General features: G+C 53.2%; 1 protein-coding gene across 3 annotated transcripts; it reads right to left on the bottom strand.

Annotated features, from left to right (window-relative positions):
- Positions 1-273: 273 nt before the first annotated feature.
- TNFRSF8 (TNF receptor superfamily member 8) lies at positions 274-42,217 on the bottom strand. 3 transcript variants are annotated; one of them, XM_045546100.1, is made up of 13 exons: positions 42,156-42,217; positions 34,607-34,759; positions 30,563-30,653; positions 30,059-30,222; positions 27,428-27,544; positions 24,292-24,423; positions 16,969-17,062; positions 16,493-16,605; positions 14,884-14,982; positions 14,696-14,749; positions 8,142-8,167; positions 6,199-6,388; positions 274-2,384 (listed from the first exon to the last, which is right to left on the bottom strand). In XM_045546100.1, exons 2-13 carry the CDS (start codon positions 34,692-34,694, stop codon positions 2,140-2,142), a joined length of 1,413 nt encoding a protein of 470 aa, XP_045402056.1. In that variant the 5' UTR covers positions 34,695-34,759; positions 42,156-42,217; the 3' UTR covers positions 274-2,139. The 3 variants fall into 3 exon arrangements, with proteins under 3 accessions (XP_045402056.1, XP_045402054.1, XP_045402055.1); XM_045546098.1 differs by lacking the exon at positions 42,156-42,217 and having other exon boundaries at positions 30,059-30,219; positions 34,607-34,740; XM_045546099.1 differs by lacking the exons at positions 14,696-14,749; positions 42,156-42,217 and having other exon boundaries at positions 34,607-34,740.
- Positions 42,218-70,443: the final 28,226 nt, after the last annotated feature.

Raw genomic sequence — 70,443 nt, forward strand, 5'->3', positions numbered from 1 at the left:
CCCACAGGGGAGCCACAGTGCGGGGGGTGTGGGGGACCCAGGCTGGCTGCCTGTGGTAGAAGCTGGCCCCAAAGTGCCCCCGCGCTGTGCCCAGGGCGACAGGCACAGAAGGCTCACTTGCACCCTCGGTCCTCTCCCTGCCTCCCAAGGCTTGGGCCCTCACACCGATCTTGGAGACCCCCTTTTGCAGCTATGAGGGTGCTCGGCCCAGCCCAAGGGTCAGAAAGGCATGGAGAGGCCGGGAAACCTTTCCTCAAACACCCGAAGGGAGCGTTGTGACAACAGTGACTTTATTCTGAGCACCCCCAGGGTCAGGCCTTGGAGCGGGAGTGGCAGTGACATGGAGGGAGAATTCCCCTTTCCAGCAAGCGGAAGGGCTGCCCCAGCAGGTAGCGGGCTCCTGTCCCCAGAAGTGTCCAGTGCATCAGAGACTGGCGGCCGCGGTGTCTGGGCCGGTGCTGCGGAGGGAATGCCTGCCGGGACAGAGGCCCCGGCCCCCGCCCGCTCACATGTTCTCACATACTCTCAACCTCAGTGACAGTTCCCGCAGCCTTACAATTTTTCATTTTTATGGGATATTAAGGATTTTTAGAGGGTCAAAAGTTGTGTGAAGGGCCACTGGGTGAGGGAGTGCATTATTTTGTCAAAATGTGCCAATATCCAGCGTCCAGTGCACCACACGCCACAGCTCTGGGCGCACAGAGACACCCGCTCCATCCTGGCACGAGGGTTTCGGCAAGTGGCATCCATCACGCTTTAACTTCCTCTGGCCAACATCCAGGCTCTGCTGTAACCACCTCTCGTAATGCCCCAGCCTCTCCAACTTTCCCCAAAACACCTTCGCAGTTTCAGAAACTCCCCTCGTGATGCCTGACCCGGCCCCAACTTCCTCCAGAGCTCGCGGGCTGGGGAGTAAACAGCAGCCTTCCCGGCTGCCTCCAGACGGTAAGTCCAGGAGTCTCCAGGCCGCGCGGATGTGTCATCTGCCACTGCTTGTTTATGCAGCTCAAGGCCCCGGGGAGGGGCCGCAGACTGGGTATCAGCACAGCTTTCCTCCTCAGTGTGAAAGGCAAAACTGCTGACATCCAGACTGAACCCCCAACACTCTTTCATCTCCTGCAGTCCAGAATCAGGCGGGAGATCGGGGCGGGCCTAGGGCCTCCGGACAGCCACTCCCCAGCGGGCGCAGAGCAGCACGACAGGGACGCAGGGCTGGGGCCAGACCCAGGGAAGGCGCTGCTTCATTTCCAAGACAGAGCAGGTGGTGCCACGGAGCAGTCAAGGACCCCAGGCGGGGCCCACAAGTCCCCATCTCCGGGTGGGGAGGAAGTCCCTGGCCGGGGCAGGAGCACGGCAGCTGCTGAGGGGCCGCACACATCTGGGTCCTGAGAGGCCTTGTGCTCAGGGACTGGTGGGGACATGCTGAGACGAGTGAATTGGTCCCGGGCCCTGTGGGGGCCGTGGAACAGGGAACGGGGGCAGTGCCAGGAGAGTCCTGCTCAGCCCAGGCAGGGCTTGGGCCAGGCTGGGCCTCACCCTGCACAGAGTGCCACGTGGCAGCTACGGCTGAGACTGTGCCAGCCGATGATGCCCCCTCAAGTTCCCTTCCGACTCAGAAGAAACCACCAGTCGATGGTTCTGTGCCCACTGGGGGCCACATTTAAGTAACGAGGGGCTGGTGGCATGCCAGTGAGGCCTGGTGGGCATCACCTGTGGGGCTCAGGGAGAGAGCGGAGTAGGGGTACCATCGGGGGCCTGGGGCCAGCCTGGCAGCCTCTCCCTCAGTGGGATCCGGGCCTGGTGGCCAGTGTCTGATGCCCAGGGCTCCGGGGCCAGTGCTGTTCTTAGCAGCGCCCAGTCCCTGCCGTCTGCGTGTTGCCCCAACCAACATCACCACTTGGATGCAGTCCCCTGGGAGTGTCTCTTCTGCACAAGCCCTGCATGCCCTAGGTCTGGGTCAGGGGGCAGCTAAGTGGGGGAGGCAGGCAGAGACCACCAGAACCCCTGCACTGATGGCTAGTCCCCCATGAGATGCTGGAACCTCAGTTCAGGCAGGCCTCTGCCCTCAAACTCGGCGCCACCAGTGCCACCCTGGCCTTCCAAAGGGCACCTCACTGCCTCCTAGTCCCAGCCCAGGCCTCACTTCCCAGAGGCAGTTATGGGTAAGGGATCTTCCTTCCCTTCCTCCTCCACTGAGAACATGATGTCCCCGCAGCTGCCCAGAGGCGGCTCTGTCTCCTGCTCTGGGTAGTGGGGAACGTGGTCCACTTCCAGCTCTTCCTCAAGCTCAGGCTCTGCCGGCCCTGCCAGGGCCTGGCCCTCGGGCAGCTCAGCCTTCACGGTCCCCACAATCACTGTGTCGGCCTTCATGATGTAGATTTTCTCTGCAAGGCAAAAGGATCGTGAGGTGAGCAGATCACAGCCCCGGGCAGTGGGGAGCAAGAAGGCAGATGAGGGGCTGGGGCCCAGTTCCGCCACTCCTGCTGGGTGACTTCAGGCAGATGACACAGCCTCTCCGATGCACAGTAAGCCTCGCCAACCTTACCAGTGTCCTGCAGCTCAGAGGAAATATGACAGCTAGGAGCCATGCCTCGAAGGGTTAAAACCAGCACTCGGTACTTAAGGGGGCTGGCAGGACCCTCTCGGTGCTTCTTCAGGGAGGGCAGGGAGGAAGAGGACATGGTTGGGAGAGAAAGCACACCGTGAGAGGAAACAGGAAAGGGTGTCACTTACAAGAGCACCCGTGGACACTGGTGGAGCCGAGCACGTGCCAGGCGTTTCCACTCACGGGCCCCCGAATCCTCAGCACTCGTCGCCCCCATTTGACAGACGGGAACCCAAAGCTCAGAGAGGTTAAATGATCTGCCCAAGGTCAACACAGGAGAAATCCCAAGAGGAACAGGCCACCTGGCTGTCCTTCCTGCTCCCATCCAGGTGCCTAAAAGCTGAAACCTGGGGTGACCAACTTGTCCCAGTTTGCCTGGGATGTTCCCGGGTTTAGTACTGAAAGTCCCAAGTCCTGGGAGCCCCCTCGGTCCAGGCAAACCCAGCCAGCTGGTCACAGCCTACAGAAACCTCAGCTGGTGATTCAAGCAGCCTTGCCTGGGGCCGTGTATTTCAGGGTTCACTGCTCAGAGCCGACTCCCCCTGTGGCCTGCATGGCTGTGGCCGAGAGCACACAGTAGGTGCTGGGTAGATCTCACTGGGACAGATGGCTGAGCCCAGCCCATTAGAGGCACAATCCCTTGCAGTCCTCACCACAGTCTGATGTGGGGGTTTCTGGTGTGGCCTTTCGATGGAGGGGGACCCGGAGGCTCAGGGGAGTGCAGTGGTTGAGAAGCTGGGAGTGGGGAAGCCCGGGCTTGGCCCGACAGCTGCCTCCGTCCCCCAGCGGCCCAGCTGGCCTTGGACCCAGAGCAGGGCCAGCCCCCCGCTGCCCTGCCTTGGCTCTGAGGGTGAGTGGCCAATCTCAAGAGCGAACTTGAGAGCTGGGGTGGGGCAGGGACTCAGGGACCCTTGCCTCTCTGGGTAACCTGGTTACACCACTCAGATTCAGGAACCCCAAAATGATTCTTGAGGGCTCCTGCACTCTCAACCCCATTGCATAATGCCAGCTCTTCTATTTTGGTTTTGAAGACTCCCAAGAAACAGAGAAATGTTCCAAATAGTAGCAAGAACTAGAGGGAAGGCCAAAGGAGTGAACAAGTTGTGGGTTGGGTGCTCATTGGACCCCAAAACAAAGAGCAGGGCCTCAGCCCTCAGCCCACGCCTCCATCAAAGCCTGCAGGAACTCCGAGCAGAGGAGCTGGGCAAAAGATGGGGACCACAGGTGGTGAGGCAAGGGACCCCTGGAGGGGAAGAAGACCCCAAAGGGGACAGACAGGCAGACAGGAGAGATGAGAGGCGGGTGGAGCAGGGTGGGAGGGAAGTGGGGTGGGCTTGTCTAAGCAGAAGCAGCCCAAGCTGGGGGCCAGGCTATCGCCCCCTTCAGATTCCACATGTCCTAATCCCTCTGGCTCTGCCCCCAACCCATCACAGGGCTGCCCACCCCGTAGTAGTAGCTGTGGGGGCATCTTCCAGAGGCTGCTTGGACTTCCTGCCCCACCCAGAGCTCCAGAATCCAGAGAATTTGTCTTAGTGGGGGCTGGGGTGGGGGAAGGGGCTCCCCTGCCTGGTGCCCAGTAGGGGAGGGATGAAGCTCAGGCCTGAGTTTAGTCTCTCTTGGGAACTGGACGGGAGGGAGGACACTGGTCTGGGGTGGCATCAGGCAGACAAGGGGGTCACCCGTGCCTTGGGTGTCCTAGAGAACCTCCAAAGCCTGCCCGCCCCCCATCCCGCTCACCAGCCGGGCTTGCAGGCCGCCCAGGGAAGGCTGCGCCCCAGTGCAGCGGCCCTGGGAGCCTGGCACCTCCTCTGCCCTCCCCTGCATCACTCCCCAGCCCCTCCCCGGAATTCCGGGCACTGCACTCAGCGTGGACTCAAATGGTCCAATTTGGACTTCTTAGGAAATTTGAAGAAGGCTTTGGCAGTATTTCCCAATCTACATACTTTTCAGATAAAACTTACTGAAAGCTACAATTCCTAGTTTCAATTTGTCACAGAAGACTCTGCCCTCAAGAGTTCTAACCACCAGCGTCTGCCATAGAGATTAGTAGGACAATTACCGTTGCCGCTTCCGTATTACCCGAGTGCCAGTCACCCTTCCAGAGAGGACAGAGATGGGGCCCACTCAGGCCCTGCCCCCAGGGAGCTCACAGCCAGGTGGAGGTGGGGGGAAGGCTATGACCACACAGTCACACTGCTGGTGCCCAGGACACTGGGGAGGGGCAGGTCAGGGTCTCAGGGAGCACAGCAGAGGGGCATCTGGCCTAACCAGAAGATTTGAGAGGGCATGGAAGGCTTCCTGGAGGAGGAGGCGGCAAATAAACAGCATCCCCCAAGACATCAGGCATTAACTGGATTCAAAGAGGTGGAGCTGGCTGTTCTAGGTGAGGAAGCAGCTCCTGCTGAGAAGCTGAGGAGTGAGAGAGGGACTCCTCCACTCAGGAGACTGCCATGAAGAGGGAGGGGCAGACTGTGGGGCTGGGAGGCAGGTGAGTCTGGTGCAGGGAGCCAGCATGTGACCAGCCTTGAATGCCTGGATAAGAATGCTGGAATTCATCCCAAAGGTAATGGGAACTGCTGGAGGGTTTTACACAGGGGTGCGCGCAGGTATATATTTTGGGGGAAACTCTCTGATTGCACCACGGTGGAGAGAAGCAAGAGAGGAGGCAGGGAGACCCTGAGAGGCCAAAGCAGAACGTTTGTCCAAGTTGGAGGGCAGCTGCAGCTGGGAAGTGCTGGCCACCTGGGCCCACGTGGCCTCTGTGCTTCTGCAGGGGCCAGGTGGTGGTGCAGGCAAACCAAGGACTTCAGTGCCCCACAGACATGGGGGCGAGTGCCAGCTGTGCCATTTAGCCACATGATGGGGAAAGTCATTTCACCCCTCCAAGCCGCAGCTTCCCCAATTGCAAAATAGGGAGAAATACACCATCCCTGGAAGGTGGTGTGATGGCCAGGCACAGGGCCTCGTGCCTGTAATCCCAGCACTTTGGAGGCTGAGGTGGGAGGATCGTTTGAGGCCAAGAGTTCGAGACCAGCCTGGGCAACATAGCAAGACCTCATCTCTGCAAAATATTAAAAAATTAGCTACTTGGGAGGCTGAGGTGGGAGGATCCCTTGAGCCCAGGAGCTCAAGGCTGCAGTGAGCTATGATTGCACCACTGTACTCCAGCCTGACAGAGCGAGATCCTATTTCTTAAAAAAAAAAAGAAGGTGGTATGACAATGAGAGATGAAGAGATGACATCTGCACGTGTGCCTGGAATGCCCCAGTCAAGGGGCAGGTCCTACTGTCCCTGGCATGTCTTCCTCCTGCCCTCTGTGTTGGGAGTGGGGTGGTGTTCACATTTTACTTTAATAACGGCAGGCACTGCTCTTGGCACGTCACAGGCACTGTTTCCTGAACCCTCACAGCGGCCAGCAAACAGCCCGCTGCCCCTGTTTTACAGAAACGTACGTTTAGGCAGAGCAAGCTGCGCAGGAGAATCCACGCCCCGCCCTTGCTGGGCCTCCCAGCCCAGGAGTCTCTGGTTCCTGTCCAAGCCCAGGATCCCCCCTCTCCTGGCCGCACCAGGACCCCCCAAACAGGCCAACTCACCAATCCTGTTATTGGTGTGTTCCGCGGACACCCGGGGTTCAGGAAGGTCCCTGGGGGACGAGGAGCCCCCGGGCGGGCTGGCATCCAGCAGCGGCAGGTTGTCCAGGCAGGCTGTCCCCACGCCGGGGCAGGTCTCCACAGGTGGGGGGCTCGTCAAGCCCGGCTTTGCCACCAACACGTCCCTCCTTGGCTGTGGTGGAAAGGGAACGGGCGCTGATGCAAGGCACCCCAACCTCCCCCCAGTCACTAAATCGGGAGGGGCCCTCGTCTTCATCGCAACACACCCCACCGAGTCTCCCTCCTGCTTTAAAATGGCCTGGAGCTGCCTCGGGGCTTGGGGCCTTGCCAGCGTGGGACACCTGTGTGCGGATTCTGCGTGAAGTCTGCTGCTTTTCATCTGAACTACGTGACGAAGGTACCGGCCAGCGACTCACAGTGCGTGGCCCCACTCCTAACCTACAGACATGCTGGTGATCCACGCGACACCTTACGATGTGGAAATACTGCACCCTCCCATTTTACAGATGAGGAAGCCACGGCCCAGAGGGGCCGCACTCGCCCAGGGTTATAGAGTTAGTCCGTCCCTGAGCCAGGACGTGAACTCTGGTATCTCCCTCCATAATCCACGCTCCCAAGCACCTACGTCTGGAAGGATCAGCCCCAGGCCCACCGCCTCTTACAGCTCCTACCTCCACCTCCCCAGATTAAGATAAAAGATTAAGGATAAGGATAAAGGCAACAGGGGAAGGATTAAAATCATTATGTAAACACAGCACCACCTATACTGTGTTCTTGCCAAAATATTCAACCTGAATCTTATCATGAGGAAACAACCGTGTCCAAACTACGGGACGTTTTATGAGACAACGGGCCTAGATTCTTAAAAAGACCAAAATCTGGCAGAAGGAATAGGGGTAGGGAGACAGGAGGACTGTTCTAGATTAAAAGAGACTTGACAATGCAATGTGTGTTCCTTGGTTGAATCCTGGAGTTAAATTTTTTAAAAAACAAAACCCTATAGAGGTCATTATTGGGACAGTAATAGAAGTAATTTTAACACGGACTTTTTTTTTTTTTTTTTTGAGACACAGTCTCGCTTTGTTGCCCAGGCTAGAGTGAGTGCCGTGGCATCAGCCTAGCTCACAGCAACCTCAGACTCCTCGGCTCAAGCGATCCTCCTGCCTCAGCCTCCCGAGTAGCTGGGACTACAGGCATGCGCCACCATGCCCGGCTAATTTTTTCTATATAGATTTTTAGTTGGCTGGATAATTTGTTTCTATTTTTAGTAGAGACGGGGTCTCGCTCTTGCTCAGGCTGGTCTCGAACTCCTGACCTCGAGCGATCCACCCGCCTCGGCCTCCCAGAGTGCTAGGATTACAGGCATGAGCCACCGCGCCCGGCCTAACACGGACTTTTTATGGTTGTATCTGTTAAATTTCTAGGACATGATGGGTACATTGTGACTGTATAGAAACGTGTCTTGTTCTTAGGAAACCCATGTTGGAATCCTGAGGGTGCAGCGTTGTACTGTCTGTCACCCAGCTTCGAGGACGCGACTCATGGAGAAGCGAAGGAGAAATGAGGGAAATGAACCAGCCTTCCTCCAGACCAGACCTGGTGCCCCAAAGTGGCCAAAACCAAATCTGCCCTCCGCAGGCCTTCTGGAAAGCCCCGGCAGGCGGAGCCAGGAGCTGGAGGCTGCGGTGGGGGTGGGGCGCCCCATTCCTGGCCGAGAGCTGGCTGAGGCCCGGGTGAGGCTCAGAGCTCCCTGCAGCGGGGCACACACAGCCTGGACTCGCGAGGGGGGCCTGCCTCCTGGGCACCGTGGGAAGGGAATGGCCCTTCCCCTTCCCCTGGAAGCTCTCAAAGCCACAGATCTGCTGGGGAAGGAGTCAGATTTAGGGGCATGAAGCTGACGTGGAGGGAAGGGAGGGGGGACTTACTGCTGGGCTCCTCCTGGGTCTGGAATCTGCAAAAAGCAACAGAGCAGCGATTTTACCAAGGGAGAATTTGGCAACACCCCGCCCAGCCCCACCCACCTGCAGGAAGTGGCTCCCCTGGATTGCAGGTGGCACTGAGCTCCCACCCAGGGCTCAGGTCCTCAGCCTGGAGGACTGTGGACGGGTTTCAGAGTCAGCGCCCACCCCCAGGCCCGGGGCACAGGGGCTCACGTCCCGATGCTCATTTGTCCAGTGGCAGTTGGAGAAGCTGGCACCACCTGTCTCCCCTGGCCACTCTCATTTTGAGAGACTAAGCCAATGAGTACCCTGCAACCCTCCCCACCCACACCCACCCCTAGGGATTGGTTCAGGAGAAGAACATGCTCCGCCCAGAGCCCAGGAGGCTTCTGCAGGTCAGAGGTCGATCTGGGGCTACTGCCACCACCTTGCAGCCTCCAGATTGTGGAGAGCCCAGGACTCCCTGGAGCACCACGCAAAAGTCACATGGAGGACCTCAAGGCAGGTGACAGAGAGAAGACGACAGATCCTGAGGATGTTATCTGAACACTGACCTGGACATACCTGAAGCCAGTCTACCGTGGAGCCCTTTTGGCTCCAGCCTGAGTTTGGTTTTCTCTTCCATGTGCCTGAAAGTGCCCAGGCAGCAGCCTCTGAGGAAGACAACTGTTCTCGAGTCACCTCGCTTCCTTTCACCCCATCCTTTTGTGGGCTCGGGAGGTGCTGATGCAAGGATTTTTAAGGCACAAGCTTTATCTTCTCCTCTCAAACCCCTACCCTCCACTGCATTGTTCTCTCACATTACGCAGGGGCCAGGTCATGGCCAAGCGTATACTGACATCTACCCCCGGCTCGTTGGCCATCTGAGAAAGGTGCAAGGGCACCCAGCATCTAGGCTACCCCAGGGCAAGGCAACTCCCTTGCAGACCATCCTCTAGGGATGCACAGCCTTTAGCAACTCGCAACACCACCTACAGACGCCTGGAATATGTTGTCATTAGGTGCACACCTGGCTAGACAAATGTGCTGCCAAGAAGCCAGTGTGTTAGCTACGCCACCTCCTGAACACACCTCTGATTTCATCAGCTCTGGGCGCCTTGGCCCTGAGTCCTGGCTGATACACTCACGGGCAGGCGATCGACAAATAAGATAAAATGCAAGTGAGACTGGCAGTGTGCACGTGCTGTGTGGACACTAGGTTGCTTTGAGAAACACTCTCAGGGGTATCTTTTAACAGACCGGCAGCAGGTAGAAAGCGTCTGACAGGGAAAGGACCAGAATGACGTCTGAAAGAAGCTCGTGTGTACAATGACACAACTGGTTCTCAAGCTGACATATGTGCCAAGCTTACTTATCCTGTAACTGCGGTCCTCAGCACAGTGCCCCCCCCGGGGGGGGTCACAGCTTGTTCCTTCGAGGAAGCCACTGTCCACTGCCTAAGCCACCACTTTGAGAAATGGTCTTTGCCCTGCAGCACATTCTTTTAAACAATGTCAGTTAAACAGCCAACTGTTATTGGGTGCCAAGTCACTGGGGCGGCCAAGAAAAAAAGGGGTGTGACAAAGTAACAAGACAAAGTAAATAAGAATGACAAAACTCGGTTGTGGAGAGGAAGTGGGGGAACAGGACCATGGAGCTGCCTGTGCCCCATGAGTCCTTTGCATTTTTCTAAAGAGCCGTCTGGCAACGAAAACCTCACACCCTGACACAGCCCTCCCTCTCTGGGGAACACACCCTCAGGAAATAACCCGAAAGAAAACAAAACAGCTGTGCACCGCAGTGGTGTTTATAATAACCAAAACTTGAAAACAAGCCAAGTGCCAAACAATGAGGCATTAGCCGTCCTGGAGCAGGGCCTCCGGGGCAGGGGATCGGGAACATTCCTTCCCTTCTCCGAGCCTGAGTCCTCTCGTCTGGAATGTGGGAGGGATCACACCAGCGGGGGGCTGTGAAGATTAAATGAGATCTCAAAAGCGAGGTGCCCAGTGATAGATCATGTTGAGAGCAGGTGCCTTTCATCTGCCGTGATGAGTGGCACCTCACCTCTGTGGTCCCCCAAACCATACCCCCAGCCTGCTCATGAGGACGACATCAGACAGATCCCAGTAGGGGGACACCCTGCAGAATGCATGATCAATACCCCTCAGAACTGTCAGGGCCATCAAGGCCAAGGAAGCTGGTCAGAGAAACAAGGTCTGAGAAACCGCCCCAGGCCAGAGGAGCCTCAGGAGACGTGCTGAGTACATGTAACGCCGGGTTCTGGGTGGGCCCCTGCACCGTTGGGTAAACCTGAGTAAATGGGAATAACGTACGGGCTGTAGCTCACAGCAACATGTCTGGACTAGTTCATTTATCACAGCAAATGTGCCGTGCTAATGTGAGATGTTTATAATAAAGGCAACTGGGTGTGGGATATATGGGAACACCTGTACCATCATCTCAAGTTTTCTGTAAATCTAAAACTGCTCTGAAAATGAAATCTATTTAGAACTTCTAAAAATTTAAATATGAAAAAGAGAAGGTGCCCGGGATGCTTGTCTAGCACATAGCAGGTGCTGGGAGAGCCTGGGATATTAACGCGTCTCGGCACGCCCATCACACCGAAAACATCAGCATGACTCTCGGAAACAAGTGCACCGTAACATAAAGGCAAAAAGGCGGAAACCAAGAAGTTCTGATATCTGCCCACAGCCATGTCTCAACTCATGAGTACTTTGATAAAGACCCAAAAGAAATCTTGCCAAGTGCAAAGGTCGGATTTCGTAAGTGGTTTTCCCTTAAAAACGTTGCTTCAGTCTGCTGCCTTGATTTATTGGTGTCCTTCCTTTTTGGAATAACTACCATCTTCTCGTAAACCCATCTGGCACCCAGGACAGGAGTCCAGGAACACGCTGGGCAGCGGCGATCCCCCGGCACCAGCACATGGTATCCCAGGCTGCTCGGAAGGCCTCACTTGAGGAGCACGCGAGTTCTGCTGCGTGATTTAAAGCTCTCGGTCTCTTCCATCCCCCTTGTTCTCCCCTTTTAGTCCTGTCCCCTCCTCTCTGGCCCGTGATTCCCCAAAGATGTAAGAAGCAGAGCAGGCCCAAGGAAGGAGTTTGGCACAGAGGTTCAGCCAGGCTTTGGCAACAGGCATCCCTAGATTCAAACCCTGGGCTCCTTGGAGAGATGAGATTCCAGGGCTGGGGCAGAAGAGGTGAGATAAGCCGGGAACATGTCAGGACAGGGAAGTGCTCAAAACACGAAAGGATGAGGACATGTCAAAAGGACACAGGAGCCAGCTTGAAGGGGCTCTTCCTGACCTACTCTGGGTCAATCTGAGCATCAAAATAAATAACGATGGTAACAGATTATAAGCTATTGAGCAAAATATGAGTCCATGAGCCCATAAAGGTATAAATGAAGAAAATAAAAGTCTGATGAAGAATGGGTTATTGACATAGCCTCAAAGTACCTCCCTTCAAAAGGCTTAGTAATTACCACGGAGAAATGAACGACCTCACAGTGGAGAGGCCTGGCAGACGTCACCTGCAGGCAAGTGCTCAAAGTGCACAGCACCAGGAAGGGGACAAATCGAAACATGGCAGGACACCCCGGAAAGAGCCCAGCATCACTTCTGGGATCTTCCAGCCAAAGATGCACAACCTGAATCCACTCGGGAGGAAACACCAGTCAAACCCAAAGTGAGGGTCATCCACGAGATCACCGGCCTGCACTCTCCCCAAGTGCCAGGGCCGCGACAGTGAAGGAAAGCCTGGGGAACTGAGCCAGACTGAGGGAGACTCAAGGAACCCGACAACCAAATGCAACTCGCACTGCTGAACTGCATTCTTCTGCTATGAAGGACGCTACTGGGACAAGTAAAGGAACTTGACCAGGGCCTGAGGACTCATCGGTGGTAATGTATCGATGTGAATTTCCTGATTCTGACTATTTTACTACGGTCGTGTAAAAATATGCCCTTGTTTGTATGACACACACACTAAAATATTCCGGGGTGATAAGGCATCAGGTCAGTAAGTTCCCCTCAAACCAGTCAGCACAAAATGAGTTCTTTGTACTATACTTGCAACTTTTCTGTAAATTTGAAATTGTTTCAAAACAAAAAAGAATTTCTTCCCACCTAAATCTGCCTGAAATGACAGATAAAGTCATGACTCAAGTGCCCATTAAAATGAAGATTAAAAGAATTTTAGACCAGTGGTTCTCAACCAGGAGTAGTTCTCCCCCAGGGGCCATGTGGCAATGTCTGGAGACACCTTTGCTTGTCCCAGCCGGGGGCATTACTGGCATCTGTAGGCTGCTGCACATCCCGCCACGCACGGGACGCCCCCACAACAAAGCATCATCCGTGCCCAAATGTCAGAGGTGCCGAGGGTGAAAATCTCAGCAACAACAAGGTCCCAGTCCGACCGCTCACCGAGCACATGGTCTTAAACAAGTTACTTCACCTTCCTGGGCCCCAGGCTGTGAGACAGGGGCCAGAGCAGTAGGCACTCACAGGCCACAGAAGAGCAAAATGAGATGATGCACATGCTTCGCAAATGCCTCTTGCCAAGGACACACGCAGGAAAACTCTGATCATTTCCAGAGCGGGCTGGTGAGCGTCTAGTCACTCCTGCGCAGATCGCAGGTCCCTGGTGCACTCACTGCTCAACGAACCAAGCGCTCCCCCCACCCCAGATCCCGGATGCAGGGGCGCACGCTCCCATCCCGCTTTCCCCTGGCCCCTCTGAGCCGTCCACACTAGTCTGAAAGCTCGGGGCGGTTAGGCCAGTTTCTGTGCCTCGCACAGAGCCCACACCGGGCAAGTTCTCTGTAAAGATGACTTGAATAGGTGAGGGAGTGAGAGAATGAATGAACGAATGCTCCTTCACTCCTTCACGCCCACAGCTCCGGAGCGAACAGGGGCATCCACCCTGCTCAGTCCGTTCTCACCCTGTGCCCTGCGAGCCCCCTTGTCCTGGCTTCCCCTGCCTTCCTTCTGGGGCCTGGAAACCTGGCCCCCTGGCGACCCGAGCCAGAAGCCAGAGGGCCAGCGTGGCCTGAGACAGGATGTCCACCACTGAGTCTCAGGGCTCAGCTCCTTGTAGATTTGGCTTCTTAAGGAAAGGTGCTTTTTTCCTTCTTTCTTTTTTTTTTCTTTTGTAACAAAACTGCTTTCACAAAGGTTTGAACAAAAAAATAAACTGACGGCAACGGAAATTCTAATACTAGAAAAATGTCAAGAAAGCAAATGCCGGTTTCAATGAGGCACTGAGCCTGACAGCTCATGGAAACAGGCTTGAAACTATCAAAACACAAAAACCCCCCTTGCAAAGGGAACACAAGTGCTTGCTTGTGAAACTCATCAAATTCAAAACATGCCTCAGTGTTTTCGTGCCCGAGCCAACAGTCAGCCTACTGAGAGGCTCTGCAAGGGTCCTGGGGAGATCGGGGTCGGGGACAACAAGCTGGGCCTCCGGCTGAACACTGGGCTCTTGGGTGGGCACTGGGGTGGCAGACAGAGCTGGGCAGGGAGAAAGAGGGCAGGGCTGAGCCCTCTACACACAAAACCCGCAGTTGGGCAAATGCCCCCAAGCACCAGCGCGGGAGCCTGGCTATGCTGCTCACAGGCTGTGTGGCCCTGGGCCAGTCACCTGCCCTTCTGAGCCTTGTCTCCTCCCTGCAGAATGAAAATCAGCACTGGAGGGGTCTCGAGACCCTCTGAGGGAGGCTGCCTTGCAAACCAGAAAGGGAAGCTCAGACGCCAACCCTGCTGGGACCCAGTGCAGTGGGTACCCTGCCAACGCTGTGGAGTGCTGAGAGGCAAGAGAAGGCATTCAGCACAAGATGGCTGTGCGTCCCCCTCCAGGGGAGCTCCGAGACAGGCAGAGTGATCACAGGACTCTGGAGGGGTCCCTGGGAGAGCCGGCCTGGAGGCTGGGCAGGGATCACAGCAAGGACCCGGGACTCCTGGTGAGGAAAAAGGCCCCAGACACAGGGTGGCCCATCAACAAACAGCCCGACCTCGGGCAGCCACTGCACACAGTGCTCAGCCTGACCTTGATGAATCCACAGGCCAAGCCTCCGAAGTAGGTTCCACTGTCTTCATTTTACAGACGAGGAAACTGAGATACAGGGAATTAAGTGACTTTCCCAGGGTGGTGTAGATTGTCAAGAGGCAGAACCAGGACTCCAGCCCTGTGACCCTGCCCTCCTGACCATGTGCCCCTCATACCCCTGGCCTGACTTGCCAGGAGACAGAGCAGCGGAGGTGGGAGGTGCTACGGAGGAAAGCATGCAAGACAAGATGGGTTTCTTGGGTTTCTAAATCCTCATGCCAGCGCTCTAGCCAAACACTGTCAGGGCAAGTCACAGTTTTTACTGCATTGTGTCCCCACTCCAGATGAGGCAGGGGAGGAGGAGCAGCTTGCAGGCAGCCCAACAGAGGGAGCCCCAAGGCTGGGCTAGGAGAAGTTAAGTCTGCTGAGCCCGAGCCTGGGCCCAGAGCCATGTATGCCCACCTGGCTTTCCCCTTTGGACTGCTGGACACTCACCCACAGACTCCAGCTTGGGCCGGAAGGTCTGGACTGGGTAGCACAGGTGGAGCTCTGAAATGACACCAGGAGGAGGGCTGGAGATGCAGCCTCAGAGAGCCAGGGCAGGTAGGGGAGGGACCCAGGCCAGGCCAGCCCAGCAGAGAGCAACCCATCCCCCACAAGGCCCCAAGGACACATCCACTCACTCTGCCGAATCCGCTTCCTGCAGGCCCTCCAGCGGCACAGGAGGAAGATGCTAGAGCCGACCACCACTGCCAGCGCCACGGTCACCCAGAGTACTGGTCCTGAAACACACAAGGGCCCGCACTCTTTGTCCTGCTGCAAGCACACAGGACAGCCCTAGCCCCAGACTACTTCCTCCTTCCCCTGGGACACAGATTCCACTGTGACTAAGAATACCAGGTCCTTTCCCAAGCCAGGACTGTATCTGACCCAGCCCTGACCTCCCGGCTTTCCCTCACCTGGCTCCAGAAAGCCAATTAACTATTTATAGTTGAGGGAAGAGCAGTTTCTAGAAAGTGAGAAACTGAGGAGTTGAGGAGCCAGAATGAAGAAGGGATTGAGGTCCAAAAGACCAAAGTCTGTGCTGGGCATGGTGGCTCACACCTGTAATCCTAGCACTTTGGGAAGATGAGGCAGGAGGATCACTTGAGGCCAGGAGTTTGAGACCAGCCTGGGCAATATAGTGAGACCCCATCTCTACAAATAATAATAATAAAAGACCAAAGTCTGGGGACTGTGGAGGAGGGCATGGTGTGATGGGCACCTGGCAGCACTTCTGGTGTGGCCAGAGTTGGGGGGCAGGCAGGAGAGTTGAGCAGTGGGGAGCGGGGGAAGGGGGTGCTTGAATAAGGTACAACTCCCAGCCAACCCCTAGACCGTGAGCTTCATGAGAGCAGGCACAGGGTCCACTTTGCACAGGAACACACTCAGCAAGCATTCCATGAATGAATGAATCAACAACCCTATGCCCCAGGTACCCTCACTGTCTCCATTGTACAAACAAGGGAAACCGAGGCTCACAAAGGTTCAGTAACTTGTCTGAGTCACCCCCAGGGTGAATGGTAGAGTCCCAGCTCAGGCAGGCAGACTCCAGAGCCCACGCTCTTAACCGCTATCTGGATCTATTTCTGTACCTCTTAGTGCTACACTTGCTTCCTTTTTTCCTTTTGTCACTTATAGACACGGTATATCTGGTTATCACTTTTCACATCTACTTTTAGATGTTAAAAAAGTAGTATATGCCAGTTAAGTGCATCTCAAACATTAATGTGCATATGAACCCGCTCGAGATCTTGTTAAAATGCAGCTTCTGATTCTGTCAGCCTGGGGAGGGCCCCATAATGGGCTTTTCTAACAGGTTCTCGGGCCGTGCCCAGGCAGCCAGCCGAGTCCCCTTTGAGATCTACTGATCTGGGAGCTTCCGCCACCTAGTGCCAGTGGCTAGAACTGCAAGTCCTAAAATGAAATCTCCCCATACCGTCTCCTAAGAGCTACGAACCTGCATGGTCTATGCCCTTACAGTTCTACAGATGGGGAAAACTGAGGCTCAAAGGCATTAAGCAACTAGCCAAGATCAGGAAATCATTCCACAAATACCTGTTTTCTGAGTAGTAATTATGGGCCACGAGGATGAAGCTGTGAAAAAATTCTTGCTCACAAGAATGAAAGAACAGTCCAGAAGCCAGACACCTGGGGTCTACCTTGATCCCCCTCCCAGGCCACACCCACGAAGGAGAAGCTGCCCTCCTGGCCCCTGGGAGGGAGCCCGGCTGGGGTACGAGCAGCTGTTACCTGGGTCCAGAATGGGCTTCCCCGTGGAGGAGAGGGAGCCGGGGGCGCTCGTGGGGATGGGCAGCGTCTTGCTGGTCTGGGAGTCCACCAGGGAGCTCAGCGTGGCGGGGGAGCTGCGGGGAGAGAAGCCCAAGGCAGCAGTGACGATCGAGATGGAAAAAGGGAAGCGTGTGCTCGGGAGTAATTCTCTTCTCTACAGACTGCGGCGCAATAAGGCCTGGGTCCCCGGATCCTCTGCCCAATGCCTCTGCCAGGCAAGGAGGGCACGGACTGGGGTTCTAGGCCTTCTGGCTTTCCAGTGTTGCCAGCACAGGGACAGACATGCATTCCCCAAAATGACTTGCAGGCTTGGTGCAGAGGATCCAGCCCACGCCCCACACCACCCCCAGCCTAGCTGCCCCCTAGGCGTCCCCTGGGCATGTCAGGGACAGCCCTGTCCTGCAGCAGCCAAAAGGAGGGAAGGGGCCGGGAGTCACCTGGCAGGCGCCTCACTGTTCTCTGGGGTGGTGCTGCAGTCAGGGTGGGTCCCTGGTGGAGGCGGCTCCAACGTGGTGTCCCTCACAGCCATACCTGCGGCGGGGTGGGGGGGGGGTGTAACGTCTGACAATCAGTGCCATTGAGCCTGGTGTCTCCAGGAAGACTTAACCAGCAGACCGGTGACCTCTGGGAGGCAGCAGTGCAGACTGCGATGCAGGATTCCTGCTGCTGCAGTCATTAACACAGTCAGATCTGTGCTTTCAAAAGATCAAAGTAGAGAAGCTGCTACTGGTCACCTACCATTGTGATCACCCAGGAAGGTGAACCAGTGACTCTAGACCTTCTGATTTTAGTTAAGAGAAACCTGAGATCTCCTGATGTTTAAATGTATCCTCAATTTTTAAAGTATTTTTTCTTTTAAAATCAACTTTATTGAGGCATAATTTATATACAACAAAGTATCCCCTAAATGTACAGTTTGATGAGTTCTGACAAATGTGATGAGTATATAAGTCCGATCAAAATAGGCTGGGCACGGTGGCTGACTCCTGTAATCCTAGCACTTTGGGAGGCTGAGGCGGGAGGATTGCTTGAGGCCAGGAGTTCAAGACCAGCCTGGGAGACATAGGGAGACCCTGCCTCTACAAAAAATAGAAAAATTAGTCAGGCGTGGTGGTGCACACCTGTAGTCCCAGCTACTTGGGAGGCTGAGACAGGAGGATCGTTTGAGCCCAGGAGTTCCAGGGTGCAGTGAGCTATGATGATGCCACTGCACTCTAGCCCAGGAGACAGAGCAAGACCCTGTCTCAAGAAAAAAAAATTGAGAGAGAGAGAACATTCTCATCACCCCACAAAGTTCCCTAGTGCCCCTCTTCAATTAGTCCTCCCCCCACGTCCAGACCCAGGCAACAGCTCATCCACTTTCCATCACTATAGAATCATTTGTCTGTTCCACAATTTCATACAAACAGCGTCATTCAGGATGTACTCTTTGGTGTCTGGCTTCCCTCACTTGGTACAACATTTCTGAGAGTCACCCATGTTGCAATTACCAAAAGTCCATTCCTTTTATTGCTTAACAGCACCCCATTGTGTAGACGTACCACGGCTTACGTGTTCATTCACCAGTTGATGGACATTTGGGTTGTTTCCGGTTGGAAGCTACCATGAATAAGGCAGGAGTTGTACACGCCTGTGTGGACGTGTGATTTCACTTCTCTCAAGTACCTACGAGGGGTGGCTGGGTTGCCGTGCTGGCCACCTTGCTTTACAGATGGGGAGAACCACAGGGCTGGAGCTAGAGCCGGAACGGAGGACGGTGAGTCCCAGCCCAGAGCACTCCCCACTGGGCCACAGCACCTCCTGCCTGCGGCCTGGGCACTTTCTTCCCAGCTTATGATCAACTGCTTTTCTGGGGCAGAACAATTTGGCCCACATTTGAAGCAGATCATGCCCAACCGCTACACCTCTCCGCCCCCACAGCCCTGGCAGCAGCACCCCTTCTTTGATGTGGTACAAAGCAACCCCCCAACACACACCTCCTTTCTAAAAAGTTCTCATGATGCCTCTTAGATTTTTCCTGAAACACTTAGAAGAGAAAGTGAGGCTACAGCTAGTTTCCTTCTTTAGATTGGCAGGTCCTGAGGAACCCTCCTTTTGGGGGGGTCTCCAAACAGACGCTGTATCTTTCCATGCACTCAGCAGACTGTTACCTGAATTCGTTGAAGTCTGGAGGCTGTAAGCTAAGGGGAAGAGGAGGCAATTTGCTATGATATATTTGTAAATCAGTGTCCGAATCTGCATTTGAAATGTCACTGGGTTTCAGTGAAAGTTTGGAGGATTTGGAGGAGCTGTTTGCTCGAACCTGATACGAGTGAACGGGCCTGCGGCCCAGCATGCACAGATGCCAGTACTGTGGCACCAGCTTTTGAGGAAAGAATGGTTTTGTTGCAGGGCCAGCCAGCAAGGAGACAGGAGGTGGGCTTTCATCTTTCTCCCCCATTTGGGGTCTGGGGCAAGTTTGTGGGCTTGGAGGGTGAGGGAAAGGACTTAGGAGTGTTGGCCTCACAGGGTCTGATAAGGGCTTTAAATATGGCCATTTCTAGTAAGGTATGTTGAGGCCGATTGTAGCCCTGGATCTCCTGGGCCCAACGGGCCCCTTGCCGCTTCTGAGAGTTCCAGCATTTAGGTTCCAGTCACGTTCTGGTCTTCTTGGTTCTGAAGGGGGGAACTATTGGTTCCAGGAGTTGTCAGAGGTCAAAGCTCTTTCTACTGCACATGCCTGGATACATGACTTGCAGATTTTGGCTCTGTTATGTCTACAAGGGAACGCGACATTTTGTTATCAACAGAGTAGGCCCAGTTTGGGCTGGTCCCATGGTTACAAGCCAACTAACTATAGTTAGACCCAGTTAGCCCCATGAGGAGAGAGCCCTCTGACCTCTCTCCAAGGCAGCCTGGTGTACGTAACTAGACAGGCCCACGGTCTGAGCTGCCGCTGGAACACCTGCTGGAATCTGGCAACAAACCTGCTGTCTCTCCTCCACGCACAGCAGGTGGGCCCGGCACTGCCTGCCGGTGTGCCTCTGGCCCTGCTCTGCGTGTGCCATGTGTCACCTGGAACCTTCCCCCTTCTCCCTGAGTTAGAGATCCACTCTTTCCTTCTCCTTTTGATCTGAAAGTGAGCAAAAGGCACCGTCTAGCCCTGGTTGGTGGCCTATGTTCTCTGGTAAGGGCCTGCTGGAAGAGAAGAAAGGAATCTGCCTCTTAGTCTCAATTTAGGAATTAAAATTAGATTTTATTTAACAGACTAATACACTTCTCTTCAAATCCAAACACCTGATCCTTAGGCCATTTAAACAATGATCTTAGCATGAGGTCAAATGGATTTTCTTTTTGTACATCCAGCAATTGCCTAAAATCGGGTGAAATTTTCATCTTCATAATTGAACTATAAATTTCTTGCCAGCCTTTTCTTTTCCCTGGAGTTTTCAATTGCCTGTATTGTCCTTGTTGATAAAAAGGTAGTATGCGTCGACTATATCCTCAGGTTTTCAACTCTACTAATCATGCAATTTATTGCAATTTTCCCTTTTATTCCTGAGCTGCTTCCTTGAAGGCCTCCACTTTCCTGCTCTGATCTGGATCAACCAGTCTGCAGCCCGGCTGTCCTTCTGGGACTGCTCTTCCCGACTCTCCCAGGACAGAGTCACTAGTTTCTAGATTCCGTGGTTTCTTCCTTTCTGTTTTTTGTCCCTCATTTAGCTGGATTACACCTTCAAATAACTTTCTAAGAGACGATACAAGAAGAAAAGCTTTCTGGACCGTTTATGCCTGAAACTGTTTTTATACCGCCTTCAAACTTGATTGCAATTTCGCTGGGTAAATTCTAGGTCTGGAACTAGGAAGGAGGTGGTGTGGTCCAGTGGAGAGAGTTCTGGGCTGACCCCTGGGATCGCGCATTCCGGCTCCAGCGTCAGCCCTGTGGTTCTCCCCACAGAAGGAGGCGGCCGCATCAGATCACAGGTGACCAGCTTGGACTGGGCCCCAGAGACATTCTGACTGTGTGGCCACAGCACAATGACCAGCCACCCGTCCTAGGTACTTACCCGTGAGAAACGAAATATATATCTACCCAAAGACTCGGACAAGAATATCCACGCCTGCTTTCATTCACGATAGCCCTAAACCTGACACGACCCAAATGCCATCACTTGATAAACAAGTAAACAAATGGTGGTGCCTCACTAGAGGTGTAGACATGGGCAATTCTCATTCATCCTTGCCTTGTTCCTGGTAGGGGCTATTGATCCAAAGCCTAATTTGCAGGTCAGGCTCGCAGAGAAAGCTAGGCTTCCCCCGTGGGTGTGAGGCCTTGTGCACACAGAGGCTGCGTCAGGAGGGCCTCGAGAAACGGGGTGCTGAGACATAGGGGGTGCACGGAGGGAGTCGGGAGCGTGCCGGTGTCTGCACTAGGAGGGCCACGTCAAGTGGTCAGCAGCCCATGCTGGGGTTGTGAGGTCGCTGAGGGACTGCCGGCTCCGGGAGCACCACCAAGACGTCCCTGCCACACGCCCTGCTGACAGATTGCAGATGAGACAAGAAAAAGCAAATGCAGCCAAGAGACAGCCCCGTCCTCCCGCCACGGCCCTCTGGCGCCCTCTGCTGGGGAATTGGGAGCCCAGGCAATGGACTGGGCTCCACACGTTTTATTATTAATTATTCCTTGTCCTCTGATCTCTTGTTCTTTTTTAGTAGCCTTCTGTGCTCACTTCACAGATGTCACAACTTGATGACTTTTTCTGTGGACATGAATTTTTTTTTTTTTGAGACAGAGTCTCACTTTGTTGCCCGGGCTAGAGTGAGTGCCGTGGCATCAGCATAGCTCACAGCAACCTCAGACTCCTGGGCTTAAGCGATCCTACTGCCTCAGCCTCCCGAGTAGCTGGGACTACAGGCATGAGCCACCATGCCCGGCTAATTTTTTGTATATATATTTTTTTAGTTGGCCAGATAATTTCTTTCTATTTTTAGTAGAGACGGGGTCTCACTCTTGCTCAGGCTGGTCTCGAACTCCTGACCTCGAGCGATCCACCCGCCTCGGCCTCCCAGAGCTAGGATTACAGGCGTGAGCCACCGCGCCCGGCCTGTGGACATGAATTTAATGTAGCTAAGTTCTCTTCTATGCCTGGGTTTATCATCGCTTCGTGGGCAGTAAGATTTTCCGTTTGCATGTTTTTATTTCTTGTTTTTCTCCTTCAAGAGGCTGGTGTTCCTTATAAGTCTGAAGATCTTTGCTGCTCATTCATATTTATTACAAAAAGACTGTGCTGAACATTCCTGTAGTGGAGCGGGGGCGGTTCTCCTGCTGTGGTGTCGGAATGTCCCGCTCCCAGTGGGTCTCTTCCCTGAGCAGGTCTGCGGGGGGACCCGGGGCCCACGGCGGGGGTGTGAGCTGGCGGTATTCATATCGGGGTGACTGGGCGAGGCTGAGCAATTGACAAGCGCACTTCCAAATGCCAGATAAAGAGGGCTTTACAAGCAGAGTGGCAGCGCCCCCTGGTGGCCTGATCTTTGCCTGGATATTCCGTCAGTGTTGTCAGTCCAAAAGTTGATTGATTTTACCAGGGAATAAAAACTCAGGCATGGACACATGCAAAGATATAACACCAAGGACAGTGGGGCCCAGCCATGGGCTCCAAGCAGCAGCCGGGGAAGTTCGAAGCAATGCACTGCAGCAGCTCGAAGAGCACAGTCATCGTGGCTCCAGTGGCCCCAGGTCCCCATGCTTGTCAGATGCTCGCCAGAGCCCAGCTGGGCCAGGCTCCCCTGCAAAGAACAGCGCCAGGGGTGCAAGCTGAACGTGGGCAGGTCAGGAAGACCTGTGGCCGGGGCATCGCAACCATCAGGTGTTTTTCTGGATCTGAAAATGCCTTCCCTGCAGCTGGAAAGAAATCGCTGACTGCAGGGTCCCCGAAGCCCCAAGCAAGGCTTTGACATCTACATGGATGAACCCGAGCAGGGGACAGAGACAGATGCTCAGGCAGAGAGGACGGCGTTTGAGGATGTATGTGGAGCAGACACCAGCACACTCGAGTCAGACCTGCCTCCCTGCTGGGTCTCAGCTGTTTCCCCCGTGCCGGTAGACTCACCTCCCCATCCCTAGTCTGAACACGCATCAGGCTCGGCACAGATGCGATAAACGTGACTGAATGTGCTGAAGAAGCTCATCCGTACCTTACAGAAGCTGGAATAAGGCACAGGCCCAAAGCCCATCACCCGAGAACACAGCCAGACGTTGCAGAAGGCACGGGTAGGTTCTGGTGGAGGGTGGTGGAGAATATAAGCTTTGACCAGAGACTCTGCACCTGGCCGTCAACTTCCCGGACAGAGTCCTCTCGTGCATGTCTGTTCTGAGAGGGGAACTGCAGCTGGCAGAAACAGCAGCTATTCTTTTGACTTCGAAATATGAAGAGATATATCCACCCTGAGTAGATGAGTTTGTCTACATAACTGATGATACATACACTAAGCGACAACTATTAAGAATGGAACATCTGCTCCTGAAAGCCCTAGCTTTTGATCTGACGGTGCCAACCACCAACCAGTGTCTGCTTCAGTACCTGAGGCAGCAAGCAGTGTGTGTCAGAACTGAGAACCTGGCAAGTAGGGAGCAGGACTGAGTCTACTTGCGGCTGGCCCGTGCTTGAAATGTCTCCCCTCACTGACAGCTGCAGCGGCTCATTGCCTGGCAGACTAGACTCGAACAGGCACTTCTGGCCAGAACTCCTGCTGCATCTACAGGCTGTTCATCAAGTGAGGCTGTGCCTTGCCGGAGAGAGCTACACAAGGCACCCCTTGATATGCCCACCGACCTCAGTGGGCAATGAGGGGGAAGTGTAAGACTTCAAAGCACCTGCATGTGTCCCTCATGGAACCACCTGCAGTTCCTCCTCTACAATAAGCTGCAGAACTGAAGCACTTGCAGCACTTAACCTCCAGATCAACAGAACCGCTCTTCATATTCACAGGTTCCCGCAGGTTGGGTCATCTGATGTTGCTAAAATATAGATGACTTTTTAAAATGTAAATGTATTTAGGTTCCCTTAGACTTTAGTAGCTTGTAATGTAGTCTAACATTTTTTAAAGAATCAACAGGCCAGGCTCGGTAGCTCAATGCCTGTAATCCCAGCACTATGGGAGGCCGAGGTGGGAGGATCATTTGAGTTCAGGAGTTCAAGACCAACCTGAGCAAGAGCGAGACCTCGTCTCTACTAAAAAAACATAGAAAGAAATTAGCTAGACGACTAAAAATATATATAGAAAAAAATTAGCCAGGCATGGTGGCGCATGCCTGTAGTCCCAGCTACTTGGGAGGCTGAGGCAGAAGGATCACTTGAGCCCAGGAGTTGGAGGTTGCTGTGAGCTAGGCTGACGCCATGGCATTCTAGCCTGGGCAACAGAGTGAGACTCTGTCTCGAAGAAAAAAAAAAAAACTTTACATTCCCCTCGCTGAGCCAATGAAACAGCCGTGCAAACGAGTCACGATTTTACCAGCCCAATAATTTCAGGAAGAAGACTTTTTAAAAAAATATCACCGGAACTTCTCACCAACATGCCAGATCTGGATCTTGTTATCCCATTCACTGGGTCTAACTCCTCAGACGATAACCAAAGCCCAAAGCTGACCTAGTTAACAGCCAGGGTTGAGGGTCGTTTGCTGGGTTGGGGGTGGGGAGAGGTACAGCAGGAAGGGCACAGGTGATTCTCCCATCTCGGCCCCCTGGTTGGGGACTGCTTACCCCGGGGCTTGACGACCATACCTGGTGGGCAGGCAGGGCGGGCGACACAGCGGGCACAGGAGTTGGTGGCTGAGGTGGCACAGAACATGCCGGGTCGACATTCGCAGACTCGAGAGGAGTTCCACGAGCACGGTGTCTTCTCCACAAGGTCATCTAAGGAACACAGAGAGGGGTCATGGGGAAGGACCAGGATGGCGAAGGCAGGGGGTCCAAGAGCCCCCAGGAGGACAGAGAAGCTGTTGCCCAGGGGTCGTCCAACAAGAAATAAATGCTCATTTGACTATTCCATTGAGCAGATCTCCTAGCATGCTCGAAACAATTATGCTGAGTAAAAGAAGTCAGTAAAGGAGGACAGGCCAGGTGTGGAGGCTCACGCCTGTAATCCTAGCATTTCGGGAGGCTGAGGTGGGAGAATTGCTTGAGGCCAGGAGTTTGAGACCAGCCTGGGCAATATAGTGAGTCCCTGTCTCTACAAAAAATAATCAAGAAAAACAATTAGCCAAGTATAGTGGCATACACCTGTAGTCCCAGCTATTTGGGAGGCTGAGGCAGGAGGATGGTTTGAGCCCAGGAGTTGGAGGATGCAGTGAGCCATGATGACACCATCGCACTCCAGCCCAGGCAACAGAGCGAGACTCTGTCTCAGGGAAAAAAAAAAAAGGAGGATATTCTGTATGTTCCATTTATATATTAATAAAATTCTAGCAAATGCAAACTGAGCAGAATAATTACCTGGGAATGGGGGTGGGGCGGGCATGGTGGGAGGGAGACAGGAGCTCCAGGGAGCTTTGAGGGGGGTGGCTGGATACACAGCCACGTGCATAGGTCAAAACTTATCAAATTGCACACACGTGCATTTTTACTGCATATCAGCTACATCTCCATAAGCTGTCGAAAGGAAATCATCAGGGGGCGGGGTGAGTGGGTGCGGGTACAGACCAGCCAAGACCGGCCAGGACGTGATAATTGTTTCTAGCTGGGTGACGGTATACAGCCATTTCTTCTTTTTTTTTCTTTTTTTTTGGCACACACGAAAATGAGGTTTATTGGGGAGAGAAAGATAGGATTATAGTGTAAGAGCAAGACGTAGGTTTACAGAGCGTGGTACCTACGCCACACATGACAACCGGACCCATCGTCACAGCAAAGGCAGAGCCAAAGGAAGGGTGCAAAGAAGGGTACACAACCTTTCTGACTCTCTGTATCTGAATATGTTTGAAATTTCCATAATAAGTTATTTTTCCAAAAATAAAATGTTAGAGGTATTATAAAAGAAAAAGTGTAATAATGCATTCGTATATGTTTGGGAATATTTCCCATTTGTGGGTGAAGATAGAATTATCGCGTCAGTAGAGGAGGCAAAGGTGGCTTGCTCCACAGGAACATCTCCGAGTCAGCAGATGCTTAGAGACCCGGCATGATAACAATAAGGTCCACACAGTCTCTTCTTACAACCTCCAGAGAGAGGCAACTGAGCAGGATTTGGAGGATTTGTACAAAGGGCATGAGTGGGCAGTGAATGAGATGATTTGAGACAATGACAGCTATTATCATTATTACAGCTTTTAAGATAATCGAATGTGTGGGAGAAGTATTTTTGGTACTCTGCCCAGATTAACCTACAGTAACCTATTTAATTCCCATAACTCTCTAAGATAGATACTACTATTATGCCCATTTTGCAGGTGAGAAAACTGAGGCACAGAGAGGTTAAGACACTTGCCTGAGTTTCTAAGTGATCCAGTGGGAGTGCCAAGATCTGCCCCCGGGCCCTCGGGCTCTAGAGCCTGTGCCCTTAGCCACCATAGTCCCCTCCACTGCCTCGGAGGGCTTCAGTTAGGAGAGCTGAAGGAATTCTTGGGCCCATTTCTTATTTCTCCATCTGACAGGGTGGCTGTGGCAGATCATATTTTCCCCAAAATGGCCACAGTGGTATTCCTGGCCCTGTCTGCTCTTCCAGCGCCTGCCACTCGCCCAGCAAGAAGTGCGTTGTTTTCCTTCCCTGGATCTCCAGTGGGATTTAGGGCCACCTCCACGAATAGGAAGTGGGGAAGTTATGTCGCGTTACTTCTGAGACTAGGTAAAAGGAGATATGGCTGCTGCCTTTCTCCTTCTGTCTCTGTCTCTCTTCCTCTCTCTCTCTCTCTCTCTCAAGACATTTGCCTTTAGAGCCCAGTCGCCAGACCATGAGGAAGCTCAAAGTAAGCCACACGGGGGAACTGAGGCCCCAGCCAGGAGTCAACATCGGCCCCACGACGGGGATGAATGAGCCCTGCAGCCTTTGGGCGTTCCGGCCAAGACCGCAGACACTGTGGAGCAGAGACGAGCTGCCCTCATGGTGCCCTGTCTGAATTCTGACCCACAGAATCCATGAATACAAAGAATGATTTGTTTTTCACCACTAGGTTTTGAGAAAATATGCTATGTAGTCTTAGCAACTGGGACAGAGGCCTGCGATCCCAACAAACTGAGTATTCATCCCTCTATTTGGCCTCCCGACTCTGGTCTGCATTGCTGAGTGAAGAAACCCTGGACACGACACAGAATCACACATTCCCAGTGGCCTCCCTGAGGGGCTGGGGCCTCTCCAGCCATCGTAGCCCAGGACCTGGGCAGCTGCCCCTGCCCTTTGTGGCCCTCATGGACATCACAGGGCGCTGGCTGCAGGGAAAGCCCCGTGTCCCCTTCCTGCCATCACTCAGCAAGTGCTGGTCAGAAGTGGGCTCGGAGAGGCAGCTCAGTGGGGTGACAAGAGCCCAGAACCTGGTGACAGACTCGCCTGGCTTCAAACTCTAGCCCATGGCCTTTGTTAGTTTCCTGACTTCCCAAGGCCTCAGTTTCCTCTTCTGTAAGATGGGGACAACCGCAATCCCTGCATCGTAGGGTAGTTACAAAAGTTATGAGACGAGTTTGGAACAGGTTTGGAACAGGTAGGTGACTTATGAATGTTTCCGTGAAGGAAAGAATAAGCAAACGGAAGCTCTCTGAAAAGACAGGGCCGCCAGTAAAACCCCACGAATGCGAGGGGAGTCACTGGAAGCTGACAGAGAGGTAAAGGGAGGCTCCCGAGGGCTGAGCAGACAAGACCAGAGGCGGGTTTCCGCCCCCGCAGAGTCCCGGCCTCTCCTCCAAGACCCGGAGCTGCACCAGGCCTCACCTCGCACGCAGCTCACGCAGGCCGTGCAGCGGCCGGCCCCGTCCAGGTAGTAGTCGGGCTCGCACAGCTTCCTGCAGTCGGCAGACCCCCCTGGGCACAGCTGCGTCTGGGTCGGCCCTGGGAAAAGAAGCAGAGAAGATCCGGGCCAGGCTGCCTCGGCAAAGGCCTCACCCGCCCCAATCCCTGAGGCCCCCTGGCCCCCGCAATGGCCAGCTCCCAACCCCCCACAGGGCAGATCAGTCCTCCTGCCTCTCGGGGTATGGGGGGTGGTTCTGAGGCTCAGAGAGGGAAGGAACGTCAGCCACGCTCCACGCAGGAGCAGGGCACTAACTGCCTCCCGACAGCCCTGCCTCCTGCTCCTCCCTCTCCATGTGCTGTGGCCACCATGCCAGAGCCCTCTCCCTGGGAGCTCCCATGGGAGCTGTCACTTCTCTCCTCAAAACTTTGTTGGTGTAGGCCGGGCGTGGTGGCTCATGCCTGTAATCCTAGCACTCTGGGAGGCCAAGGCAGGCGGATCGCTCGAGGTCAGGAGTTCCAGAACAGCCTGAGCAAGAGTGAGACCCCGTCTCTACTAAAAAATAGAAAGAAATGATTTGGACAGCTAAAAATATATATAGAAAAAATTAGCCAGGCATGGTGGCGCATGGCTGTAGTCCTAGTACTTGGGAGGCTGAGGCAGGAGGATTGCTTGAGCCAGGAGTTTGAGGTTGCTGTGAGCTAGGCTGATGCCATGGCACTCTAGCCCAGGCAACAGAGCGAGACTCTGTCTCAAAAAAAAAAACTTTGGTGGTGTCTTTCCCCGTGTCTCAGCAGCAAGGCAAGGACATCCACTATCGTCATTTCTATTCAGTATGGTATAGGGGATGCTAGCCGAGGCAGTAAGGCAAGAAAAAGAAATAAAAGTGACAAGGTTTACAAAGATATCAAGCTGCTGTTAACTGAGGGCAGAGACAACCCCGAATAATCTGCAGGTGTGTTGTTGGAATGAGTGAGTTTAGCAAGGCAGCTGGACATAATGTCATTACATCAACGTCAATTGGACTTCTCCACATTAGGTTGGACCCTATGAAATTTTTGTTTTTCACATGGTTCAAAATAATACCAACAATAAAGATAACATGGAATGTTGAAAAAGATGGTATACGTCATCATCAGAAACATTCCTTCCAAACTGATCTACAGATTCAGTGCAATCCCCATCAAAATCTCAATAGGACGTTTTGTGGAATTTAAAAGCTGATTCTAAAATTTATATGGAAATGCAAATTATCAAGAATACTGAGTACACTGTTGAGGCACAGAGTTGGAGGAGTTGCTCAACCATCTATCAAGATTTGTTATAAAAGACAGTAACTAAGACAGTGAGGTATTCACACAGAGTAGATAAAAAGACCAATGGGGTAGAATACAGAGTCCAGAGTCATAGCCCCAAATACGTGGACGCCTGGTTTACAGCAGAGATGGCACATGCAACAGCGGGGCCGGGCGTGAGCAACGAGTGGTTCAACTGCATATCCACCTGGACCACTGCCGCACACCACACAGAAAAGTCAAGGTGCACGGCAGACCTAAATGTGAAAGGAAAAGCAGTAACGATCCTAAAAATAAATGTAGGATATCTTTGAGGCTTCCGAGGAGAAAAAGACTTCCAAGGCAGAACACAGACAGCACTAGCCATAAAGGAAAAGATTGATCAATTTGACTATATTAAACGTAAGAACATCTCTTCATCAAAACATACCAGAAAGACCAGCCTGAGCAACATAGCCAGACCCTGTCTCTATGAAAACCAGAAAAATCAGCCGGGAGCTGTGGTGCATGCCTGCAGTCCCAGCTACTTCTGGAGGCTGAGGCAGGAGGATTGCTTGAGCCCAGGAGTTTGAGGTTGCTGTGAGCTATGATGATGTCACTGCAATCTACCCAGGGCAACAAAGCGAGTCTCTGTCTCAAAAAAAAAAAAAAAAAAAAAAAAGATACCATAAAGAGAACAATAAGTCAAGCCACAGGGCAGGAGAAGATATTCTGAACACAACTACAGGACAGAGGGCTTGAACCCAGAATTATAAGAAGTTCTACAAATCAATTATTTTTTAAAAACCAACTCAAGAGAAATGAAAACATACATTCACACAAAGACTTGTTTTTCGTTACTCATTATAGCCAGAAAGTGGAAACAACCCAAATATCCAAAAAACTATTTGGATAAACAGAGTGTGGTATAGCTACGCAATGGAAAACTATTCAACCATAAAAAGCAACCAACGGAGAGCCTGACCCATTGCCACGGGAACCAGGAGGGCACGCAGTGCACACGTGCAGAGGTGGCCTGCTGCAGCACAGGTGCCATGACAGCAGGGCAGGACAGTGTGCCCCAGCACCCACCGCAAGGCCTGGCGCACGGGGGGTCCTAGTGCTTCTGGTAAACGAAAGAGCCCTTGCAGTGTCGACCTTTGGCCCTCAGTGCCTTCAGCCCCAGGAGATCAGACCTTGAGACCCTCTTCTCTCCCCACTGGGAAAAGAGCACAGCTCAGTGTGTGCTCAGTGGGTGCCCGACCACCACCACATATGGGGTGTCCACCAATCGGGCACCGCCGCCCCGGGAGACGACCCACAGCTTCCCCGGGAAATTACCTGGATCTGAGCTAGGCTTTCCCGCAGAGGAGAGAGAGCTGGGAGCCCTTGTCAGTGGAGAAGCATCTTCGGGGGCAAGGGAGGTGCCCCCTCTAAGAAGTGTGGTCCTGGCATTGGAGGTTGCTGGGGACATCGGGGTGGGCTCGGCCTGCAGGATGGTGCTGCTGGGGAAGAAGCCACAGGTGGGACTGACAACGCTCCCAGTGGGGCAAGGGAGGCCCGTGCTCAGGGGCCGACGGTTTCTATAGCGACAGGGTCCCGTACCCTCTGCCTACAGCCTCCGGCAGGCCCACCATAAACTCCCAGGAGCAAGGGCTGGGCACACCGTAGGGCCTTAAATGACTTAGGGCATGGCACAGAGGACCCTGGAGTTCTGACACCGTGGGCTGAACCCCACCTGCACCTGCAGCCCATGGGTGCCCTGGGCATCCTGCGGGGTGGGGCAGCCCCACCTGAAGGTCAGCTGGGGGGCTGGGGAAAGAGGGTACAGGGCCGGGGAGTCACCTGGCGGGCTCCTTGCAGTCCTCTGGGCTGGAGCAGGCAGGGCTGGTCCCGGGGGAAGGCGGCTCACAGACAGTGTCCTCCTCCGCTGTGCCTGTGGGGATGTGACAATGCCTTCAGACCGAAATCCCCAGGATACAACGTTCACTACCAGGAGCCAGAGTCAGGGCGGGGCACTTGGAAACGCAGTGGTCACCTGGAATCTGTGCCTGCCTGGCACCCAAGCCCCTTTGGAGTAAAGCAGCCCAATTTGCCCTGAGGAATTACTCTCCCCCCACCCCTGGCTCTATTGTTGGGGGCCAGGACTGGCTGAACACCCTTCCAGGAACAGCCGTGTGACCAGACTGGGTCAATCAGTCCATTCGTCCCTCTGGCCATGATGACCGCACATGCCCCAAGCCACACCCAGACGCAATTGCAAGGTTTTGGTTTTGGATATTGAAAATGTAGGAAGGAGACGCTTTGTGTCCACTGGGGCTGGGCAGGAAGCAAGTCTAGAGCTGCTGGCAAGTGTCTTACAGACAGACCAGTGCAGAAGGAAGCAGATACGAGAGCTCGGGAAAGACAAGAGCTCCTGGATCCAGCCGTGCCTGAAACTACACAGAGCTATCCTCAGACCTTTTAGTGACATGTGCTAAAAAAGTTGGGACTGTGTTGCTTGTAATCCAAAGAGTCCTGAAGAACACTGAATGGAAGCAGAGTGGAGAGGAAGCACACGCAGTTTCCATCAAGTGCCCCTGAGTTTGCCTGCCACGTCCTACCTGTGCCAGGGAGTCAAATGATAATCACACGCTCTCCACAAGGGAGTGTGAGTGGGGTGCCCACCACACTGTGTGACACACAGTAAATGCTGTGCCCTTTTCCCCATCTGGACTCCTGTCCCGTCCTTAGAAGGGATTCCTCTCCGGAGGTCTCCGCCGAGGCGGGCACGAGCAGTGCTGCCCTCCTGTGTCTCCGCAGCGTGGCGGAGTGACGAGCCCCGGGCTTAGATGTTCCCTGCTCTGTGTGCTCGGGCCATTTCCCTCCTCTGGACCTTGATTTCCTCACTTGGAAAATGGGGCTAATACAGTTTACCTTGCAGAGATTAGGGAATTTCAAGAGAGAAAGCCCGTGGAAGCTCTTAGCTCGGAGCTGAATGGAACGCAGAAACTACTTTCCCCTTGACAACTGGAAAACTGAAGCCCTGAGAGTTGCCCCGCGGTAGAGTCCACAGGGGACTCCAGAAGTGAACTAGGGTTTGGCAGCCAAAGTTGGAGCACCTCTCAAGCAGTGCTGTCCGGCAGAAATGTGATGTGAATCACATATGTCGGTTTAAATTTTTTAGGAGCCACATTAAAAAAGGTAAAAAGAGGCTGGGCGTGGCAGCTCCCACCCGTAATCCCAGCACTTTGGGAGGCCAAGGCGGGAGGATCGCTTGAGACCAGGAGTTAGAAACCAGCCTGAGCACGAGCAAAAAAAGAGAAAAATTAGCTGGGTGTGGTGGCACACGCCTGTAGTCCCAGCTGCTCAGGAGGCTGAGGCAGGAGGATCCCTGGAGCACAGGAGTTTGAGGTTGCTGTGAGCTGTGATGATGCCACTGCACTCTAGCCCGGGCAACAGAAGAAGACACTGTCTCAAAAAAAAAAAAAAAGGTAAAAAGAAACAGGTGAGATTAATTTTAATAATATATTTATTTAACCCAATATATCTAAAACATCATGTCACCAGGTAATCAATATAAAAAATAATAAATGAGATAAATGAGATGTTTTACATCCTTTTTTCACCCTATGTCTTTGAAACCCAGTGTGCATTATATACTTAATGCACTTCTCAGTACAGACTTAGCCGCATTTTAAGGCTCAATGACTTCATGTGGCCACACTGGGCCGCAGGGGTCCAGGGCCATCAAAGGGAGGCCTCTGGTGCCACCACGTGGCAGTCGCAGGAACACCTCCCAGACAGCCCCCGGCCAGCAGGAAGCCCATCCAAGTGCCCTGGCTGCAACAGCTGAACTCAGGCTATTTTTCACAGAGATGCAAGCGTTTCTGAGATGGAGAGGGCCCCGGACCTTCAAGCTACACCTCCTCATTTTACAGGTGAGGATACTGAGGTCCAGAGAGGGGCAGTAACATGCCCCACAGAGGCAAAGCTTTGCAAAATCCCAGGTATGTAATGCCCAGTCCAGAGCGCCCTCCACTCGACCACTCTGGCCCTGCTTGCAGGTAGAGGGCGTCTGCATGCCCTTAGCAGAGTGCTCTTCTGTGACCATGGGGAATTTGGCCAGATTTGATCTCCACCCACCCCCAGCTTGGATCTCCCTGTCAGGGCCCCCCCATCACTCAACAAGTATCTATGGAGAGCAGATTCCGTGCCTGGCACTTGATTAGCCAGTGGGGACACACTGGTGAGCACAGTGGCCATGGCCTTTGCCCTCACAAAGCTTCTAGCCTAGGGAGGGAGACAGGCATTGACTAAACCAAGACAGAGACAGATGTGTGTATACACATTTGCACCCAGTGCTACAAGCTTCTCCAGTGAGGGGGCAGGGAAGGACCCTTGGACGGAGAGCTCAATGCTGAGTGGGGCTTGACCAAGGGAATGGGGAGGGAAGGGTGTCCCTGACAGAAGGAACAGCATGTGCAAAGGCCTGGCGGGCGGGAGAAGCGTGTGCATCCAGGGACCTGAAAGGAGCAGACAGGTGGACCCAGACGGCCAGCACCAGCGCTGCCAGCTGAGGCCGGGAGGGGGGGCGCTGTGCCAGGATCAGGTGCTGAGACTCTGATTCCGGGAAGATGGAGGAGACACACTTTTCCGTATTCCTCACCAAGAACAGCCAAAAGCCCTGGACGTTGTGTACAAAACAAATGGAATAAGACTCTGGAAGGTAAAGAGAAGAAGGCAGATCAGCCAGGGACTTTGGGACCAGAGGAATGACACAGTGGGGGTCCCGGGAGTTTTCTCTTTGCTTCATAAATCCCAGGCTTGGGGCTGAAGAAGGTAGCAACCCAGAAATGCCAATGGGCACAGTTTTTAAAATTGGGCACCAATGAGTAGATTTTTTTAAAAGTTCCCCAAGGAGCCTGCAATCTTTTGCCAGAGGATTGCGTCCTTATCATTCGAGTAACAGGAAGACACCAAAGCATTTTATGCGTGCACGTGGGGGCGGGGCTCAGACTTGGTTTTGCAAGGACCATTCTGGCTTCTGCCATGGGGGAGGGATGAGAGGAGGAACTGGGGGTGAGGGGATGGGAGAGATAATTGGGGTCAAGCCTACAGGACTGGGGATGGGCCAGCTGTGGGGGGAAGGGAAGGGATGGGGGAGAAGGATGGAGGAGACTGACAGTCCCCGGTTTGTGCAGCAGGGCACAGGACTCTAGAGAAGGATCAGGTTGGGGGACGGGGTCACAGGTTCAATTTTGGCACTTTTCTCCCCAGTGGGCATGTGGCTGCCCCTCTCCGTGCTCTCTGCAGCTGGGACACCCATTCTGGGGTGCGGTTCAAAGGCCACCCACTCCTCATGCCTCCCTTCTGAAAGAGCTTCTTAAGGCCACTCAGACAGGACCTGTGGCCTTTACCTTTTCTCTGGCCATGAGCCCCTCCCTTCCACTGTCAGAAAATCAGAAGCCCAGAGACGTAAGGAGCTTGCCCGAGGTCTAACAGAGCAAGTTGGAAAAGAAACCCATGTTTCCCAGCCTGGAGCCCATCTCTTGGCACCTCTAACTCCCAAAGCCCCAAATCTGAAAGGAGGAAACCGGCCGCAGTCTTTCAGGAAACTCCCAGCACAGAGACCTGAGGTTTCTTTCTTGTTTATGGGACATCAGAGAACTTCTGCCTTGAGCCTCAAACCAACCCAAGGCCTCCCCCGGCCAGCCTGTGCCTGAGGACAGCAGGGTGTCACTCTGCCTGGAGCACAAGGTGTGGCACATCCCCGGCCATCTGGAAAGGAGACACCCTGTGTCCATCGGGCCCCAGGAAGCAGGAGGCTGGAAGCCATCAGTGCGTTAGTGTAGGTGATGCAGTAGCAGCAGCACAGATCTTGGTGCTGCTGAGGGTGGGGATACTTACCCGCGAACTTGACCATCATCCCTCTTGGGCAGACCGAGTGGGGGAAGCAGCGGGCACAGGAGTTGGTGGCTGACGTGCCACAGAACATGCCAGGTTGACATTCACAGACACGGGAGGAGTTCCATGAGCACGGCCTCTTCTCCACGAGTTCAGCTAAGGGACATAGAGAGGAGTCACAGAGGAGAACAGAGGGACGGTAAGGGCAGGGGTCCAGGGAATGCCCAGAGACAGTCCAGCACGCTGCTGTGGCTTCTGTTGTGCCAGGCAGCTGTTGGCTCAGCCCTTCTCTTCAGTGGGTTCCTGAGATGGGGACAAGAGGGCAGGCAGGGTCCACGACGTAGCCTCCACCTCCCAGCCCACCTCCCTAGTGATCACCATAATTGGACTAAAAATAAATTAAAGCCCCAATTTAAAAACAGGCACAGAAGATATGGAGAGACCTTAGATGCATATTGCTAAGTGAAAGAAGCCAGTCTGAAAAGGCTACATACTGTGATTCCAGCTACATGACATTCTGGAAAAGATCACAGTATAGACAGCAAAAAGATCCATGGTTGCCAGAGGTTCGAGGGAGAGAAGAATGAACCAATGGAGCTCAGGGGTATTTGCGGCAGTGAAAATATTCTGTATGAGACTGGGATGGAGGACACTCGTCCTTAGACACTTGTCAAAAGCCACAGGATGTGCAACACCAACGCTAATGTAAACTAGGATTTCAGTAACAATAACGTATCAGCATAGGTTCATCAGTTATAACAAATGTACCACACTAATGCAAGAGTGAAACTGGGGTGGGGTGCGGAGGTAGGGGGGCACCTGGGAACTTTGAACCTTCTGTTCAATTTTTCTATAAACCTAAAACTGCTTTGAAAAGTAAAATCCATTAATTTTTTTTAATGGACAAAGGATTTAAAGAGACATTTCTCCAAGGAAGATACATAAATGTCTATTAAAGTGCATGAAAAAATGCTCAACATCATTAGCCATTAGGGAAACGCAAATCAAAGCCACAGTGAGGTACCACTTCGAAGCCATTAGGATGGCTAGAATCAAAAAGACAGATAATCAGTTTTGGTGAGAACGAAGAGAAATTGGGATCCTCATACGTTGCTAGTGGGAATGTAAACTAGTACAGCGTTGTGCAAACCAGTTTGGGCAGTTCCTCAAAACCTAAACATGGAGCTACCAGGTGATGAGCACCTCCACTCCTAGGTACATACCCAAGACAGCTGGGAGCCTATGTCCACACAAAGGCTCGTACATGGCCGGGCGTGGTGGCTCGTGCCTATAATTCCAGCACTTTGGGAGGCTGAGGTGGGAGGATCGCTTGAGGCCAGGAGTTCAAGACCAGCTTGGGCAACATAGCGAGACCTCATCTCTTAAAAAAATCAGCCAGGCATGGTGGCATGGGCTTGTAGTCCCAGCTACTCAGGAGGCTGAGGCAAGAGGATAAACTGAGCCCAGGAGTTTGAGGTTGCCGTGAGCTATGATGACGCCACTGCACTCCAGTCTAGGCAACAGAGCAAGACCCTGTCTCAAAAAAAAAAAAGAGAGAGAGAGACTTGTACCTGACTGTCCATAGCAGCACTATTCATAACAGCCGAAAGATAAGTGGAAACAGCCCACATGTCCATTAGCTGATGAGTGGATAAACAAACATACCATATCCACACAATGCAGTATATTCAGCAGTTAAAGGGACTGAAGCGCTGACATGCGCTACAGTGTGGATGAGCCTTGACACGATACGCTCTGCGAAAGGAGCCCGTCACTGCAGGCCACAGCGGCATGATTTCATTTATGCGAAATGTCAGAATTGGGCAAATCCATAGAGACACAGAATAGACTCCTGGCTACCAGGGGCTGGGAGGGGGAGAGAATTAGAAAGTAAGAGGTTTCCTTCAGTGGAGGTGAACATGTTCCGGAATTAGACAGTGGTGGTGGTTGCGCATGTGAATATACTAAAAACTGCTGAATTGTACACTTTAAAATGGTTAAAATGGTGAAATTATTTTATGTTATATGAATTTTTGCTCAATAAAAACATATCACTGGGAAAAATAATGAATGAACATGTAACATGCCTGGAGAACACGAAGGGGCAACCTTGGAGACCAGAAAGGAGAATGCCTCCCAGAAATGTGGAAGGCAGATGAGATCAGGTGGAAAAGGGAGACCCCGGCCCAAAGCATAGCCAAGAGGGTCACGCTGGAGAAGGTGGGGGAGCCCGTGGGGTGCTCCAGTCTGCGGCGGGTGCCTGGGGAATCGGACGGCAGCGCAGCAGCACCTGTGGGTTGGCGTGCCACACTCCCCATACACTCACGCCACACACAGAGCCAGGGGCCGGGCGTCTCCCCCCAGACTCCTGCAGCCCCACTGCTGACCCCACAGCCCTCAGAGGTGGGTTTCAGAAGCCCCATTCCCAGACCCCTGCATCAGATACCATGTGCGCGGAACTAGAAGTCACAAGCATTGGAGGAAAGCCAGCACCAAGGAAGAGGAGCCCTAAACGCAGAAAGAACCAACATTCAAGGAAGCAGAAAAAAGAGAAAACAGAACAAGCCTTTAGAATCAGTATATGGTCATGCGACACATAACGTTTCGGTCAACAATGCACCACATGTCTGACAGTGGTCCCAGAAGATTGTAATGGATTGAAAAGCTCCTAGTGATGTTGTAGCCATAGTAACATCGCAGCGCAGTGCATTACTCACCTGCTTGTGGTGACGCTGGTGTAAACAAACCAGCTGCACTGCCAGTCATGTCACAGTCTAGCACATACACTTATGTATGGTACAGGATACTTGATAATGATAATAAACAACTATGTTACTGGTTTACGTATTTACTATATACATATACATATATATATATATTTTTTTTTTTTTGAGACAGAGTCTCACTCTATCACCCAGGCTAGAGTGCCGTGGCATCAGCCTAGCTCACAGCAACCTCAAACTCCCGGGCTCAAGCAATCCTCCTGCCTCAGTCTCCCGAGTAGCTGGGACTACAAGAATGTGCCACTATGCCTGGCTAACTTTTTCTATTTTAGTTGCCCAGCTAATTTCTTTCTATTTTTAGTAGAGACGGGGTCTTGCTCTTGCTGAGGATGCTCTCGAACTCCTGACCTCAAGGGATCCTTCCACCTTGGGCCTCCCTGAGTACTAGGATTACAGGCGTGAGCCACCAAGCCCGGCCAAAAATATTTTTTATAAAATTCAGTGTAGCCTGAGTGCACGGTGTTTATAAAGTCTACAGTAGTGCACGGTGATGTCCTAGGCTTTCACTCGCCGCTCTCTCACTAAATCACCCAGAGCAACTTCCCGTCCTGCGAGCTCCCTTCGCAGTAAGTAATCTCCTATATGTATGTGTCACTTTATGCCTTTTATACTATATTTTTACTGTACCTTTTCTATGTCTAGATATGTTTATACACGAATGCTTACATTGTGTTCCAGCTGCCTGCGGTATTCAGCGCAGTAACAGTGCTGTGTAGGTTTGCGGCCAGAGAGCATCAGCCTGCACCACACAGCCAGGAGTGCAATGACGCTACCATCCAGGCTTCTGCTCCCGTGACGTTCGCACAATGATAAAATCACATAGTAATGCGCTTCTCAGAACATATCCCCATCATTAAGCAACAAATGACAGTAATTAATATCCTCAGAGACGTAAAAGGAAACTGCAGCTATAAAAAGGACTCTCATGGAACTCAATGCAACATGCTCACCAATTCCTGTTTCCTGTGGGCTCAGAGAAGACTACGTTTCCCTCCTGTGGCTGGTTGGGGTCATGTGACTGAGTTGGGATGTGCCCAACAGGACATGGGCAGAAATGATAAAAGCCTCTCCCAGGCCTGGCTCATAAAACCATGTCAGGAGACTTGTCTCTCTTTTCTTTGCTGTAATGACCTTGGTGTAGCCCCTAACACTCCCCTACACTCCCAGAAGCTATACTGAGGAGAGGATAAAATCCTGAGAATTCTTAAAATCTGGAGAGAAGCTGACCAAGGGCAGCGAGTAGCCCTCCCTGGAAAATTCAAGGAGAAGACCTCAGAGTCAGCAGCCGTGCATAATATCACAAGTCAGAGGTGGGACAGACTACCTGCCTTGCCAACTTCCTGGCAAGTCTGGGAAAGAAAAAAGCCACAGAAGTGGAGCACCACCCTGTCTAGACAGCAGGAACTCTGACCAAGACTATCTGACAGAGGGGAAGGCAGATCCCCATGCCCCCCAAGCACCATACGCATCTCTGCCTAAACTTTGCCTCCCACCCCAGGCCCTCTGGCTCCTACAGTAAGTGTCAAAAGTAACGCTCATTCCCCAACTGAAGCTCTGCGCTGAGAAGACAAACTAGAGCCCAGTGAGGTGGGGGAGGTCTCGAGGGGAAGTCACTAACACTGTAGTTAGAAGTCAGGGACAGGCTGCTGCCCTCGCTACACTTGAGCAAGCGGAAAAGAAATGAGACAGCTCTGCGAACTCACTACAGCAGGAGTTACGGGAAGGAGAGAGAAGAGAGGACAAGGAAGAGAAAGAGAAAAAAAAAAAAAGATAGAAATACAGTTTACAAAGACAAAGAGCTCAGTCTAAAAGACACAGCAACCTCAGGAGTGCTTCACACTCAGAAGGAATTTAAGAACATCAGTTCAATAAAGGGAGAGCTCAAAGAAAAGATGATTTTAAAAAATCAACGAGATAATAACGAAGACTGAACAGCTAAAGGAAAAAACATGAAATGCACAGTACCAGCATTAGAAATCTAATAAACAAATTACCAGTGCCCTGGGGCTGGCGATACCTGGAGGTAAGAAACAGAAGAGACGTGGCAGAAAGTTGAATTGATGGCACGGAGAAAAGATCAAGGAAATACCAGTGAATGCAAAGTAAAAAGATAATATATTAATGCAATAAAGAAAAGGAAGAGGGACAAAGACAATCGAACCTAAGCGTAACTGGGGTCCATGAAGCTGAGAGTGCAAGATATACATAAAATACTGAGGAGAGAGAAAATACCCAGCACTTTTCCTGAAGTGAAGGTCTGCAGACAGAAAAGACATACCAGATGCCAGGAATAATTGCTTCCAAACGATATCAAGGCATACTCTGTTTAAGGTATTGATCCTTAAGGATAAAGAGAGAATCATTCTTGCAGTCACCTACAAAGGGGAAAAAAGACTGATCGCAGGTCCCTCTGCAGCAACATTCAACACAAGCAGACAATGAGCCAATGCCTGCAAAGTTCTAGAGAAATGTGTCCCAGGAATATTATATCTGCACAAGTCATCATTCAAGTATAAAGGCAACAGATGTTCTCAAATATGAAAGAACTCTCGGAATACTGCAAAGATGAGCCCTGCTTGAAAAATCCACCTGACAGTGAAATGTAATCAACTAAGCGATGAATCAAAGTGGAAAAGTCAGGAGTGGGGAAACGGTAAATGGTAAATGGACTCGTAATGCACAATAAATAAACATCAAAGTGAGGCTAACACGCCTAGGGACTTTTGGTTGCAGGAAAGAATATAAGCACCACAGATTATGACAAAGTAAAAATAATGCGAGCAATAAGATTCAGGACGCGGATGAGAAGGCGGGTAAGGTAATTACTTCCTTCTTCATCACAGTCGGTCATTCTTTTCTACGCTGTCCAAAAATTGAAATGTGTAGATTGTGACTTTACCACAAGACAGTAGTTCCTTAAATGATTCTTAACCACTTATTGATTTTCATAACCTCTTTTCTTAATTTTAGAGGGTTTTTTAAGGAACTACTTACTGTCTCTCTGAATGCAAATATATTAATCTGTCTGAGATTTGGCATTCCTTTGGTTTCATTTTATTTTCTTCTTCCTCTGATACATTTGATGAAAATTAAATGTAATAATTTCAGTGCCTTAAATAATATGTTGCCATTCTCTTAAAATTCCTTCTACGTGTGTACAGTCTGTCTGGCTACTAACCGACCCATCCTTCCCTCTATAAAGAGGTACAGACACATGTCACTCTCCAATGACAATAGTAGTTATTTGTGGATGGAGGGCTGGGGAGGGCAATGTTGGCTTTCTTCCTAACACTTTTTGGTATTGCTTGAACTTTTTCTAATGAGTGCATATAATTTTCACTGAATAAAATAGTCATTACTTTCAAAAATTCATAGGTATACCACCAGAGAAATGTTAATATAAAGAAAGAAGGAATGGTAATATTAATATCAAACAAAAGTGGAATTAAGGGAAACAGCATTAAAAAGGAACAGAGAGGTATAATATATTTCATGATGATAAAAGGTCCAACTCACTGAGAAAACATAATATTCATGAACACTTATGTACCTGATAATATAGCTTTGACATAAATGAAGCAAAAATAGAAAGAACACAGTGAAAATCCAATGGATGAGCAAGAATACTGGTAGATATTCTAATACATCTCTCTCAGAAATCAAGTAAAAGTGATAAAAGTTAACAAGGATACTTATTACTTAAATAATACAGTTAACAAACTTGATCTAATAGATACATGAGAACTTCGTATGCAACCAACAGAATATACATTTTTTAAAAAAAACAAACCACACTGAACACTGTAAAAAAATATGATCATTTACTAGGCCATAAAAAGATCTCAACAGGCAGGGTGCGGTGGCTCACACCTGTAATCCTAGCACTCTGGGAGGCCGAGGTGGGTGGATTGTTTGAGCTCAGGAGTTCGAGACCAGCCTGAGCAAGAGTGAGACCCCATCTCTACTAAAAAAAAAAAAAAGAAAGAAAGAAAGAAAGAAATTAGCTGGACATCTAAAAATATATACAGAAAAAATTAGCCGGGCATGGTGGCGCACGCCTGTAGTCCCAGGTACTTGGGAGGCTGAGGCAGGAGGATTGCTTGAGCCCAGTAGTTTGAGGTTGCTGTGAGCTAGGCTGACGCCACGGCACTCACTATAGCCCGGGCAACAGAGTGAGACTCTGTCTCAGAAAAAAAAAAGATCTCAACAAATTTTCCCACCCCATCCCCCCAAAAAGCCACACAAAACCAAAACAAATACCAGATAGCACACCGACCACATTCACTAACCATAATAAGAAACGAGTAATAAAAGAACTTGACAAAAGAGTTTTCCTGGAAGCACTGTGGTTTTAGGGAAAGAACATAGTTCTTGGTGTCAGGCCATCAAGTCAAATTCCAGTTGTGGCACATACCAGAGTTTTGTAACTTTGGAAAGGCCCTTAACCTTCCTAATCCTCAGATTCCTCACTGTAAAACCGAGATAAAGAAAACAATCCTCCCTAGGGCCATGGCGAAGATTAAACTCAATAAATGTGTATCCTTTTCTTCAGGAAACACGCTCAGTCTCTCTGAAAAGTATGGATGCAAAAGATGGTGGCTGATATCAATTCACAAATCCAGAGAGGTAAACTGAAGTACCAGGAGGACAATACAGAGTGCAGACACAAAATTCTTATGCTCCCCACCTTCCAGATTTCCTGCCTGTCCTCTGAGGCGCCCTCATGCTCCCTGGAAGGAGCCCCTGGAGAGAGGGAACAAGGCCCTTACCCCGTGAACAGCTGACGCAGGCCGTACAGTGGCCGGCCTCATTCAGGTAGTAGTCGGGCTCACACTGCTTCCTGCAGTCCGCAGACCTCTGTGGACACGGCTGCGTCGGGAACAGCCCTGGGAAAAGAAGCAGAGAAGCTCCAGGCCAGGCTGCCTTGGCAAAAGCCTTGCCCCACCCCCACCCCCACCCCACCTCTCATCCCCGAAGCCCCTCCCAGCTCTGACCCCAAACCCCCAACTCTCCGAACATGTCAGTCCAATTCTTGTGTTATAGATGGAGGCTCACGGCACCCAGGAGGGGCAGCCCTAGCCTAAGGTCACCTGGCGGGCAGGAAAAGCAGCACAGATGTGAGGAAGAGCTGGGCCTGGGGTTCCAGGGCTGCCAGTTGCCAACTGCAAGTTACAATAACCTTGTCCGCACTATTAAGTTAATAATAGGACCCACCTCCTTGTGTTGTTGAAAGGATTGAAGGGACTATGAAGCTGAATGTGTGCAAGGCATTACGGCAGTCCCTGGCACCCAGCAAGCCCTGTCTGGGCACTGGTTGTCCTCATTCTTGGCAGGAGTCCCATCTCACTGCAGGAATTGAGGGGCATAAGTCTAGATCACCAAAGTCTAGACCACGAGGAGCCTAATCCCGCCCCACTGAGAGGCACGCAAGTCACCCAGAAATCGCTGCCTCCCATTGTAGAAGGATGAGAGATGCATGAGTTGACGGAGACAGCATGGGCGAAAGGGTACAGGGTGGCAGTTCTCTCCCCGTGTCCTCCCATCATCATCCCACTATGTGTGTCTGGGTCTTAATCTCCTCTTCTTATAAGGGCACCAGGCATATTGGATTAGGGTTCACCATAATGACCTCATTTTAATTTAATTACCTTTTTAAAGACCCTGTCTCCAAATACAGTCACATTCTCAGGGACCGGGGTTAAGATTTCAGCATATGAACTGGGGGGGCCAAAACTGAGCCCATAACATCTACTTCTGGGGATCCCCTTTTCTTTTCTTTTTCTTCTTCTTTTTTTTTTTGTAGACAGGGTCTTCCTCTGTTGGCTGGGCTAGAGTGCAGTGGTGTCATCATAGCTCACTGCAACCTCAAACTCCTGGGCTCAAGTGATCCTCCTGCCGTAGCCTCCCTAGTAGCTAGGACTACAGGCGTGTGCCACCACACCCAGCTGATTTTTCTATATTTTGTAGAGATGGGGTCTTGCTGTGTTGCTCAGGTTGGTCTCAAACTCCTGACCTCAAGGGATCCTCCTCTTCAGCCTCTCAAAGCGCTGGCATTACAAGCATGAGCCACCGTGCCTGACCTGGCACCCCCTTTTCTTACAAGCAGATAGAAAAGTGTCAAACCCGGTGTAAAATCTGTCTTGTTGAGACTAAGCCTGTGAGGGCAAGATGCCATCTCCCCTCCCGTAGTTGAATTTCTAGTGTCTGGTAGAGAACATATGATCAGAACACATTGGGTGAATAAATGAACAGTGGAGGGTGGGTGGATGGGTGGGTGGATGCAGACTGGCCATCTAAGGGCTTTTCCCCACTCCGAGCTCCCACCCCTTCTCCTCTGAGCTCTACCTTCCCTCTGCAGCACAAGATCATGTAAGCATGTCATCCCCTCTACTAGTGGGTAAGCTCCCGGGAGTCAAAACCTATTCTCCTCGGAACCCTGTATACAGCAGGGGCTCATTAATGCTTGCTGTACTGGGCCAGTCCTAATTCCTTCTACTGCCTTCCATCTCCTCCCTCCCGCCCCACATACTTCCTCCTACACTGGTGCGTTTTTCAGGCTGAAATAAAGACAAGGTTGAGATGAACCTGGGGAGGCAGGGGGTGTATGGGCAGGAGAGAGTGGCTGCTGGGACTTCAGCAGAGGGAGGTGCTGGGGGGACAACAGGAGCTTGGACCCCTGAGGTAGGGCCTGGGCTGTCACAGAGAAGAGTATGCTGGGGCAACTTAGCCATATTCATTCATTCATTCATTCAAAAGTGTAGTGAGAATCTACAATGTGCCAAGCCCTGTGCTCAGATCCTGCAGGAAGGCAGACGACAGACAGGTCACGACAAGTGGGATGGGGTTAGGGAAGCGGGGCCATGGGAGGCACAAAAGCCCTGAGCAGACATTTGAGCTAGTTTGGGGTCAGGGAGGCTATGGTTAAGGCCAGCCTGAGAGATGCCGAGGCGCTGTCAAGCACGGAGAGGAGGAGGGGGCCAGGAGGCTCCGTGAGAGGGGGCTCTGCTGGGACAGAGCTTCGGAGGACAAAGGGGGCCCAGCACACTCAGCCAAACTCAGGCTGCAAGGGGGTGGTGGAGTGGGAGGGCGGCGGCAGGGGCAGCAGCTGTTGCAGGAGGCGGGTGGGCCCATGTGAAGAGCTGGGCTTTACTAAGGGCAGCAGGAGCCAGATGGCCATGAAGCCCTCCTCCTCCTCCTCCCCTCCTCCTCCTCCTCAGCCTTCCTGCTCACAGCCCTTGGAGAAACCGCTGGCTCCTGGGACAAAGTGGGATACACCCACCTGGCCCCAAACAAGCCAGGCTTTCTGCCTAACACTTGCCATGGCTTCACCTCTCCGCCCCAACCTGGGCAGGCCTCAAACATCTGCAGGGGAGACCCCTTCCTGGGGGGACGGGGCTGGGTACAAAGGGGTGGGTGGTCCAGGGAGGTGTAGATGAGAAGGGCTCTTCACTGAAGCTCTTCTGCCTCCCAAATGCAATGCCTCGGGGGTCGGCATCACCTGTGCTAGATGGCCACGTTCCGGCCCCAGCTGAGCCACTGACTAGCATGTGACCCCGGACAAATCCCTGAACCTCTCCATGTCCAAGTTTCCCCTCTGGGTTTCCTAGCAGGATTCAAGGAGCTAACGTAGGAAAGGGCTCAGCACAGAGGCTTTCACACAGTGTGCTCCATCAGTGTGAAGCGTGGTCACAGTTATGGGGCAGTGAGTGAGTTCCCCGTCACCAAGAATATGTAAACATAGGGCTGGGGGCTGGCTGTCAGGAACGCTAGAAAGGCCATCACAGGCCTGGTGGGAGGAGAGATTTGATGACATCTAAACTGCTCAATCTCAAAGGTCTCTCAGCTTCCTCCCTCCGCCAACCCGCCCACGTGCAAACCCCGCCGCACAGCTGAGTGCTGATTGCAGAGGGTAGGCAAAATGTCAGAAATTTCCCCGAGAGATCAAGGGAGGGGTTTTTGTGGGTTTTTCGTTTTTCCTCTCTGGCTTGCCCGGAAGCACAGGGTCAATAAAACTCCAGCAAAATGCCCCGCCCACCACACCAGCATGGGGTGCTCAGCCACCCAGCACTGGGCCTTGGAGAGGGGACACGGTGGGAGGGAAGGAAGCCCCTCTTCATAAGTCGCAGCTTCTAAACAGAGGCAGCCTGAGACCCTGATGTTACTCTCTCCACCCACTCCCCATCGAGGCCCCACTGAGCTGGAGTCAAAGAGGCCAGAGGAGGACAAGAAGGCAGGGTCTGTCCTCCCTGTAGCTGGGACTCGGGGTCCCACGGGAAGTCACAGAGCACTGGGGCCTCACCCCTCCAGAGGGTGAAGACCCCGACCACTGGGCCCCGGGAGAAGCTGTGTGGGGGCACCGGGCTGGGGAGAGGCCTCACGGAGGCAGGGGTGCAGGATTGTGACTGCAGAGGGGGAGGGCATCCCAGGTGGGGACAGACGTGCCCAAAGTCCCAGAGACTTGAAAGCACACAGCAGTTCCTACAGGAAGGCCAAGGGGGGAAGCTGGAAAGGTGAAAGGTGAGCTCACTGTAAGAAGGAGCAATGAACACTTGCTGGCTGGCCCACGGGTGGGAGGGAAGAGTAGATGACAAGGGGGATGAGAGAGGGCTGGGTGGATGGAGGGGGGTGGATGGGAGGATAATGGGAAGGAGAGGGGAGGGGGATGGTGTTACAGAGTAAATTGTATCCCCCAAAGTTCATGTGTTACAACCCTAAACCTCAATGTCACTGTATTTGGAGACAGGACTTTTGGGAGGTAATTAAGGTTAAATGAGGTCATAAGGGTGGGGCCCTAATCCTGTAAGATTGGTAGCCTTATATGCAAAGGGGGAGAAAGTTGAGAGAGAGAGAGAGATCTTCCCATCATGAGAAGGTCTGTAAGCCAGAAAAAAAGGACCTCACTGGAAACCAAACCCTACCAAAACCTTGGTCTTGAACTGTCTAATCTCCAGAACTGTAAAAAAAAAAAAAAAAAATCTCTTGCTCCCATCACCCAGTCTATAGTGTGCTGTGTCGGCAGCTGGAGCAGACTGATCCAGAGGGGCAGGTGGATGGCAGCTGGCGGGAGTGGAATGGGGCAGGCGTGGGGGCAGTGAGTAGGGGGTGGACAGGTACGTGGATGGGGGTGGCTGGCTGGCCAGTGAAGCCCTCAAGTCCCAAGCCCTGAAAAACAGCAGGGGAACCCACCTGATACATCATTCAAAATCAACACTAAACCATAAAACAAAGGCCAGAAAGTCCAATAAAGTTCTACTTTCCCCCTACCATGACTACTTTGAATTGCTTTTGGAAATAGAAAGTATCAAATTCTTTCCCCCAAATGTCTTCCTCTGTCCTTTGGTGGCTTGAGCATGGGGCTGGTCTGAATCTCGTGGGGAGTTAAGAGGCCACAGGTCTAGGACAGACTGACCTTGTGCATCATAGCCTGTCACCACCCTCCAGACAGCACGGCTGGGAGGACCAGGTGGCGAGTAGTTGGCCTCTCCCCCACCCACCCTCAGAAGCCTCCAGACGACGCTTGCCCACTGCAGTGACCTGCTCTCCTCAAAGCAACTGGCAGTTACGATCAACCAGATGTGTGGACTTCCTCCCAGCCTTGCTGGCATAACTGTCTGTCCTCCCCTGAGACAATCTCTGTTCCCCAGGGTCAGAGACCACAGTGCATCTTTGTCTCTTGCCCTGCCCATCCAAGGCCGCTGGATGCAACTTGGGACTTTCAAGAATAACCGCAGGGGTGGAAATGCCTCATGACCCTGTTCTAGTTGCTCCCCTCCTTGGGCTTGAGCATTGCAAAATGGCAGGAACATCGCTCATCCCTGTTCCAGAAGGACTTCCTGATAATCTACTAGAAGTCACTCATTGTGCTGGGCCTGGACGAGAATCTACAGTCCAGGTCACCCTGGGACAATTGCATGACCTGAGCTGCAGCAGACAAGAACTGCCAAGGGCTTCCAGGCCCCAGAAATACAGGGCAGGTTGAGGGATGTTGACAGCCCAGGCTCTGAGGTCACTGAGCTCTGGGCTCCAGCTCCAGCCAGCTCTGTGACCCTAGGAAAGTTATTCAACCTTTCTGAGCCCCAACAGCTTCATCTGCAAAATGGGCATAACAAGGGATAACTGTGAGCACTTAATGAGCAGATGCAATGCACGCCAAAGTCTCAGACTGCACGTAGTAAGTGCTCAGTAGGGGGTGGCTCTAAGTGAAAGACGAAAGCTCGCAGAGATGGACTTTCTTGTGGCAGCAACAAACACAGTCTCCTGATTCCACCAGCCCTATCCTTCCAAGAGAGTCTCCTTGCTCTGGGACATTACAGATGGCCATCAGAAACCTGCAGCCCATTGTGACAATGATGGTTGGCTCCCATTTTCCCCACTCACTCATCCCCACAGAGGGTCATGCCTGGAGGACAAAAATCTCTCCTGTCCCCACGCCTGATGCACCCACTCACCTGAGGGGCAGCGGTAACAGCACCTCCCGGAAGCCTTGTCGTAGTAGCGGCTGGGGTCTCCAGCACAGGTATCCTTGACATGTCGATCCTGGAAGGTCAAACAAGCCAGTGAGGCCAAGTGGGTCACAGACATCCATCGTCCCTGGCCCAGCCAGTCCCCAGAGGCCTGGTGTCCACTCACTGTCACGGCCAGGCTTGAGACCAAGCCTCATATGACAGGACAGAAATCAGGACAGGAACTCCTGGCTGGCCGCAGTGGCACACATCTGTAATCCTAGCACTTTGGGAGGCCGAGGCGGGAGGATCACTTGAGGCCAGGAGCTCGAGATCAGCCTGAGCAACAGAGTGAGACCCCGTCTTTACAAAAAGTAGAAAAATTAGCCAGGTGCGGTAGCACGGGCCTGTAGTCCCAGCTGTTTGGGAGGCTGAGGCAGGAGGATCGGTAGAGCTCAGGAGTTCAAGGGTACAATGAGCTAAGACGATGCCACTGCACTTCAACCCAGAGAGATATCCTGTCTCAAAAAAAGAAAAAGATAAAAACACAAAATAACTCCTGATTCTGGCTCTCTCTCAAACCCCCACCGCCTTTGGACTTCCCCACCGGGGTTGATGGCAATTCTGGCTCAGGCCCAAAACCCCGGGGGCTCCCTTGACTCCGTCCTTCGCTCATACAACCAGTGGCAAATTCTCTCAGCCCCGTTCAGCCCACCATCCCCAGCACCGCCTCCTGGTCCTGGTCGCTATCCCCTCTGCCTTGGATTAACACGGTTGCTTCCTACCTGGTCTCTGGGATGGGCCCAGCAATATGAATTTCTGGTAAACTTGCTTGTTGGCGTCTAACACACCCGTACACCACGCAGATCTCCAATGTACGTCTCACTGCATTCTTACAGGTGATCACATCGCGCGCCCAGCACCCACGTCAACAAGCAGGACCTTGCCAGCACCCCTTCCCACACACCCCCGAAAGGTGCCCACTGACTTCTAGCCCACAGATTAGTTTTGTCTGCTTGTGAACTTTACATTGATGGAATCCTACAGTCTGTTCCCTTGCAACTGGCTTCTTTAATGCAACGCTGTATTGTGAAAATAATTCACATTGTTGCAAATAGCTGCGGTCCATGCACGTCCACGGCTTTGCAGTATTGCAGCGCACAGATATGCACAATTTATCTATCTATTCTACTCTTGATGGATGTCAGGCTGTTTCTACTTTTGATTGTTATGATAGTGCTTCTGGAACATTCCTGTACATATATATTTTTTTCAAGTGACCCATGAATGAAGTACATATATTTTGGTGCCCAAATGTACACGCTTCTGTTGGATATATACTTAGGAGTGGAATTGCTGGGTCATAAAGTACAGGCAGGCTCCGTTCTGATAGATTCTCCGTCCAGTTTTCTAAATTGTACCAGTTGGCACTTCACTGCAGTGTATGAGAGTTCCAATTGCTCCACATCCTTGTCTGCACTTGGTGTTGTCAGTTTTTAAAATTTTAGCCATTTGGGTGGTTTTGTACTGATAACACATTGTGTTTTTTATTTGCATTTCTCTGGTTAGTAATGATGTTGGGCACTTTTCCCATACTTATTAACCGTTTAGATATTCTTTCTCGTAAAATGCCTGTTCAGGTCTGGTGCCCTGGAAAATGTGGCTTTGTAAAAATGTGGTTGTCTGGCTTTCCTTACTGATGTGTGGGAGATCTTTATATACTCTAGATACAGGTCCTTTGTTGAATATATGTACAGCAATTATCTTCTCCCATTCCATGGCTTGCCTTTTCTCTTTCTTTCTTTTTTTTTAGAGACAGGGTCTTGCTGTTTCACTCAGGCTGGAATGTAGTGGCACAATCATAGCTCACTGTGACCTCATGCTCCTGGTCTCAAGTGACCCTCCCGACTCTGCCTCCCGAGTTGCTGGGACTACAAGCGTGTACCACTATGTCCAGCTAAAATTTTTTTTTTTAGTAGAGATGGTGGATGGCGGAGGGGGGCGAGGGGGGTCTTCTATATTGCCCAGGCTGGTCTCGAACTCCTGGTCTCAAGCGATTCTCCTGCCTCAGCCTCCCGGAGTGCCGGGATATGAGCATGAGTCACCACACTGCCCATTTCACTTTCTTAATGGAGTCTTTTGATGAATGGACATTCTTAGTTTTAATAACATACGATTTATCTGTCTTTTATGGTTAATGCCCTTTTTTTGTCCTGTTTAAGAAATCTTTGCCAACCTAATGTCACGTAGATGGTCTCCTACATTATCTGCTAGACGATACGTCTGACCTTTCATACTTAGGTTTCATTCCTGTGCGTGGCGTGAGGCAGGGCTCAGCCTCCCTCCTTCCAGGAATCGCATTGTTAACAAGCTTCCCCACCTGTATTTGGGGTTCTTTGATAGTTAAGCCCCATGGTTAGAAGGAATTCAAGAGAGAAAATTCTCTGGTAAGATCCTGGGGAAGGGGTGACGGGAGGACCAAAGCAGGCTTCTGGGGAGAGCCATGACAGGGAACTCCCGGGAGGGAGGGAAGGGGAGGCGAGCAGAGGGCAGGAGGGAGCCGCTCCCACCTCTGTGTCTTCAGCATCCAGGATGGTGCCTGGCAGACAGGAGGTGGCACTCGTGGATTGTGGGCCTTTCTGGGTTTGGGGAAGGACAGCAGAAGCCGTTTTCCCCCAGGAGAGAGGCCCGGCTGGCCTAAGGGGCTGCCTCTTTCCCGCACCACAGGGAGCAGTGAACACCAACAGACAAGTACTTCTAGTATGTCAGAGAGCAGCCAGGCGGCCAGTGTGGCTCGAAGGTGGATAAATGGGGTGTTGATTACTTCATTTTTTATGTCTGAAACATGTCACCATATTAATTTGAGAAAATATAGCCTGAAACTTGCACAACACAGTCACAAGGCACTTGTGTTGTCTTCCTTCTGGTTTAATCCAGAGCCCAGGGCCTTGGGGAGACCCTCCTCCCCCACCCCATGCCCAGCCTCCTCCCTCCAGTGGGATCTGGTTCTTCTCAAGTCACCCAGAGGGCAGGGACCTGCCAGGACACAGGAAGTTCCCCCTGACCCCAGCATCCCACTGAGTGAGCTCGGAAGCCTGGGGGTGTGAGGGCTCAGCCCCGCCGGGCCTGCTGAGTGTGGGGAAAATTCTGGGTCCTTGCCCTGGGTTTCCCCTGCTGGCCTGCCTCCTCATCTCACAGCAGTCTACGCAGCCGTGGCCCAGGCCTCCTCACACTGCTGGGGCCTGGGGGACAGATAAGGGGAGTCTGGTTGTCTGCCCTTACCTCCTGCCGCCACACCCCAGGCCACTGGGACGTGGGGGTACGAGAAGAATAGGGAACCCCTGGAATCGCGTATCACTCCCCCAAGCCTGTTGGGTGGCTGTTATCACACAACTCTTCCTTTAGGCCACCCCAAGCTCTTTGAGGCCGGATCACCTCCCCATGTTATAGATGAGGAAACTGCAGCCCAGGCAGGCATAGCCACCTGTCCACGGTCACACAGCAGCTGAGTGCACAGAGAAAATTTGAGTCTCATTGTGCCCCTAGTTCTCTCCCCATCTCTGGGTCACAAGTTGCTCATCTTTGAAATAAAAAAGTCCAAAGTGCTAAGAAAGACACCGTATCGCCCCTGTGGACCTCCTACTGAAAGTCCATAATTCAAATCAAATTATGCAGAAACATCAGACAAACCCAAACTGAGGGACTTTCTGCAAAACAACGGCCTGAACTCTAAAAACGTCAATACGTGAACCATAAAGAACTGAGGAATGTCTCAGAATAAAGATGAAAGAGACAGATGATTGGCTACAGTGCCTGACTGGAGCCTGAATTGGGGCAGGGGAGGGGCTGGCTCCGCTGGACAGTATTTGAATAACTGGTGACATTTGCATATGGACTTAACATTTGATTAGGTTGTAGTGATGCCGAATGCCTCAATTTGATAACTTGTTTAAGAGATGTCCTTGTAGAAGAAACATGTTGAAATAGTTAGGGCTTGGCAAAGGAAACCAGTAATGATAATATGATGGGGAGGAGGGGAGGGGAGGAGAGAGAGCGAGAAAACGTGCAAACCACATATGCAAACAGCAGCTCCTCAAGGACACCCAATGCTGAACAGGTGGCTGCTCTTTTCAACAATAATTCTGTGTAAATCCACGGCTTGCCACCAGGAGGCGCAATGTTCTCGCTGTCCGGAGGGGCCGTGGGCTCTAGGCGGGCATGTGGGCGCAAGCCCCTTGGAGACCCATGAAGGGAGTAGAGGACTTGGGCCTCGTTTTCCATGAGGGTCTTATCCAGGAAGGGTCCAGCCCCCCCTAACCCCTTGCAGGGGCTGGCCACAGGGCCCCCAGGTCCTGACCTGGACTCAGGACCCCGACCAGGGCCTGTCCCAAAGCTGTGGGGTGGGGGGCACAGCTCAGCCCCATCCCCCAGGCCCACCCCAGACAGACCTCCAGGCCGCTGTGGCTGAACTTCTCCTGCAGAGACACTGGGGAATTTTTCTTCTTTTGCCTATGATGTCATTGCTTTACACGAGCCTAGAAAATGGGGTCAATTCAATGGAACTGAGTTGTTGTGGAAGTAAAGAAAACAGCAGTCATGGAACCAGCAGCCCTGTGAGACACTATCACCATGGCAACCAGGCTGCAGAGGTGAAAAGCCCCGGCCAAGGTCATACCGTGTGGCCTGGTCAGCGTCTGAGTCAGGTCAGCTGACCGGGCCACTGCATGAGGCCATCAGCCCCTACTGTGCGCCGAGACCCAAGGGGACCCAGAGCTGCCTCCAGGAGCCCTCGCTCCCCTGGGAGACAGCCCCAGGGCATTGCCACCCATAAACTAGAGAGAGGGGCTGGGGGCCCTGAGCTTGGCCTCACAGCACCGTCTGTGTCCCTCGCCCCCAGCCCACTCATTACGCCCCCTCTGGCGTCTCCTCCCTCTGCTCCCCGCTGTTCCCCTCACTTCTAGCTCACCAGACCCTTCACCCATCCTAGCTCTTGGCAGAGAAGCGGCAGCCCAGAGAAGTCCAGCCTGCGAATTTGGAGGCCCACTCTACCCCCCTGCCCACCCAGACCCCGAGGGCCCATCAGCTCCTGCTGCCCCAGGGGAAGAGGGAGAGGGGAGCTGGTGTCTGCTGGGAGGGAAGGGAGGGGTCAGAAAGAGAAGAGTGGGAGGGGGAAGCCCAAGGACTGGAGGGGGGGCTTTTGGGTGGGGTTCCCCGGCAGGTTCAAGGCAAAGCAAGGTGTCCACAAGGTAACGAGCTGTGCAACCCAGAGGCCCGTGGCCCAACCTTAGTGGCATCAAGATAAAGAGAGAGTGGCCTGAAACCTCACCACTTCTAGGCCTGTCTATTTTCAGGTTGGTTTGGTTTTCCCTATAAAACCCGGTAAGTTCACTTTCAAAAAGCCCCACCTCCCACCTGGTCTCAGCTGGGCCACACCTGTGGGAGGTGAGAGTCTGGGGGAGGGTTGGGGCAGTCAGATCAAATGCAAAATCCCCAAAGTGGCCAGGGCTGGGCAGAGCTGGGGGTTGGGGAGGTCTGTGTCTCCCCCTCACCCCAGGGCTCTCCACCTCTGACACCTGATCACTCCGGATGAGGTCCCTGGTCCATCAGCACGGGCACCACCTGGGAACTTGCTCAAAATGCAGAATCCCAGACCTACCTAATTGGAATCTGGCATCCCCAGGAAGTTTGAGAGGTACGGTCTAACAGAAGCCAAGCTGGTGGAAAGAAGTATAAATGTTTGCTTCTGACAAGAAAAGGAATTCTAATAGCTCAACAACTATCAACCCATTTTACAGATGAGGAAAGTGAGACACAGGGAAGTTAAGAAATGTGCCTAAAGTCACACAGCTGGGCAGTGTTAGAGCCAGGATTTAGCTCTGCGGCCGTCTTGTACACGTTCTCGTCCACCAGGCTCTGCTGCTGGAGGGGTGGGGGGTGGGCTCTGAGTCCAGGGCTCTGAGACCCCCTCCCCACCCGACATGAGACTGCTTTTTGAAATGCTTCCTTCTCCCTGGCTCCCAACCTGTCAATGTTTCTGTTTGACCTGCAGTTTTACCCCCAAATCTACCAGTTCTTCTCACCTCCCTGCCATCTGGAAGTGACAGTGGCTGCCTGAGGGTCTCACCCACCCCGCGACCCATCCCACGCCAGAGGGACCTTTGGAAAACACAGATCTTTCCCCACCTCCACCCTGATGAAGGTGGCTTCGAACCCAACTATGAATAAATGAAGCCCAACATCTCGGCAGTGGCTCAAGAGGCCCTGCCCCAGCTGGCCCTGCCCTCCTCGCCTGCCCGTGAATCCCTGTGTGCCCTCCCCCGCCAGCCTCCTTCCTGGTCCCCACTGGCGCCCCACTCCCTCCAGCAGCCTTGCACACGCTGTCCCCCTACCCACCCCATTCCCCTCATCCAGTGCATCCCAACTGTCCTTGGGACCTCACTCACGAGTGCCACTTCCTCAGGGAAGCCCTCTCTGGTCAGCCCATCCAGGTCAGGTGCTGCGTCCTTCCTGGAGGCTCTAGGAGAGGATCCGTTTCCTGGCTAAGATTGTTGGTAGAATTCAGTTTCTTGTGGTTGTAGGACTGACGTCCTGTTCTTTGCTGATTGCCAACCAAGGGTCGCTCCCAGCTTCTAGAGGCTGCGGCATTCCCTGGCTCCCGGCCCCTTCCTCCGTCTGCCAAGCCAGCAATGGTGGACTGAGTGCTCCTCACGTCACATCCCTTCTTCTCTGTCCTCTCTCTCTAACACAGCTGGGAAGCATTCTCTGCTTCTCAGGACTCAACGTGATCTCGCCCCTTAGATCCACAGCCTCGGGCTCCAGGGCTTCGTGCATGGGCGTTTTAGAGGACATTCTGCTGACCACAGCCTTGCTATTAAGTAACCACCAGACAATACACAACCTGCTGGACTTGGTCATCTCCTAATTCTGGGGGACTCGTAACCCCTCTCTTCACCCTGGGTGCCCACCTGAGCTCCACACCAAGAGACCACCTGAAATTGAAGCCCTCCTCCCCCCTGCCTTAAGCACGCCCACAGGTACCACAGGCAGCACCCTGCGGAGTTGTCACACCTATAAGCAGGTGCCAGGTCGAGCTCCCCCCCAGCTGAGGGAGCGTGGCCTGGCCCCAGGGCTGAGGATAGACCCCAAAGACAGACACAAGAAAGCGCCGTGGAAGATGGAGCCTGGAGCCGCAGCTGGAAGGAACCAGCAACAGGTGAACACCTTGTTTGAGATGAAGTTTGCGAGAAGCTTCAGCTATGCCTCAGATGTGGTGAAACTACCCCAGCTCTAAAATAGCATTCCCAGCAGCAGCTGCAAAGGGAAATTTAATCCCCTCCCAGGAGTGTTTCGGCTTTCCGACCCTCCCAGAGGTGCCGTGGATTCCTGCATCCGCCTCAGCCCACCTGCACGCAAGGAAGGGCCAGGGGCCCATACCCAGGACTGTTTGCACAGAAAGCTCTTGGCTTTGCCACCGCGGCCCTGGCTTCCTTCGCCGGACTCAGCGGCGGAGACAGCCTATGTCCTGGGTGGGAAGGGGGAGGTGTGGTTTATGAGTCTCATGGTCTTGGAAGGTTGGGACCGTCTTGGAGACCCTGCAGAGGCCACACTGTGCTATGCACGCCCCAAGTGCAGGAGCCCTACCTGGCAGGCAGCAGGCGACAAGAGATGTTGACTGATGACATGAAGCTGTGGGTGGTGCCTCCAGGAGTTCTCAGCCCCATGGAGAACCCAGAGAACCTGCTGGCTGGGGCTTCAAAAACGAGCCCTGGGCCTGCCCCAAACACCCCGGCTGCCACACTGCTTGACCTCTGACCTTCTGCTCTCTCCAGAGCCTTTGGCAAAGCTGGTGAGGACATCAGCACCCTCTGTGGCATAGACCCTTGTCGTCACAAACCCCGGAGACCCACTGACCCAGGCCGAGGCGAGGACAGCCCTCTGGTCTCCTGCAGGCCTTGGACATTCCCCCCACAGTACTGGCCACACTGTCCTGTCTCATCTTCCCACAATGCCACCCCTCAAGGGCAAGGACTAAGTGGTTCATCTTCATCCCTGCATCCACAGTGCTTAGCATACCACAGCCATGTAATAATGGCTCACCTTCACACAGCACTCACTATGTGCCTGGAGCTATCCTCAGCACTTTGCACATATTAACTCATGTAATCCTTGAAAAAGCGCAACAAGGCAGCTACTATTATTAGCCCATTTCATGAATGGGGAAACCGAGACAGAGAGGTGACTTAATTTGTTGGAGGTCACTATCTAGTAAGTGTCAGAAGCAGGGACTACACTTGGCAGGCTGACTGAAAAGTCCATACCTTTGACCGGATGTTCTACTGTCTCCCAAAAAAGGACTTTGACTAAGGTGACGGGCCAGATTCAGCAAAATGCCATGTGTGGTAGGCAATGGCCACGTCCTAATCCCTGGAACCTGTGTGTCACCTTACATGGCAGAAGGGACCGTGCTGATGCAATTAAGGTTAGGATCTTGCGAGAAGGTGGTTATCCTGGTTTACACTGGTGCAGGCCAATGTCATCACGAGGGTCTTTATGAGAGGGGGACAGTGGGGTCAGGGTCAGAGAGAAGAGATGCGAGGATGGAAGCAGAGTTCAGAGGGAGGCGCGGCCATGGGCCAAGGAGCACAGGCAGCCTCTGGAAGCTGCAAGAGGCAAGGAAACACACTCTGCCCTGGAGTGCCCAGAAGGACGCAGCCCTGCTGACTCCTGTTCAAGTTCTGACCTCCAGAGCTATAATACATTTGTGTTGTTCTGAGCCAGCTGTCCCCAACCTTTTTGGCACCAGGGACTGGTTTCATGGAAGACAATTTTTCCACAGACTGGTAGGGGGGATGGTTTCGGGATGATTCAAGCGCATCACATTTATTGTGCAGTCAGATGATGCACGGTGATGATCTGTATTTGCAGCCGCTCCCCAGCGCTGGCATCACCGCCTCAGCTCCACTCAGACCATCAGGCATTGCATTCTCATGAGGAGCCGCCACCTGGACCCCTCATATGTGCAGTTTGCAGCGGGGTTCACACTCCCATGAGGCTCTAATGCCGCCGCTGATCTGACAGGAGGGGGAGCTTATGCCGTGATGTGAGCGATGGGGAGTGGCCCGGTTCCTAACAGTTCAAAGCCACCAAATTGGTGATAATTTGTTACAGCAGCAAGAGAAAACTAACATAAAATGTAACCAGAATGCATGAAAGAACTGTTAGGTCCGGAGCCCAGAGAGACAGAGAGACAGGAAGCCTCATGTGTAGCAAAATGCAGTTTATTTTGAGCATCTGGGTGCAGATGGGTGGAGGCCAAAGAGCATCCACCCCGAGGGAGGGGAGAGCCCTGGGTTTTCTAGAGGGTTCTCAGGGGGGAGTGAGTACCTGGGCCAGAACAGCCGCTGCAATACAATTTTTTTCTAAACAACCAATTTCTGGGACCCCCAGGTCAGTCTCATCCTGTAGAGATAAGGGAGGGGGCAGTTCCGTCCTTTTCAGGGGGACAGAACGCTGGCTGCAGCTGCAGCTGTCTGTTAGGTTTACAGCCTCCTCGGGCTCTCCAGACTCCCACGGCTGTTGTTTCCCAAACTTCGGTTTTCCATTAACCGCATTCCATGCCCTATAAATACTTTTTGAGTTCCCACCTGGAACAAACCTAACAGAACCTATCCTTGGGTTGGACTGAATCAACAGGATAAAATGGTGGCCAGAAAAATATGGGGTCTTAGGCTACATTAACACAAGTAGGGTGATGCTAGTAGGGGCAGTGTCGACACTCCCCGGCCCTGGCCCAGGCGGCACCAGGAATTCTGCAGTCAACTCGGGTACCAGAGACCCACATCAGGGGCCCCGACTGTGGGGAGCTCCATGCTTCAACACCCAACACCCACTTGGCGCTTGAACATGGGCAAAATAGAACCTGTGCGTTTCTCCAAAACACCTGCCCTGTCCCTTGCCCATTTTTTTCCATGTCCAAAAAACGACACCACCAATCAACCAGATGCTGAGCACCCAAATGTGGACAGGACCCCCGATCCCCTCTTGCCCTCTGCACTCCCACCCAGCCGGCCCACGGTCCTGTTGATCCCAGCTCCAAAGCATATTCCCCCTCCACTCACCCCTCCCAGGGACCACTGCAGTGGCCTGGGCTGCTGCCCCTGCCCCCTCCCCCACAGTAGACAGAGGAAACTTTTAAGGCATCATGTGATGTCGCTCCCCTTGGCAAAAGCCTTCTTGCCACAATCCACAAAGCTCTGGGCCACCCACCTACTTCCCTACAGCGTCTCCCCCACCTCCCCTCCTCACCCACCCATCCACTCCACTCCCACCACGCTGGCCTTCCTCCTGTCCCCCCAGCTTGTAAAGGAAATAAAAATCTCTGGAAATAAAAATCTCCCCAACTCTTTATGTAAAAGGGAACATAAAGGCCCCAGGCCCCCAGGAAGGACCAGCCCCACAGATGTCTGAGGAGATTCCTTGCTGGCTTCCCATAAACAAGGACGTGCAAACGAAGGCTGGGGCTACAGGCTAAGTCTAGCTCCTAAAATTAAAGTCTGTTGGATTCTACACTGATGATGAACTACAACTTGTTTTGGCTCGTCAAGCTCCTTGGGGCCCTTGAGGTGTGTGCATCACCACCTCCAGGAGTCTGTCCTGTTTTCCTTACCTGTCCCACCCCTCACACTGCAATTAGCGCCGGTCTGGTGCCCCCCACAGAATGTCAGTCCCATGAGGCAGAGACCCAGCTGTGCTGTGCACGGGTGTCCCTGCAGCCTCCAGAGCGCTCCCTGGCACACAGTAGGCACCTGATAAATGTTTGTGGAAGGAATGAATTGGTAAGAGCAGGCTGCTGAGGGGCTTTGAGTCCATGCCACATAAGGAATAAATGTTGCAGGACCAGGGTGTGATTGGCCGTGAGCCTTTGGGGACCCAGGATCAGAGTCCTCACATTGATGACAGGCATGTCTGAGGAAGAGGGACACCAGAACTGGATTTCAGCACATCATAAAGACCTAAACGTCAGAGCTAACCCAGGACGTCATGGGCTGCCTCAGGAAGGAGTGAGCACGCTGTCACTGGAGGCATACAAGCAGAGGCTGAATGACTACCTGGGACAGCCTGGAATGAAAGTCCCTGGAGCCATGCCTTGCCCAGGGAAGCTGCTCATTTAAGATTGGCTGAATGATTCGCGAATGAATTCATGAATGAATGCTTGGATGAATGTCACAGAAGGACTTGGCACTGGGTGAGTAACTGGACTGAGCAGTGTACAAAAAGTCCCTCCTCACCAGCAAGGCCACTGAGAATGCCCAGTGGTTTTCAACTGTAGACTGCAGAATGAGGTCTCCTACCCGCACCCCAATATCCCCTGGGTGGGAACCGGCGTGGCCCACGGCTGCCTTTTCTGACATTCTGTGCGTCTGGTCTGGGGCTTGGGCCTGACCAGTTCTGGGACCGTGGGCAAGGCCCACCACCCCTGCCACTGGGCCTCCCATCCTCCTCTGGAAAATGGGGATCACCATCCCTGATGGGCCACTCCCAGGGTCAGGGCACGGTGGACAAGCTGGCCCAGGCTGGGCTGCACCAACTGTGCAGCAACTCCCACCCCCGCTGCCCAAGCCCAGGCACAGACATCCCTCGGCCCCATTTTTCTCCTGCTGAGCGTCCTGAGGTGAAGGGGCAAGGAGGGCGCGTATGAGCTAAGGATGAATCACAATCTACGCGAGAAACAAGTCTAGGGCAGGTATGAGTGGGAGCAGGAGCAGAAACTTACAGTAAACGCCCCTCCTTCCGTCACTGACTGCTCTCAGGCTGAGTAACGTGGCCCCCCCACCCCAGGGCGCTCGTGCTGCTCCAGGAAGGGGAGGCCTCGATTAGGACAAGCCAGCCCCTCCCTCCACACCTTCACGGCAGGGTCCCCTCATCCTGGACCTTTGAAAGGTGGAATTCTGTCTCCCTCAGGATTCCAGCGGCTCAGGCAGGCGAAGTCGCCTTTGCAAAACAAAACCAGAAAATCTCTCCTGCCCCCTGGCCAGTACCTGAAATTCCACCAGCAGCCCGAACACAGGTAACTAGGTAAGCTTTTAAAGTGGAAACCCCAAGGGGGAAGAGCGCCACGTGGCGTTTACCTATCACCCCAGCTGAGATTCATTCACGAGAACCTTTCCTGGTCTGCCGACCGCTAAAGCGGAGCAGCAGCGTCTACATCTGGCTGGAACTGGGGGCGTGGGTGTGGGAGGGAGGCCTGGTGTCGCCTTAGTACTGGCAGGGAAGATGATGTGGGGGGAATTCTAAGTCCGCAGAGTTCACAGAGAGGCTTGGGCCTCCCCCACCCCCACCCCACCGCACCCCAGGGTGCCGGATGACAAGGATGGAAATGTGGGGAATAAATCCTTCCCTGCGGATTTGCACCGGAGTCATCCTGGGTCATGTTACAAAAACCGCTCTTGGGGAAGACAGAGATCCCAGGCCAGGAGGCTAAACCTTTCTCCAACGACCGCCAGCAGGAGAGCATTCTTGCCTCAGGGTATCAGCTGCAAAATGACGGAGAGGGGGGATTTGAATGGAAATGAATATAGGATTGAAAATTTAAGGAAATTCAAGCCTTGATTTGTTTTTTGTTTTGTTTTGTTTTGTTTCAATAATGAGCTTCCTAAACCTCTACGAGGAAAAGAGAGGCAGAAGGAAGGAGGCTTGAGAGGCCCAAGGGAGGCTGTGCAGGGCAGGCGCGTCCGCCCCCCCAGACACCCAGATTCCAGCCTAGAAAGGACCCAACGCCTGAGCCCTGAGCCCCGAGAGACACTGGTCTCCCATACAGGGAAATGCAAATTAAGACAACCACCACTTCTGAACCTGTTAAAAACAAACCAATAAACAAACAGAAAGAACAAAGTAAGACAGCAAGGATATAGCCCTTTTTCTCGACTCACATTGATAAAGCCTCTGATAAGATCAAACGTCGGTTAGGATGTGGGTAAATTGTCCAGCCACCCTGGAAGGCAGTTTAGCGGTATCTCTAATTAATGCATTTCCACCCTGTAACCTCAGTCTTTTCTCTAGGAAAGAATAACACATTTTCCCCAAAGCATTCATACAGGTTACATTGTAATAGCAAACAAACAAACAAATAAAAAATAATGGTGGCAAACCTTAGCACCCATCCATCAGGGACATGAATGAACAGTGAAACACCCCATTTGGTAGAAAACCATACAGCATTTGAAAAGATAAGCAGTATCTGTCCGTGTGATCGCAGAAGGCTCTCCAAGGCATACTGGAGACATCGTAAAAGCCAGATGAAGAATCATTTATGTACTGTAAGGTATAGTACATGGGAAACCCTACATATTTCCATGAAAACAATATGGTGGGCATGCATTTATAAAAGTCTGCCAAGGAAACACACCAAACCAGTGATTGTGGCTACATCTTCCACGGAATCAGGATGAGGAAACGTCAAAAGACTTGGCTTCATCTGTAGCATTTACAGTTTTTGCTTTGAGGGTATTTTCATATATTCCTTGTGTAATTAAATACATAGTATTCTTTTATTTAAAAAAAAGAGGTTTCACTCTACAGAGAGGAAGCACATGAGCTTCAGCCACTAAACACCAGCAAAATCCCCTGAGCCCCCCAAAATTCTTATCTCCCCCCAGGTGAAGGCTTATAGAGCTGGGCGGGGGCAGGGGGGGTCTCTCCATAGGGCCTTGCTCCCCTCTGCACTGTGCTGGGGGGATGCCTCCCACTGCCCCACTGCGGATGGGAGGGGACATCTGCTTTTCCCTTTTCTCCATCATCCCTCTCCTGCCTGAAGCCCACTGCACCCCTCTCCTCCCCCTGCTTGGTTCAGACGAATAGGACTCAATAGCACGGACCCCTTTCTTTCTGTAGGATTAAAGGGGGGCCGGGCCCTTCTGCCCCAGCCGATAGCTGCTGTTCCTTCCTTTCCTCTGTGTCTACATTGTTCTACGGAGAGGTTCCCCCGGGGCATTAGGTTAGCCGAGAGCCTCTCCCTCCCCTGCAGCCCTGGACTTGGCCCTGATGCCTACACCACATCTGATTGACCTGAGTTCTCCCCCCAGGGACTAGTTCGGTGCTGGCCACTGGTAAGTGCTCAGTTTTCCTAAAGCCGTCCCCAGACTCAGTTCTGGGGCTTCCCATCACAGACATCACCCCTACTACTGACCTTTTTCCAGGGGCAAATGCCCACCTCCAGCTCCAGGGCATTCAGTCCACACCCCAGACATGGGCGGGGGCAGCTGATGTGGTGGTCCAGCCCCCTTCCCCCTGCTCCTCGCCCACACCTAGCTCTGCCCCCCTCCCTGCCTGACCCTCCGGCCAGCGGCCAGCTTAGGGACTCAGGCAAGCAGTGGGGTGAGGGCACACAGCGGGGTAGAGCCCAGATAACCAACCTCCCCTGGCCAAGGCAGGCCCTCCCTGGCCTGCCCACAGCCCCCACGGGCCTCACCTGATCTGCCCGGGACCCCCACAGGCCCGCAGGCCGGCGGACAAACGGCACCTTTCTGGCCTCTGGCGCACCGCGGTGCCCTGGCGTCACTGAACGCGAAATGAATGAATCAGTCCCAGGGATCTGCCAGGGGGCGGAGGAGGCGCCCCAACCTCCCACCTGTGGATACTTGCATATTCCGGTGCCCCCTGCTTGTCATGCGCCCCCTCACAGCAGCTGGGCGGGGGATAAGGTGAGAAGCGTCCCCGTTCTCGCCTGCGCCCCCGCGCCCCGCGCCCCGCCGGGGCTCCCGTCACCGGCTTACCTGCGGGAAGGCTCGCAGCGCCCCCAGGAGCGCCAGTGCCAGCGCGGCGCCGAGGGCGCGCATCCCGGGCCGGGCCGGGGCTGGGCCGGCGGCCCGCGCCCACCAGGGCAGCCCGGGGAGCGCGCTGCGCCCACGTGCGGTGCCCGCGGCTCGGAGGGAGCCGCGCGCGGGTGGACCTCAGGCGCCGGCGCGCTGCGGCCGCCGCCACCTCGCCCGCACCCAGTGCGCGCGGCGAAGTCACTTCAAAAGTGGCCGCTCCTGCTCCGCGTTCAGCCTTAGCTCTTCCCTACTAGAACTGTTTCCAGGAACGCGGCTACTAGCGGAGAAGAGAAAAAGGGGTCAAACACGTGCAGAGATGACTGAGGACAAGCCACGCTAAGACAGACACCTCCCTTTTTTTATTTGAATGGCCCGCCCCGGATTTGATGATGCGACTAGTGGTCCGGGCCCAGGGAGTTCGCTGGCCGCCCCAGCTCGACCTGGGGAGGAGAGGCAGCTCCTGGCCCCTGAGGGGGACTCACAGGACCTCCTGGGAGGCCCAAGTGGGTCCCAACGCCCCCACCTCCTCTCGCACCCAAAGAAAGGGTGAGATAGGAGCAGTTTCCTGCCCCTGACACTGTGATTTTCCAGGACCTTTCCCATGCCCTGAAGATTCTTGGAAGGGACGGCTGGAGACAGGAGACTCCAGAAAAAGCAACCACCACCTGCCCATCCCCATTCATAAATATTTGCTGTAAGATGAATCAGTGGGTGGATGATAAATTGATAGATGGATGGATGGATGGATGGGTGGATGGGTGGATGGATGGACTGACTGTTGGAGGGACTGATGGACAGGACACAGCATTTGGTTGCACTGACCCCTGAGCCCTGACCCCTGACCTCCTTCTAATTAGGTTCTCCTTTGCAGGTGGATGGTTTCCCCTTCCAGTGTGTCCCCATCTCCCTGGTTCCCTCTTTGCTCCTTCTTTCTACATTCCACACATATTTATTGAGCACCCACTGGGAGGACCACAGGTCAAGCCTTCTGCCTGTTTTTTGTTTGTTTTTTTCAGACATGGAGGCCCAGGCTCAGAAACAGGCAGGCAGTCCTAGGTGCTCTAATTAAAGACGGGCCAGTTGTTTTCCCTGAGCCCAGAATGGCCTAAGGACCCTCCAACTTCCATGGCTAGGTCCGTCCTGCAGGGTGCCTGACCCCTGACTGGTGGGGACCCCACTGGGTGGGAGCGGAAACCTCCCACCAGGACCTTCCCAACAAAGTCTCTACAACTGAGCATCACACCTCCAGCCCTCCTAGAGCTGGCAGATTCCACTTGGGAAAACTGCTCGTATCCCGGCCCCTCCCCAGAGACCCACTTCTGGACTCTCCCCGGGATGCACCGGCCCCGTGACCTGCGCTGTTGGAGCTGGGACTATGTTAAACAATGAAGTCAGTGATTATGGAAGTGGCATTCCCGTGATAGTCACAGAACCAGATGAGGACAGGAGGACCCCAGGACACCTGCTTCCCCGTCTGGACCTTTCTCCTATAGAAGAGCTGGTGTTTTAAATAAATAAATGAACAACAGCCTCAAAAGAGAATACAAATAAAAATCAGTTATGAGTTTTATAAGTTCAACCTTTCTAGTAATAGAAGAAATGCAAATTAGAGCAACTTTTGCTACTCCTTTAGATTTACTAAATCATCAGTTTGTTTTTTGTTTTTGGCTTTATAAAAACAATTTTGGTAAATCTAACCCCAAAGTTGTGGTGAAACCGGAATACTCATTTATACTCTTCTGGTAAATGTTACAACCCTTTCAGGAAAAAATTGTTTACTGCTTGTGGGTAGCTCAATAATTTCACCCCAAGAAAAACTAAGGAAATAGTTCAATTAGAAAACTGGAAAAAGAAAAATGAAAACTATAAACATAGTAATGTTTCCTAAAACTTTATTTATAAATTTTGGAAATACCCTAAAAATGACAACAACAGGAAATGGTTGAGAAAATTGTGGTACATCCCTTAAATGGAATATTTCACATCCATTAAAAATGATAATTCTAGAGATGCCACGGAAATCTGTCTCCCTCTCCTGTCCTTCCCCTCCCGGGCTGACCAAGCCGCCCCTCTGCATGGAAGGAACCCTGGCAGCCTTACAGTCTTTGGGAAGAGGATCTGCATCACCCAGAAAATTCTATTATTTATGTAGTGGTCATAATGATAGCTTGAGTGCTTATTTTGTGATAAGAGTTTTCAGGCATTGGTTCCTTGAATCCTTACAGAAACCTCATGAAGAAGATCCTACTTTTGTGCCCATTCTGCAGGGGAAAAACTGAGGCACAGAACAGTGAATCCACTCAGCCAGGGTGCTCAACTCCGTTCACAGCCTGGCTGGGACCAACTTCTCCCGCTTCCCTCCTCCCTTCTTCGCTGACCTATGCTGCAGCCAAACAAGCCCGCTCTCCCACCCTGCACGCTCTGCCCGAGCCGGGCCTGCTCATCGTCCTAACCCACTCCAGCTCCACCTCCTCCTGCCGCCGCCTTCCTGGCACCGGCCCCTCCCCCAGCCATCTTCCCAGTCAAACGATGGTTTCTGTCGTTTTTTCTACCACAATTCTAGAACTGATCTCACTGTGTCATAACTGTAATGACGGGTTTGTATATCCACCGGCTCCAGGAAGTTGTGGGCTCCTGGACGCCTGCCCCTGGGGCGCCTAGGGCCGTAGCTGGCACATGGCTACTACGAGTGAGCGGATTGGGCGGCCGGAGGGAGGGGGACATGCTGCGGCCAGGGGGAGTTGGGCCGACAGCCGCCGAGGAAAGCAGCTGCCCCCGTGGGCCTCCTCACGGCAGGCCCTGGACAGAGCCCCTGGGCACCGCGGGCAGGTCTCAGGCGGTGCATGAACCCCTAATGCGTGTGAAAGTGCTTTGAAGTGCGGGAGGGGAAGTCCCGGGGCTCCACGAGGGACACAGCAGCGGGCCCTGTTGCGGGACCTCTGGAGCGCGCGGCGCCGGGAGCCCCCGGGCCCGCCGGAGGGGGGGGGCAGCGCTCACCCAGATGGGGTCACCGCACCAGATGGGGTCACCGCAGCAGCTCCCCGGACGACGATGCGGACAACGATGCGACGGGAGAGGAAGCTGGGTGTGGCAGGAAGCCCTCCAAAGGGAACTGGGAATTCTTGTCAACAAAAGGATGCCGAGCAAGACACAAGGTCCCCAACTTGATTCAGGAAATTCAGGGACTTCCCCAACCGCTGGAAAGCCCAGCCCCAAATGGGTCCGAAATACCCTCCGCGGATAAAGGGATTCTCTGGCGCAGGCAGCAGCGGGCGGGTCGCAGGCTGCAAATCAGAGCCGGGAGGTCTGGACCTTTCTTCTTGGACGGGTCCAGGTGCTTTTCTGAGTTCCTTTCTGGAGAGCCTTAATGGAAACAGGACTCTTAGGAGCCTTGTCCGGGTCACCCTGGGCCACAGCCAGGCCCCAGTCAGCGGGACCCATGTCATGCTGCCTCCAGCTCAAGCCCCGAAGCACCCACCCTCTCACGGCCCAGGGACCACCTGCGTCCTGGTGGCTCAGCTCAGGCCCCTGGGGCATAGTGAGAAGCCGCTGCTGAGGGCTGGGGCCGGGATTGGAGTTAGGAGCAAACATTAGGGGTTCCCAGCTGCCTGGGTGAACCCCGGCAATGCACACCCACAGCAGGACACCCAGAGACCACGCAGACCAAGCACCCACTGCCCAGCCTGGTTGGCAACTCAGCACAGTGACACCAGCCCTCCAGGACTGAGACTGCTGTGCCCCTTCCTGTGGGTGGGAGGGAAGGCTGTGAGGCCCTCAGGCTTGCTCTCGGAGACTCTCCACAGTAATACTAACGGTGTCATTCATTGAGCACCTGCTGTATACCAGGCCCTTGGCCAGACATTTAATCCTGGCACTAAGATTTCAAGTCAGTATTGTTACCCCTACTTTATAAATGAAGAAACTAAGGATCAGAGTAGTTAAGTAACTTGCCTGAAGTCACACAGCTTGAGAGTGGCTGAGCTGGGATTTGGCTCCAACTCTGTCTGACTTTCAAGCCACTACTGACTTCTCTTCCCTCCCTAGGCCTCTCTCACCCTTGCTTTCCCCAGGAGAAAGAGCACTGGTGCAGGAGTCCTGGTCCGGCCCAGGGACTGTGGGAGGTCATTTCTCCTCTCTGGGTGTATTATTATCCATTGCCATATGCACCTCAAAGTTTAGTGGCCTACAACAACAATAAACATTAGATCACACCGTTTCTGCAGGTCAGCGATTTGGGAGGGACTTGACAGGATGATTCTGGCTCACGGTCCCTCAGGAGATTGCAGTCAAGGTGTTGGCCAGGGCTGCAGTCAGCCGAAGGCTTGACTGGGGCTGGAGGGGGATCTGCTTCCAAGGTGAGCCACTCGCATGGCTGTGGGAGGAGGCTTCAGTCCCACGGAGCTGCTTGAGTGTCCTCACAACATGGCGGCTGGCTCCCTCCAAAGCAGGTGATTCCCAGTGAACAAGAAGGAAGCCCCAATGTCTTTTATGACCTAGCTTCAGAAGTCACACGTTGTCATTTCCACAATACTCGACTGGACGCACAGGCAAGTGGGAGGGGGCTGCACAAGCGTGTGAATAGCAGGGGGCAGGGATCGGGGCAGGTGCCAGTTTCCTCCTCTGCCAGGTGTGCTTATTCACACGACCCGGCAGCCCTCCCAGGGTTGCAATGGGCCCTGAATAAAACGTGGACTTAGAAGGCTCTTTGAAATGAGCTGTCTACAGGACGCCTTCTGGGGAAGAAACATAAAAGGCTCTGATCCGCTTGCCCCCCCCAGCTGTGTGCCCAGGCCACCACCCAGGCCTCCCACCTCCCACCCTAGACCTCAGCTAAAGTGCTCATGGCCTGGGGTTCCCCTTTCCAGGGAACCTATTGCCATGACATTCACTGACCAGCCCAGTGGTGACTCATGCAGGAGTTATGGGCACTGTGGTGGACCCACAGGAGAGAAGCTTGGGGGTCTGGGGTCTTTCCCAGGCCCTCAGGTGATGTCAGGTGGGTGACTGCCTCCTACCTCAGCATAGGCCAGGCTGCTGGTCACACGGTCCCCTGTGGGGACACTTCCCAGGACTCTGGCACCCAGCTGTGAGCTCAGTCTTGGCCCCAGCTTGCTAGGTGGAGCTCTGGGGTGGAAAGACTAGTGGGAGAGCCCAAGGCCTGGGTTTGAGCCCAGGTTGGCATTTAGCCATGTGACTTCCCCTGTGGGCCTCAGTGCCTTCATCTGTAAAATGGGGCACTGGAGTCAATGGTTTGCTTAAAAGTCTCCTTGTTGTGCTCCAGAGAGAGTGAGGATGGGAGACCTGAGTCCCTCTGGGCCTGGGGGCTCCTGCAGAGCACTTCTAGCTCTGTCCTCTGGGCTGCCATATACCCTGGAACCAGCCAGCCTGGGTCAACTCCTTACTAACTGTGTGACTTGGGAAAGTTACTCACCCTCTCTGAGACTCCATTTTGTCATCCATAATATGGGAACAATAATATCTGCTGCAGAGTGTTGCAGTGAGCATTAGACAGGTTGATGTGAACAGCGCCATGGGGGGCCATGCTGTCTCAATCTGAGCCCCAGGAGGGGGCATTCATCCCCCAAGCCCCTCCCTCAGTGACAACCAGCCTCCCAGCTCAGGCACCTAATCCTCGGCCTCGTGGCTATTAACCTCATGAGCTCCTGGGCCCAGGAGCTGGGTTTTCCAATTTCCAGTGTTCCCTTCCACCTCCCAGAGACACGGAGGAAGAAGCTAAGACCAGAGAGGGAAGGAGACTTGGCCAAGGCCCACAGCTCGGCAGGGATGACCCCCGGGGGCTGAGGCTCCTCGCCCAGGAGTCCCCACGTCCCGCAGACCTCCCTGCTCAGCAGGACCGTTGTGAATGGAGGTGAGTCATTTAGACTCAGGAAACCAAGCCTAGTCCAGTATTAATCACGGAATCAGAGACACCGAGTGTAGAAAGGAAACAGAACCCACTGATGGTAGCAGAGGCTTGGTCGGAGGCGCAGGTGAGGAGGGTGCACCCACGGTGGGGCCGTGCAGGGAGGGCTGGGATTAAAACTCCAAGGGCAAGCAGATGCTCAGAGAAGTGGCTGGCCCAAGCCATTCATTTCATAAGTTCTAGGTTCAAACCAGGCCTGTGAGTCCAGCTTCTGCCCTCTCCAGGGTAGTGGTTGCCCGTGCTATGACCTGCACCCCCAAATCCTGCTATCCCAAAGGCCAAGCAGCCACATTCCTTGGTTTCCCTAAAACCTGCTCTCTGCTCCCCAGAACCGTCTGGTGTAAGGGAACGTGCTCTAAGGAGCTTGGCCTGGTGTTTCCTATTTTCGGCCGTCCTACCCTCACGTGGGCCGGGTCTCTGGCAATCAGGCGGGGAGGCTCCCAAGAACCAGCTCTGGAGCATGTGAGGGGACGGAAGGCACCCTGTCCTCAAATCATGACTTACAACTCAGAATTTTCAAGAAACCAGCACACCTGCTTTCCTGAAGGCTGAGACCAAAAAGGCCCCAGGAAGACCTGGTTAAGGCTCCATCAGGCCTCTCCTTGGCCTTGAAATCCCACCCTCAGCCTCAGGTCAGTGTGCTGAAGGTCCCAGTGGAAATGTAAATCATTTCTGGGGAAACCACTTACTAAGTCCCTGGTAGGTGTCACCACCCGGCACGGGCTGGTTTCTCTGAGGAGCCTTGGTGGAGAGCAGGCCCGGACGGTTCTGGCGGTGAAGGTCGGCCATCTGCTCCCTCACCGGCCTGAGGGTGCCGAGGAAGCGCTTATATTCAGACCTCAGCTCATCGCCTCGGCCAAGAAGGCCCCAGGTGGGGCACCAGCCAGCCGTGTCCTCAGCTCCTATCACATTCCCCATTGGCCCCCTTTCTGCTCTTGGCACACCAAGCTTGTCCCTGCCACAGGGCCTTTGCATTTACTGGTCCCTCTGCCTGAAACCATGTTCCCCCAGCTCTTCAAAATGCTGCCCCTCAAGAAAACTTTTGGGGTGATGTATATATTCATCATCTTGGTTGGGGTCATGGGTGTATACATATGCCCAAACTTACAAAATTGTGCACTTCCAATAGGTCAAGATCACTGTATGTTAATTATACCTCAGTAATGCTATAAAAAAGCAGATTTTAAAATGCTGCCCCTTCTCACCCTTCAGGTCTTGGCTCAGATGAAACTTCCTCAGAGAGCCCTTCCCTGACTGCCCAAGCTGATGGTGCCACTCTGTCATGTCACCCTGTGCATCCCCTTCAAGGGACAAAGCACGATCTGGAATCGATTATTTGCCTGTAGCCTGACTTTCCCCACCAGGACGGGGGCTTGTGGGAGCAGGGACTGCGTCTGTCTTGTCCACTGGTGTGAGCAGGACTTGGCTTCATGGGTACGTTGTGGACGGGCAGGGGTCCTGGGAGGCAGGGTGACATCGGACTTGCCTTCCTGGGCTCCCTCCAGCGGTGCCGAGCAGGGCTGGGGAGGGCAGATGCTGCTCTGAAAGTGACACCCAGAGCAGAGCCACGCTGTCCTCCCGTCCGGGCCCCCATCCACGCTGTCCTCGCAGGCGGAAGGTAGGCCGCACACCCAGCCAGGAGGGACCCTGTTCCTGGCAGGAGCTGCCCATCGGTGTGCGGAGTTCATTCAGAAAACCCTCTGGGCTTTGCCTGGTCAGCCCCTCCACGCAGCTGGGCGAGGGTCCGACCCACAGCCGGGACCTCCTCTCCCTCCAAACAGGAGGCGGGAGGCCCTGGGGCCCCGTCTGGCCTGGGTCTCCCAGCATGAAACCCTGGAGATCTGGGCAGACCACGGTGTGGGCCCCACTCAGGCCTTGGCTA

This window comes from Lemur catta, chromosome 3 (genome assembly GCF_020740605.2).
Source record: "Lemur catta isolate mLemCat1 chromosome 3, mLemCat1.pri, whole genome shotgun sequence".
Classification (NCBI taxonomy): Eukaryota; Metazoa; Chordata; class Mammalia; order Primates; family Lemuridae; genus Lemur; species Lemur catta.

Excerpts from the sequence above, each read along its gene's own strand:
- TNFRSF8 (XM_045546100.1), bottom strand. The coding sequence starts at position 34,694 with ATGTTCTGTGGCACGTCAGCCACCAACTCCTGTGCCCGCTGCTTCCCC. Across the intron at positions 24,424-27,427 it reads CTGCGTGAGCTGCGTGCGAG|ATGACCTTGTGGAGAAGACA; the intron begins GTGAGGCCTGGT and ends TGTGTTCCTTAG. Across the intron at positions 2,385-6,198 it reads ACACACCAATAACAGGATTG|AGAAAATCTACATCATGAAG; the intron begins GTGAGTTGGCCT and ends TTTGCCTTGCAG.